Raw genomic sequence first — 72,089 nt, 5'->3', positions numbered from 1 at the left:
ATTTGATGAACAATAAACTTTAATCAAAATGACAAGTGCAACTTTTGTAAGAATGTGTCTAATTACCACAAACACACTCATTCACTTCATTAAAGAACAAAGCAGTTTAAATAATTGCCCATTCACTTTGTGAATTACAACGGCAAATAAATCAGTGAGTAGTGGTAGCTCAGTTTAAGTACTTGACTTATAACGGGATGGTTGCTGGTTCAAGCCCCACCACTGCCAAAATGCCACTCTTGGGGCCCCTGAGCAAGGCCCTTAATTGCTTGAGCTGTACTCAGTCATAATTGTAAGTCACTTTGGACAAAAGTGTCAGGTAAATGTAAATCAGGGCTCATTCACTTTGTGAAGTATAATATAGTATTAAACAGTGCTCATTTATTTTTGAAAGTACAAATGATTATGGAACAGTGCTCATTCACAACACACAGAACAAATCATGAAAATAGGAATAAATATAAAACTATATACAACTATTTACAATGGGGTGAGTGGGGTGGTCAACAGATCACTGACCCTGTCCAACATCTCCTCTCTTCATCTCCTCCATCCACTGCTCCACTGTCTTCCCTGCTGTTGCTGCTGCGCAGAAGTGCACCCCACGAAACCTGCTGTGTCCAAACTCTTTAGTCTTGGGTTGGCCACACAATTTGCAGGCATAGCGTTCATGCTTGCACCGCTTCGTGGGGACGGCCTGTCCATGGGCAGCGGCAGAGGCCTCAGCCTCTGCCTTTTTCTTTCACTGCCATGCTGTGGTCTGGGGCCCAGCCAGCACAGGAGTGGCATTGGTGGCACAAGCCACGTCGCCTTCTAGACCAGAGCATGTCAGGGTCTCACCAGGAAGAATAGGAGGCTGGCCTTGGACACGCTGAAAAGCCTGCCCAGACACATCCTGCTGGATGTTAAAGTCAAAAGCAGGGTGCCCGTCAGTCGGACGCTCCAGGAGCTTACTCAGTGCAGGAGGGAGGGGTTCTGGGGCCACCATCGGAGTGTTGGACTGGCCAACGCTCAGGCACAGAACATCCTGTTCCTGCTTTTTCTTCCTGGCATTGGTTCTGTAACACAAAATGCAGCACAGCCTCTTAGGACTCAGCCTGTATAGTCCACAGTGCAAATAAGATCAATCTAAGACCTGGAAAATTCACCACTGGGTCAGTGTCCGCTGATTCAACTAAAAAAATTGAATACAGGTCCAGGCCATGAGGCTGGGGCTGCCGAGGACTACGTCCCTGATGACACCATAGTCCCTCATGATGGCAGCCCACCTGTTTACCCTGATGCCAGTGATGGTCCGACCGGCCAGGTGAAGCCAACAAGGCGGCTGACGCTGGGACACAAGGAAGGCCCACTGCCTTGTCCAGGGAAGCAGCTGTGAAGATACAAAAGGAGAGACAAACAGACGGACAGAATCAATTAGTCACACAGTTAGAAGTCAAACTTAAGGAAACTTATTACATTACTGTGAGTGTGCTTACCGCTTCAGACTCTCTGTTCAAGCTACAACAGAGGTCTTAGATTGGCTGCTTTTTAAACCATTCCTTGACAAGTCTCTGTGAAGCGGTGGGTAGGCAACACTGCCCTCGTCACTCTCTGGCAGTTTTTCCCAGAGAGCAACGATGCTGTCTACCCTCTGCTGTGTCACAAAGGCCTGGTGATGCAGGTCCACCAGACTGTTGGCCAGGTTTACTACATGATGGTAACCTAGAACAGCAGCAGGTCCCAGGCTCTCCTGAAAATAAAAGAAAGAAAAATACACTTTTTGACTGAAGCACACAAACATTTAATTGAACACCATTTATTTTGGATTGGTTAGGACTTGTGTTGTACTGTACATGTAAACACAAAGTGAACAGAAAGAACTACAATGTACTTATATCCTCCTCATCCCCAGACAAAGCTTGAGTCTGGGTAGCAACTGGGCCATCAGGCACGGTCTGCTAGGTTGGCCCAGTCGCAGAGGATTTGGCTCGCTACAACCGGGTCCGCAAAGAAGCAGCCAGAGATCGAGGTCCCACTGCTGCGTGATGGAGATGCGGCAGTGGTTCAAGACTCATTGAACCCCACGTCCACATCCTTGAATCCATCGTCCTCCAGCTCTGGAAAGTCCTCATCGCTAAGCCCATCTGGAGCATCTGTATCCCTGCCGACGTCCTAATGCACAGGTACTCCACCCCGATGAGTTCACCTATACAAGTGTGTTGAATACATCCCAGAGGGGAAAAAAGGGCTATGTGTGTGTGTGCGCGCGTGTGTGAATATGAGAGAGCGAGAGAGAGCGAAAGAGAGCGAGAGAGAGCGAGAAAGAGAGAGATTGAGAGGATGTTACATGTATACTTTCCAGGCCTAGTGTAGTCCAGCTGGAGCCTAAGGAGTTGCTCGCTCAGCTGGTTGGCATAGTCCTGCAGCTGGCCGCTGTAGCAGACCTAAGTAGGATCACTTCCCTCCACTGCTGCTGCTACTCAGTCCTCGTTCCACCTCACCAACCGTTCAAGCAGGTATGCCTGAAAGTGCAGGGCACTTGCACTTGTACCTGCAGCAGTCAAGGAAAGGAGGCTTTTAGTAAACAGTGCTGACATGCATACCGAGAGCGAGAGAGAGGGACTTACCAGGTATGAATGGGTTCAGGTGCAGGTGGAACGACTCCAGGGAAGTGGAACCGCGTGCACAGCGATACACGGGCAGGACGACCCCTCCCCTGGTCACCTGCCCCACCCTCCTGTACAGCTGTACACCAAGAGGGTCCTGAATGCAGTGGAGGTGGCGCCTCTGGGTCTGCCACATGTCCTCCATCTTCTTGCGGTCCAGAAGCCTGACACACATTGTATCCGTCACATCCATATAGTCTTCCATCAGCTCCTGGATGAGCAGCTCAGTCTCCTGGGCCCTGCGTGTGCGGCAGAGATGACAGTGCCAAGCCAGCTCCTTGATGGTGGGTCTGCTGAAAGACCCAGCGTCATTCAGGCGGCCTCTGGACTGAGGGGGCCTCCCCGCGCTCCGACTGCTTGGCCTCCTGTAGATGGGCCACATCATCCACGTCCCACTCGAAGACGCAGAAGGAGAGGTAGCCTATGAAGAGGCCGTAAAGCTGGTGACTGTCCATGGTGACACCCACCGCGAACCGTCGCATGAAGTGCCACACGTCCAGCCTGACAACCAGCTGGTCCCACTCGTGGAACATAGGCACACAACACGTCACACATGTGACAATCATGCATATTGTAGAGGTTACTGTTCAGCGGCGTGCGTGCGTGTTGCACCCTAGCTTACCTTCTTTGTGGAGTCCATCTTCAAAATGGCTCCGTAGATGGAGGTAACCCTGGCCTTCGACTGCTCAAGCTGTGACAGCACATCTTGCGCGTATACTGTCAGCAGTCATTTTGGAGTGGGCACCGACACCATCGGGGGCAGCTGGTGGGTGATGGTGCTGGGGTCGGTGCCCAGGGATAGAAACTTCTTGAGCACGAAAAGGTACTCAGAGGACTTGGCCAGCCACTGCTGTCTGTGCCTGACGCACAGATGCCTGTGCAGCGAGGTCACACTGTTCCCCAGAGAGCGACCCCGCATCAGGCAAACGACCCCCTTGTCGCAGGACAGGCTAAAGAATGCCAACACAAAATCACACAGAGGAACCAACAGGTCACACATTAATCCATCACAAAATATCTCTCTCACACACACACACACACACACACACACACACGTATGTCAGAACCACTGGGAACTTCGCCCAATGGACGGGGTTCAGCTGATCCAATATGTCCTGCGACTAGCCCGCCACCTTCTTCTTACAGCAGCGGCACTACAGATTCACAGTGGCCATGAAGTACCAGCCACTGAAATCCAAAACCCTCCGGAAAGTCTTGTACAGCCCACAGGCCGTCAGCTTATGGACCAGCCGACGGCACTCGGGTTGTGCGTAAAGCAGCTTGAATGCCGACATGCGGTACGGCATCCACAGGAACAGTCTGCTGTGAAAGAAGGCGTTGAACAAAGACGGAGGTTGCATGTAAACCAGCCAGGGTCCGGGAGGCGACCACCACAGACGTAGATTCTTGGTCAGCACTGGCCTCCCAGACTGCTCTCTGTTGAAGAGCACCCAGCTCACCCACTGATGCTGCTCTCTGGGCAGCATCTGCTTCCAGCCCTCAGGCAGAAGCACCTTAAACGAACAAACAGATGCATCGTATATATGTGCTTGGTGTTTTCCTCAACCTACCACAAAAACACCAGAGGCGGGGTGGTGCTGCTCACCTCAGCAGTGGGCATTGGCTGCATTTGCGAAGTCTGCTTTTCCGGTTCAGCCATCTGCAGGGAGCGCTGGGGTGGTGCAGGGACCTCTGGAGTCGAGGACAAGAGAGCTGGAACAACACACATTAATGAGCTTAGAAAAGGGCAAAAGATGTCACTTGACATCACAGCATGGGTGCACATGAACCTGCAGGGACGACTAACACAGCCAAGAAGCTGAAAGTATCTAATGCTACTGAAGACTGAGCTGCTCCCAACCCACCACTCTATGACAACAGCAGTGTAAAGCAAATCTATATCATTATGTTTAGCTATGGTAATGAAATAAGCAGATGGAATGAAGATGATACACTTTATATTTAGCTGACACTTTTATCCAAAGCAACTTACAATTATTAATGAGCACAACTGAGGGCTAAGATCCTTGCTCAAAGGCTCAACAGTGGGCCTTGAACCAGCAACTTTCCAATTACAAGTCAAATACCTTAACCACTGAGGTACCAGTGCCCTGCTTTAGCCAGCAAATATGAAGAGCACCACAGAATGAATTAATAACCGTGCAGGTCATTCTAACACCACCATCTCACATCACCTACCTGACCACTTCCAAGTCCTTCCCATTATAGCTGCATTACAATGTATCACAACAAAACATGTTACAGTCAGGACAAACAACAAGACAGACCTTCAATTTTATACTTGTGTAGTTCACTCAGTCCATTCAGCAGCACAGCTCACCTTCAGCATCCAGTTCCATGGACACAGCCAGCAGCTTGGCGTAGGAAGGCTCCTGTGCGCGCCTGGCTTTGGAACTCCGATGGCTGAAGACGCCTGCGTACAGACACAAGGAGCAACTTCAGACACAAGAAAGGGATCACATTCAAAGGCATTCAATGAATCAGTCGTCCACACGCACACACGCACCTGCTTTTTTGCAGTGCCTCCATCTTGCTCTCAGGCCTAACCTTCTGCCGCCAGATCCACAGGACGTAACTGGATTAACAAAACGCCGCGTGTAACTGCAAAACCTTCCATGTTCCAATGCTGTTCTGTTCGTCATGCATGAATTCAACATCTACCTCCTCTTCTAACTGTCCTTATCCTCATACAGGTCCCTATACGAGACGCTCTGATGTTCCCCGAAGCCGACGAGACGTTGGTCCTCCCACCCAGGAGAGGAGGACCTGTCCCTGTTTGATGGACCGCCAACACCATGACGGCATATCCCACTTCGTGGCTCAGCAGCCATTTAAATGTTTCACCCCGGTACTGGACCGTGCTCTCGCTCAGCACTGGCCGGGCGTTCTCGGGATCGCCCACGCTCGCCACCACGCGGTCCTTGGCCTCCTCCGTCATCCTCTGGGCGCTCCAAACCCAAGACGGGGTCGGCCGACGCTTGTAGGCGTTGGACAGCTCCACGGTCTCGGGCGAAGGCTGGAGGGTGGGCTCGCTAAAGGTCTCTCGCCTGAATGCGGGCTTGTCATCCATTCTGTCCAAAATGAAACAAGAGAGGAAAAGACACAAGCGTCGTGCACACGCACGCGCGTCTGCGGAGACAAAAGACGACGCGCACACGTAAAACTTTGACAGGCTACTTACTTGAATCACTAGTGAATACCCAAACTGTAGAAAGAAGAACACACACATCAGTGTCACATATAGAATATCACCAAAACGGTCGCGTTTTGCTTAGTGAACACTTCTAAGGAACGCAGTACACCGCTGCGCGTCTGCAATACATTAAATACATAGAATACAGCATTATAGTCAATCTCGAGTTGTAAAGCACCACTCCAGACGCGCATGCAAGCTATCTGGGTCCATTTAATCAGTCATTTTAATGTCATCTAGTCAGACACTGTATTTCGGACATAAACGACCTAGCTCGGTCGGTCGGTTCTAGCTGCTAATTAAATCTCACTTTTACAGTACATTCTTGACGTACGTAGACGTAGAGAATAAAAGCCATGTAAAGAACAAGAGCGTAAAAGTTACAGAGAAAACGAATCGAAGGGCTAAACTTCAAACAATAGGCGAACCCGGCGTTACTTACCGCACGCCGTGAGAACTGACAGCAGTGTTGTGACAGCTACGAGACGGCAACCGTATAGCAACGAGAGAGCCAATGAAAAATCGAGAGTCACATTGGAACAGGCCAATGGCGCTCTGCTGACTTTGGAAAATAATTTGTAACAGACCAATGAGAGGACGCAAGCCTTTTAGAACCACTTGGAACAATTTGGAACAACATTGGAACAAAAGATTGTATGTCATGCACGCAATAGGCATTTAATCTCCCTACCAATTTGTAAAAGGTGTGGAAAGCAACGTTCACATGGAACATTTGTTGGTGGCATGCATTTTGCGTAGCGCATGCCAGTAAACCAGAGGAACATTCTCTATATACACTTTCTATATAGTAATGTCACTGTAGCTATCCTAATTATAACTCTGCTGTCTCTCACTAGCCGATCAATAAATATGTTCTGTCTCTAACCTCAAATATAGCGAATAATCATCACTAAACGCATTGTCAGTCGTGATGTCACTATATCTCTCAAAATCTCTCTCTTCTCACAAAAAACTTCCACAACAAGACTCTCAATTTTTCGTGACGTTTACGGTTCAGACTGATGTATGATCAGGTTTATTTCAGACACCGTCAATTAAACGTAGAAGCTGCCGGTCTTCATGCCACCTGTCGAAACAGGTGAAACGCAACAGAACACCCTTCACCTTTCGGAGCAATGTTTCGAAACATTGCGCTTAAGAAATTCAACACAAGAGTCGAAACATCCGTACCAAAGGTATCATTACTACTGTGAAGTAGTGTTGATTAAAACAGGAATAAATATTAATCGGAATTCTACTGTTGTGTATTTGTGGAAACTGAAAATTGTAGTGGGCTTGGAAAAAGCCATCATTTTTACAAATTATTTTATATTTGTATGTGTAACAGGCATGGTACAGACTAAACTAAAAAATAAACAATGAGCTCTTTTAGAAGAATGGAACTGTAGTGTTATAAACGGTGTTTCTCTCTTTACTACGCTCAGTTTTAGTATTTTAACCATTTTATAGTATATGTAAAAACAGCTTACGAAACCTTCCTCTTTTGCACTTTTTAGACGTCTCCTTAATGATTCGCTTCTGAAAAGCGTCAGTTTTCAGCGTTTCCGAACTTTTTCTCTTGAACGCAATTTCGCGGGCGAACGATGGGAAAAAAATTTTATTTTACTGAGAATTCATCGAAAGAACATCATGCTACACAGAATCAAGCGAATAACAAATTCGCAATAGTACAGCGATAGTAATGGCCGCTTTCCACGTGTAGGGTGGGCTGAGTGCTTTCAATGTTCATTTGACACTGTGGGACAAGCCTACAAGTGAAAGACAATACGCTTACATTATTCACTTTATCGCTGACTCACAGGTTAAGGGAAAAAAGTCTATAAAGTAAATTCCGCTTTCAATAATTTGATGGCTACCTACGAAATTCTGAGTGGCGTTTGCCATGAGACTTTTTTTTCTAAAAGTTTAACTATTTTAAAATCCCAATCCCTACAGCATGATTACACCATTTTCTATCATTCTGGATTCTTTTGGTTGGGGCTAATACCTTAATATGTGAATATGATGGAAGTTTCACATGTTTCCTTTGCTCCCTGATTCAGGTTTTAAAAAATAATAATTATATGTTTTAACTCATTTCTACGCATGTGTAGAGGAGTGGCGTTTGGCACCGGTTATTTATCAGTGCTTAGATCAGCTCTGTGCAGGTGGCATTAAAGCTGAATCTACACTGAGCGCTTCCTCTCGCTGAAATCAGTCTCCTGTATGCTGGTGACTTTCTCACCACACTCTCCTCAGTCACACGCCTCTAGAGACGGGAGGTGGAGTTCTATTCATCCGCCCTGACGTTCTTTTGATATATATGGAGAAATTTTTAAAAATACTTTTTTGATTTGTCACTGAAGATGTTTGATGATTATACTTCTCTGTCTAATAAGGTAATAGTGATTGTGATTGGTGGCTGTTAGAAACTCTCTCTCTCTCTCTCTCTCTCTCTCTCTCTCTCTCTCTCTCTCTCTCTCTCTCTCTCTCTTTATAGGGGGCTAGGGGGACCCAGTTTCTTCAGTCTCTCTGTGGTAGTGGAGTTAAAGGTTGCCTGCTGAGTTTAACAAAGAGTGTGTGCAGGGCAGAGGAAGATGGACAGCTGTCTGACTTTAATTCTTCTGATGTCCACAGTCACACTCACTACTGCTGGTAAGTCCTCATGTCAAAAACACATTTGAGCACATAATCATCATCATATTATTATTATTATTATTATTCGTATTATTATTATTATTAATAATAATAATGTGTTTGCTTATATCTTAACACTATTGTAATTTAGTTATTCCTTGACTTTTTTACATCTGTAGCTACACATAAAAGAAGGGACAGAATAAACAGGCAGGCATACATAGCCATACATAACTCATGTGCAGTTAATATGGTCTTTTTATCTCTCTTTTCCTCTATCTCTGTCTCTGTCTCTCTTTTTCTATCTCCATCTGGTATCTTCTATTTGGTATGCAGACAGTGTGAGACTGGTGGATGGTGGTCGCTCCTGTGCTGGGAGAGTGGAGATTTTTTATAGACGACAGTGGGGAACAGTGTGTGATACTCGCTGGGATATGAAAAAAGCTGCAGTGGTATGTAGAGAGCTGGGCTGTGGGGAGGCTGTAGATGTACTGGGTAATGCTCACTTTGGACCAGGATCAGGACCAATCTGGATGGATCCAAGGATGTGTACTGGATCAGAGCCTACATTGGAAACATGTGGAGCTTCTAAAATTTTGAGACAACTTGAATGTAATCATGATAAAGATGCTGGAATGATCTGCTCAGGTAAACCGTACTAATTCTCATTCTGAAATGTAATTAATTTTTTCAGTGGTCCACTTTAAAACTTTGTTTAATTGTAACATTTTAAACATCACACTTCCTAAAATCTTTTTGCCAACTATCTTATTTATTTATTTATCTATCAAAAAAACAAATGCTAAATGATGAAAAAAGTCTTTAGAAGAAACAATATTAGATGAAATGGAGATACAAAATTACTGATGCAAATGGAGTCAAACTTTGTTTGGGAATTATATTAGGCCAGGGAACTATCTAATCTTTTCTTGTGTTAATCTCTTTCAAAGTTTACTATTATCTGATAGTGAACAATAACATTCAATAAAATACAGAAGAATGTATCATGCAACATTATATTTATATAATATGTATATTGTGTTATTACTATAGTATTATTTTTTGGTCACAATAGGGAACAAAATAACTATTAAAAGACTATGTTGATGTTATAATATTTGCAATCTGATGTATTTGTCCATTTCTGTAGTATGTGTATAATACACTATACAGTAATTATGCTAGGTTAGAGTATATACATTTAGAGTCTATTTAAAAAAACACAAAGGTGTATAATTAATAATATAAAGTAGTTTATTATATGTGCAAAGTACATAACAATCCACAATTTGGAATGACCTGAAGATTCCATATAACTGGTAAAGGAGTTTGTTTCCATATATAGTGTTGTAGTATATGAAACCATAAATTAATTGTCTTGGTCTTAGGGTAGGAGGACTCAGATTTGTAAGCTTCACATTTTCACTCGACCATCAGCAAATATGACCATAACAAGTAAATGATGTTCATAACTGTCACTGTGGTATAGTATTTTGAAAGATGTAGCATTTCCACAGACAATTGCTTCCAAATTTACAGTTTTAACAGACTAAGACAATCTGCCTTCTCAAAGTATAACAGGTGGTTTCATTTCATGTAACTTAAGTGATAGTGTTCGTATTTGCTTGCTGGTGCGTGGTTATGTGTCCTCAACAAACATAGATGGCAGCTTTGTAAAATTATTATTATTATTATTATTATTATTATTATTATTATTATTATTATTAGTAGTAGTAGTAGTAATAGTAGTAGTAGTAGTAGTAGTAGTAGTAGTGGTGTTGGTGGTGTTGGTAGTAGTAATATAGCTGCATAATTTTATTATGTATTTCATATATTTGTAGGTTTTATGTATTATCATTATTATTATATCTATGATGATATTGCTCAATCTTCCATTTTATCAAAACACGTGGAATTTTACGTAACAGAACACATGTAATTGATCCTTTCCATAACAGCTTGATTTTTTTCTGTTCATTCATTCATATTACTCCTGTTTTCATTTAATAATACACATGAGTATATGAACCTCTTTGTTTGGTTTAAACTTAGCTGACCTAAATTGAGTTGACTTTAGGTTCTGACTTCTGAATAACTTTTATAAAAGTACAGTAGGGACAGAAATGTCTTAATTATATCGTTTGCCTACATAAGTTTCAATACAGTTGGGCTGAAAATATCATATTTGACTATTTATAGATTATATATTATTTAATGTCACACACAACATACAATATATTATATACACAAATTTAATATTTAGTATATTTGAAGTATATCTAATGCATTTTTACAACATGCAAAAATATCGAAGTGGTCAATTTCAACAGTTCCAATGGAGGATGAAATTTAAAAAAATTAATCTAAATCAATCAATAAACACAACCATACATAAATAAGTTAATAAATGGGCACCATAAAAGCAATGTATTTATCGATTTATGGATTTCTTTCTTCAATATGGTAAACCAACATAGTAGAGAAAGCAATGTGTTCGATTACTCTTGTCTTGTTTTGAATCACATTGGCAGATTAAATATTTCACACCAGAAGTTTTGCGGCAAGGCGAGAAAGACGTCACAGCTTGTCACAACGTTTGCTATTTAATGCCAGCTTTTATCCCCGATGTATGTATGCAGATTTCTATGCCGTGGCGATTCTAACGTCTATTGGGGCCCTATGCAAAAATTCATAGAGGCCCCTCCAACCAGTGTTCATCGCCATTATCTTATAAATAATCTGACACCAACAAGAAATAGCAAAATGTTAACTTTTTATTTCAAAAGTTAACAGTACTATTATTTTCAGAATATAAATATAAATAACAACATTTTAATGAAAGTATATAGTCTTCATTATATTAAAACCATGACAGATATGGGAAATACAATAAAATACACAAACCTCACTGCACATATAGCACAATAATGTATAACAAACAATACACCTCAGTAATTCAGAGAACACTATTACAAGCTTCTTTCCGTCTAAAGTTCATAAATTAGCATTCATAGCTTGACATTTAGCTCAGTTAGACACAGATTTCATCAGTTAACTAGTGAAAAAATTATGTTCAAATGATCTAATTCCCCCCTCCAAATCACTCCATTACCTATGCTCTGTAAAACTACAGGTAAAACATTACCTACTCTAGAAATTGCAGAGACCGTGTTTATTTCAGTAACAATGCCCAAGAACAAGTTGACTGGTTATGAAGTGTTAATACTATAACTACTAGCTTCTACGTTCTGACAGCCTGATAGGCTAGCTACACTACTGAGTCAACTAGCTGTCAACTACTGACTCTGACTCATGTCATGGAAAACTGAGCTGGACACACTAAGATGCTTTGCAAGCTAGGTTAGCTAATATTAAATGTCAAGGTAAACAAATGAAATAATGTAATTCTAGTGGATGTTATTCAAGTGTGACTCTCCCTCATTTAAGGCTAGACTTGCAGGAATTAGTTATTAATAATTATATTTAATTAGTATTATCTGCCCCACTCACTAGTAATGCTTTTTCTCCTCATCCTCTTTTTTCTTCTTTCTCTTTTCACTGCCAGAAGGATAACTCCTCTTAATTTTTGTTGACTGACTTGTGTTGGTGACAACCTGTTGTCATTATTAAACAAATCTTGAACAATACTTGCAACAGGAGGGAGTGGAGTCAGACAGGGCTCGCTTAGGGAACTGAGGTCACAAACTGTCATTGCAAACTTTGCACATTGCCATTGATGTAATATAAAGTTTGTCAGTTTACAGAATTTAATGATTTTTGCTACAATTTCTCAGCTGTTTTAAGCTGTTACAATATTATGGAACAATTCACAAATGTATTTGGTTTGTGGAGGTTTAGAAACCCATTGGTATACCAGTCTGTTGTCTGTGGAATAGGATTACTATCATGCATGCTCTGCAGTGAGACTCCTCTCAAAGGGTTGGAACCAGCTGAGGGAGAGAGAGAAACAAAACAAAACAACCAAAAAAGAATAAATGAAAAAGAAAGTCATGAAGAAAAGGAATAAAAACATAGTTAAAATGAATCAAAAGTTAACATGGTTTTGTGAAATCTGTTTTAGCATTTCTTAGTCATTACATTAAGTTACATTTGTCTCTATTCCTTGTACTAATATTTTAGGAGTGAGGCTGGTCGGTGGTCCTCGCTGCTCTGGGAGGGTAGAGGTGCTTCGTGGGAAAACCTGGGCCACAGTGTGTGATGCTGACTTTGACCAGCAGGATGCAGAGGTTGTGTGTAGAGAGATGGGCTGTGGGCCTCCTGTGGAGATGCTGGGAGCAGCTGCTTTTGGCAGAGGGGAGGGCCAGGTGTGGGCAAAGGAGCTTCAGTGTAGAGGCAACGAATCTGATATTTACTCTTGTCCGACATCTTCATTCAAAGACAGTTGCTCTCATGATAACGATGTGGGTCTGTTGTGTGCTGGTAAGAAATACATTTATTTTAAGTAATTACATATTTCCACATCTCCCTTTGCTTATGTACTACACTTTCACATTTAGAATAGACTGTCTTCACTCTATTCATTCTGTCTCCCACAGACAGTGTGAGACTGGTGGATGGTAGTACTCACTGTGCTGGGAGAGTAGAAGTTCTTCACAGAGGACAGTGGGGATCCGTGTGCGATGATGACTGGGATATGAGAGATGCTGCAGTGGTGTGTAGAGAGCTGGGCTGTGGGGAGGCTGTAGATGTACTGGGTAATTCTCACTTTGGACCAGGATCAGGACCAATCTGGATGGATGATATAGACTGTAGTGGATCAGAGTCTACACTGAAGAACTGTAGATCCGCAGGTTGGGGTAAACATGACTGTAATCAAACTAAAAATGCTGGAGTTATCTGCTCAGGTAAACTACAATACATCTGCATATGATATCTGTACTGATTGTAATTCACAACCTAATATAGACTTAGTCACTATGGCTCTACATTCAAATGTCTTTGGCAAATTTGTGTGTTTTTCTAGGTATTATATTTCTTAAACCTTTCTCACTATTTGTGTTTGTCATGTCTTGTATGTTGGCAGTATTTTGTACATAAAGGTTTTTACTGATATTTTATGACATTAAAGAAAACCATATGAGCCATGCATTAATTAGAGCATTACCTTAATATTAATCTATTTAAGCATTACTTGGTCATCACAATAAGTTATATGTGTCTCTATTCCCCATAATAATATTTTAGGAGTTAGGCTGGCTGGTGGTCCTCGCTGCACTGGGAGAGTGGAGGTACTTCATGGGAAGACCTGGGCCACTGTGTGTCATTCTGACTTTGACCAGAAGGATGCAGAGGTTGTGTGTAGAGAGCTGGGCTGTGGGCCTCCTATGGAGGTGCTGGGAACAGCTTCTTTTGGCAGAGGGGAGGGCCAGGTGTGGGCAGAGGAGCTTCAGTGTACAGGCAACGAATCTCAGTTTCACCTCTGTCCCTCATCATCTACACTTAAACACAACTGCTTTCATGAGCATGGCGTGACACTAGTGTGTGGGGGTAAGATTTGGAGTAATTCATATATAAACATGTAATTCTCAAACTGTAATTATAAGTTATGTAAGATTTTAACATTTTTTTGTTTCGCTTGCACAACTGTCTCTTTTTCTGATTTGTTTCCATACCTCTCTGCCTCTTTCTTTCTTCCTAATTTTCATTTTGAACAGACAGTGTAAGGCTGATGGATGGTGGTGGTCACTGTTCTGGGAGAGTGGAGGTTCTTCATAGAGGACAGTGGGGAACAGTGTGTGATGATGACTGGGATATGAGAGATGCTGCAGTGGTGTGTAGAGAGCTGGGCTGTGGGGAGGCTGTAGATGTACTGGGTAGCTCTCACTTTGGACCAGGATCAGGACCAATCTGGATGGATGATGTGGACTGTACTGGATCAGAGTCTACACTGAAGAACTGTACATCAGCAGGTTGGGGTAAACATGACTGTAATCAAACCAAAAATGCTGGAGTCATCTGCTCAGGTAAGATGCTCTAAATTTCAATATAAAACTCAAATGCTAGAGTTTACTACTCAACATTTATTAATTTCCTTGCCTTTGTCATTTATGAATCTAAAAATATAATGCATATTATTGTGTTGTTCCCACCTCCATCTCAAGATTTTCCATGACTTTTAAGGGTTGAGACTTTAATTGTCCAGCAAATACATTCACATTTCAACATGTGAATAATAATAATTTGGAAGCACTGAATTTTCTTTGTTCTTTTAAGATAACACTTTAGGGGTCAGATTAGTTGGTGGTCCTCGCTGTTCTGGGAGAGTAGAGGTGCTTCATGGGAAGATCTGGGCAACAGTGTGTATTGAAGACTTTGACCAGCAGGATGCAGAGGTTGTGTGTAGAGAGATGGGCTGTGGGCTTCCTGTGGAGGTGCTGGGAGCAGCTGCTTTTGGCAGAGGGGAGGGCCAGGTGTGGACAGAGGAGCTTCAGTGTAGAGGCAACGAATCCCAGATTCTCCTCTGTACAAAATCATCTACTCTCAAACATGACTGCTCACATGACAATGATGTGGGACTGGTGTGTGCTGGTAAGAAATGCATGCATTCACAGTTAATCTTGTATTTTTCTGACACTAATCATGTATGTTATTTACAATTTAAACCCATTGTTATATGTATATTTTTTTCTATATATGAATTATATATCATTTTAGCATTTTCTCTTTGTAATGGTGATGCTGAAGCTGGGGAAGTGTTATGATTAATTTGCAGATTTTTTGCTGCGGAAATAGTTAAAGAACACAGAGCAACAATAAGTGGAGTCTTAACAAGCATAGAGGCAGAAAACCAGGGAATTATTCTATATCAGGCAGCAATGCCAAAACACAAATGGCTAAGATCACAAACCAATAAAAAAGGAGGGTCAGAAACAAAAAGAGCCAAATGCATCAGATAAACAGTACAGAAATGCAGACAGAGAAAAGTGGCAAGACTTCACAATAAAACAAGCGAGTTTAAATAATACATTTAAAGAGTTCCAAACAGTTCTTAGTGTGCAGAGTTACGAACTATGGAAACCAGTCAGTATTCTGGAGCAGATGTGCTCTGGTGGTGGAAGTGGGAAGTGTCTAAGGCCTCCATCTGGTGGCCTGTGTGTAACAACAGTGACTTACATGACAATTACGCATACCCCCCTCCCTCCCAACTTAATCACTCTCTCTCTCTCTCTCTCTCTCTCTCTCTCTCTCTCTCTCTCTCTCTCTCTCTCTCTCTCTCTCACTCTTGCTCTTGCTCTCTCTCTCCCTGACAAACAGACATGGTGAGGCTAGCGAATGGCAGCAGGCCTTGTACTGGGAGAGTGGAGATTCTTCATCAAGGACAGTGGCGAACAGTTTGTGATAAAGGCTGGGATATGAGAGATGCTGCAGTGGTGTGTAGAGAGCTGGGCTGTGGGGAGGCTGTAGATGCAGTGGGTAAAGCTCACTTTGGACCAGGATCAGGACCAATCTGGATGAATGAAGTGGCCTGTAGTGGATCAGAGTCTATGCTGAAGAACTGTGGTTCAATTGGAAGGGTTAGTGACTGTCATCATGCAGGAGTTATCTGCTCAGGTAAATAATACTAATCTTTAGAATGGATATATTTACCTCGACTGGCATTTCTGCATATTTGCTAGCTTTCAGACTTTGTTATACCAGTTATGACATTACAAATTTTGTGCATTTCAGTTGTATATTTGTTTAATAAAAGGAAAGCATGGCATCATTATCATTAGAAGCTTCTATGGACATGATCCTATGAATGTGACATGCTATGATAGATCAGTTGTTAACAATTCTGGTGGAGTTCCTTTTTCAGATAAAACAGCTGTGCTTTCTTTCTTCAGCATTTGTAAAGGAAATTAAAATATCCCTTGTCACTTATTAGACCACCCACAAAACCTATTTTCTAATAATATATTTATTATTTGCTGCCATTAAAGAAGAACCATGCATGAACTAGATAGATAGATAGATAGATAGATAGATAGATAGATAGATAGATAGATAGATAGATAGATAGATAGATAGATAGATAGATAGATCACTTTATTAATGCCAGGGGGAAATTGACATATTGCAGTAGGTCAAGGTACAAAAAAGGCAACAGTGCAAAAAAGCAGATAAAACCAAAACAAATTACAATATATAAAAATAAGAAATGTAATAAGAACTAAGATACAAAGATATAGTATGTATGTCTTTTGCAAAGTGTAAAAATAGTGAGGTGTCCGCTCATTCCGCTCATTCACTGTTTACCGTCTAACAGGCAAAGTGACAGTGCAATACAAACATTCACTGAGGTGTGTATATATGATTGTGCAGTGAATGCAGAAGAGAATGACAACAGAGTGGATATTAATAATAAGCACGATTATCTAATGCTCAATACCACTCAGTAGTGTCCCGACACAAAGAAGGATTGTACAGTGTGCTCGCAATTGGAACGAATGATCTCCTGTACCGCTACTTACTACAGCAGAGCAGAATGAGTCTGTGACTAAAAGATAATAAGATAGCACTCATGGCAACAGACTGGTAGAACATTATCAGCATATTGATGCACACATTAAAGGAACTGAGCGTACTCAAAAAGTAAAGTCTACTCATTGCCTTCCTGTACACAGCTTCTGATGACACCAAGGTATTTGTACGTTACCACCTGCTCAACATCCTGATCCTTGATGGTAAAAGGACTGGTCATTGTCCTCCTCCTCTTGAAATCTGCCACCATTTCCTTGGTCTTGTCCACATTGAGGAGCAGATGGTTCCTCTCACACCACTCTACAAAACTGTTAACCGCATTTCTGTATTCTCCCTCCTTGATACATCCAACCACCGCAGAATCATCAGAAAACTTCTGAAGATGGCATAGGTCAGACCGGTACTGGAAGTCAGTCGTGTACAGGGTGAATAAGAAAGGTGAGAGCTCAGTTCCCTGTGGTGCTCCAATGTAACTGACCAAGACTTCAGATCGGCTTGCTCCCAGCTGCACGTAATGGGGTCTGTCAGACAGGTAGTCCTTGACCCAGGTGATCATGGACATGTCCACCTGCATTCTCTCCATCTTCTCCCCCAATCTGAGAGGTTGGTTGGTGTTGCATGCGTTTGAGAAATCAAAAAAGGTGATTCTTACAGTGGAATTGTTCTGATCCAGATGTGCATGTCCCTTCTGCAGTAGGTAGATAACAGCATCAACCACACCTACCTGCTGCTGGTAAGCAAACTGCAGAGGGTCCAGGAAAGGGCTGACTATAGGTCTAAGATATGACAGCACTAGTCTTTCGAGGACCTTCATGACATGAGATGTGAGCACCACCAGTCTGTAGTCATTCAAGGAAGAGGTAGTGGACTTCGTTGAAACAGAAACTAGGTAGGAGGTTTTCCACCGCATTGGTGGTCCACTGTTTAAGGCTCAGGTTATAGATCTGCTGAAGGATCCCACACAACTGGGTTGCACAAACCTTCAGTACCCTTGGGTTGATTCCATCCAGCCCTGCAGCTTTGTGGACTCTAAGCTTTTCCAGCTGTCTTTTCACCTGGCTGGTTGTTACTACTGGGTGGGGGAGTTGTGAAAGTTGCGACTCAACAGATAATGACTGTAGGGTGAGAGGGGGTGGGTACTGATGTTTAAGAGGTGTTGATGTTGAGGAAGTGGGGGAGATGCCTCTGCAGGTGTGGACGGAGGGTGTTGTGCTGAACCAGTTAAAAAACACATTCAACTCATTGGCCTTGTCTTGACTGCCCCCAGCAGTCTGTTGCCTTATTTTGAAGCCAGTGATCTGATTCATGCCTGTCCACACCTCCTTTGCATTCTGCTGAAGCTTCATCTCCAGCTTCCTTCTATAGCCTTCCTTGTTCTCCCGGATTCTCGCCTTAAGCTCTTTCTGCACTCCCTTCAATAGTTCCTTGTCCTTAAGTCTGAAAGGCTGTTTTTTCCTATTAAGAAGTTCCTTCAGGTTTTTGGTGACCCATGGCTTGTTGTTAGGAAAACAACGTACCCACCTGACAGGAACAATGAAGTCAGTGCAAAAGTTGATATAGTCGCTGATACAGTCTGTGATACTGTGATAATGTCCTTGCCAGTTTGTAGTCTCAAAGCAAACCTGCAGAGCCTTCTCTGCCTCTGGTGACCACCTCTTTATTGACTTATTTGCCACAGGTTGTTTTAAGACAACAGGCCAGTATGTGGGTGACAACAGAACCAGGTTATGGTCTGATATAGTCTAGTGAAATATTCTAAAAAATCAATAATGTAAGTAGTTTCTCTGTTACTAGAATGTGTTCCATGGTCTCTATTCCCCATACTAATATTTTAGGAGTGAGGCTGGTTGGTGGTCCTCGCTGCTCTGGGAGAGTGGAGGTACTGCATGGGAAGACCTGGACCACAGTGTGTGATGCTGACTTTGACCAGAAGGATGCAGAAGTTGTGTGTAGAGAGCTGGGCTGTGGGCCTCCTGTGGAGGTGCTAGGAGCAGCTGCTTTTCGCAGAGGGGAGGGCCAGGTGTGGACAGAGAAGCTTCAGTGTCGAGGCAATGAATCGGATATTTTATCCTGTCCAACATCATCTGCAGTCAAACATGACTGTTCTCATGACAGTGATGTGGGACTGGTGTGTGCTGGTAAGAATTCTGTTTTTAAAAACTGATTTCACATTTTACATAAAACACATTTTCTGTGTTAAAAACCCATTGTACATGATGATCTGTCTATCTCTCTTTGTTACTCTATCATGTTCTTGTTCTTGGCCATACAGGAAGTGTGAGGCTGGTGGATGGTGGAAGTCGATGTGCTGGGAGAGTGGAGGTTCTTCATAGAGGACAGTGGGGAACAGTGTGTGCTTTTGGTATAAGTAGAATAGCTGCAGTAGTGGTGTGTAGAGAGCTGGGCTGTGGAGAGTTATTGAGTATTAACGCAGGTTACATACCAGGGTCAGGACCAATTTGGATGAGTCATGTGGACTGCAGTGGAACTGAGTCTACAGTGAAACACTGTGGATCATTGGGCTGGGGTGAACATAGCTGTCTTCATTATTATGATGCTGAATTATTTTGCTCAGGTATGTTTAAATCAGTGTGTTTATTCAATCAGTCTATTTTCTATTAATCTATTTTAGAATGATTTGTATAAACATCTGAGAAATATCATATTTGTGATTAATTCTAGACCCATCACCCACAGAACATAGATGAGATGATTCCGATTTTAAATTTCATAGTATGTTTTAAGTAACTGAATGATTATAGACCATTTATTCTTATATGTGTTGTCCATGGTATTAATGATTTTACTTTACACACAGGTCACAAAATGCCCAGACTTACACATGGTCCTCACCTGTGTTCTGGGAGAGTAGAGGTGCTTCATGGGAATACCTTGGCCACAGTGTGTGATGCTAACTTTGACCAACAGGATGCAGAGGTTGTTTGTAGAGAGCTAGGATGTGGGCGTCCTATGAAGGTGCTGGGAGCAGCTGCTTTTGGCAGAGGGGAGGGTCAGGTGTGGACAGAGGAACTTCAGTGTAGAGGCAACGAATCTGAGGTTTCTCTCTGTCCAACATCTTCAGTCAAACAGAACTGCTCCCATTACAATGATGTGGGACTAATATGTTCAGGTTAAGTATTTGCCATTTTTCTGCCAGAAATATATTGTAACTATGAGATAGTAAGTTAAGCTTTGTTCTTGTCATTTTAGAGATCTGTAATCAGTTCTATGTTTTACAGGTCACACAGCAGTACGTCTGTTGAATGGCTGGGACTCCTGTTCAGGTCGAGTGGAGCTCCTGTACCTCAGTGACTGGGGCTCAGTTTGTGGGGCTAGCTGGGATATGAAAGCTGCCAGTGTCCTCTGTGGACAGCTGAAGTGTGGGAGTGCTGTGGCTTTGTTGGCGGCGGACTGGTTTGGGGAGGGGAGCGGCCGCACCTGGGCTGATATTTTTGATTGTCATGGGAATGAGACACACCTGTCAGAATGTCCCATCTCATCATGGAGTCGAGCAGCATGCTCTCATAAACAGGCTGCTGGAGTCATCTGCAGTGGTGAGCTCTTCCACTCATGTTCACCACATTAGTGAAATTAGTGATGTTTTGCATGCTAAAATAAGCTTATTAATTTACATGTTTAATTATATTCCCATTCAGGTTCATCTCAGGCCTTTCATGAGGGGCAAGTGCGGTTGTCTGGAGGGAGGGAGTGTGAGGGGCAGGTTGAGGTTTACTTTATCCAGGACTGGAGGAGAGTTCTCCTGGACTCCTGGAGTGTATCTGAAGCCTCTGTGGTGTGCAGACAGCTGGGCTGTGGCTCTGTACTGAACTTCTCCAGCTCCTCTCCATCCAGTCCTGATCAACACAGCCACGTGTGTGAGGGGTTTCAATTGTTCTGGGAGTGAAGCTCATCTGGGGAACTGCAGCACTGCAAACCTCCTCAACCTCTCCTGCAGCTCCATGGAACAGCTATCAATCACCTGCTCTGGTAAGTGTTACATTAACCTAAAAACTGGTAATTGTTAACAAAATTAATAACATGCTTGCCTATTCTACTCTAAAATCTACACCAGTTGTGTGAGGATTCATGACCTTTGTCACATTAACAAAAATAATAACCTCATGTGCTTATTTTGGTGGAACAATTCTATGTAAATCAAAACCAGAGTTTAAACTGTCTGAACTGTTCTGGACAATTAAGGTGTGACTGTGTGTGTATACACACTTTGTGTGTGTGTGTTTCAGCCCACTCCTCCATCAGGCTGGTTGGATCTGGGGGAGACTGTGCAGGAAGGCTGGAGGTTTTCCTCAGTGGATCGTGGGGGACAGTGTGTGATGACTCATGGGATATTGAGGATGCCCAGGTGGTGTGCAGGCAGCTGCAGTGTGGAGTGGCCCTCAGTGCCCATGTACCAGCCTGGTTTGGTCCTGGAACCGGGCCCATATGGCTGAATGAGGTGCAGTGTGAGGGGAACGAGACGTCCCTGTGGAACTGCAGGTATCAGTCTGGAGGAAAGCATGACTGCAGACACAAGGAGGATGTAGGCGTCGTGTGCTCAGGTGGAGTATGCTGACTGCAGCTGTTCTTGAATTTGATTTGCTTGTCTTTTCTTCTTTAAAGTGTATAGTGATAACATAAAATGTAACACAGTTGCACAGTTCAAAGGCAAGTGTCAAATGTAAAAGTCTATGACATTAAGCATACAAGAATGATATCTAATAATTCTGACAGAAGATAACCCAAAACTGCACCAAAGCAGTGTCATATTTAATAATGCTCATTTTAATTTGCTTTTAGCTATTTAAGTTTTATGTTAAGAAAGCTAAGTTTCATATGGGTTTAAAGAAACATAAAAAAAACAGTAATTAAGACACTGATGGCAACTGTGCATTTATACTTTGGGTAGAGTGAGCTCTTGTAGAACGGTCTAAGAATCATAAAGATTAACAAAACAGTGGTCTGCATATTTTCTCTCACCAGAGTTTAAAGAGATCAGACTCACTGAGGGGTGTAAAGGGAATCTGGAAGTGTTCTACAATGGGACCTGGGGGAATGTGTGTGTGAATGAGATGAATGAAGAAACAGCAAGTTTGATCTGTCAAGAGCTGAACTGTGGGAAAACAGGCAGGGAGTCTGGGGCCAGAGCAAGAGTGGAATCATCTCCTAACTGGCTGGATCAGGTGAAATGTAGGAAACATGATTCCACTCTATGGCACTGCCCATCTGACCCCTGGGGGCACAATAAGTGTGATAATGACAAGGAGGTGGCTCACATTACCTGTTCAGGTAGGCAGATTCTCCCTGCATGTAAAGATTCTTGCAGATATCAAGTAGCTGAGAAGTTAATCATTAAATGCTCATGAGCGTTAAATCTGCAATCATAATTTCTTACCATACTCACAGAAGAGCAGAAACATTTACAAAAACATGTGAAATGCTCTTCATTTCCCCATCAAAGCCAGTGCTCAGGTAAGGATGCATTAATTAATGAGAGCATTAAATCAAAATTCTTCCAATATCTTACCCATCATTGCAAATTTTAATGGATTATTCAACATCAATACTTCACACAGTCAAAGTTGTCACGAAATGTGGTATCTGCTGAACCCAGACAGTTATGTTACTGCCCTAACTGTCCTGTGCAGTATTTTCTCCTCATGTCATATGTCTGTGGTATAGTTCCGCTGCCTCTCAGGCTGAGTGGACCAGAGGGAAGCTGCTCTGGGAGGCTGGAGGTTTATCATAATGCTGCGTGGGGCTCCATCTGTGATGATCAGTGGGACATCAGGGATGCTGAGGTGGTCTGCCGACAGCTGGGCTGTGGGAAGGCACTGAGTGCTAATGGGAGTGCTGCCTTTGGTGCTGGTGAAGGGGCGATCTGGTTGAACAGAGTGGAGTGTAGAGGGGATGAAATTCACCTGTGGGACTGCAGTTATTCACTGAAGAACCACACTGACTGCTCCCACAAAGAGGATGCTGGCATCATTTGTGCAGGTTAGAGGAGACCTCAGACAGGGTTTTGGATTCAATAAATAACTCCTTTGACAAATTCAGTATCTGAAAAATAGAAATTGTGCTTGCAATGTTTTGATGTTTTTGTTTTTTTTTAGTTTGTAGGCTAATTACACCTTGTTATGTATCTCTGGGTGTTGTACCTGGTGATGAGGGATACACCTGTGCAGCACATCATCAATTATTAATGTTGCTGTAAGCAAGGACTCTCATTGGGTGGACGTTGTCACTGAGCCCTCTGTCCTCACATCTCATCCTTGCATCTCTTTGTCACATCCCCAGAGGGAGGAGTTAAGTCATGAGGAAGAGGTGCAAAGAAGTGAGAACAGTTAAAGAAATGAGAAGAACCTAGTAATGAAGTTCTTCCCTCCTAACTAATGTATAGCCCTGAAAATACATGTCCTTATACATTGAAGTAGCATTAGTATACAGTCAAATCTGAATAAAAAGTGAGCAAATATAAATGTCATCTGCAGCTTCATTATTCATGAATTGCTTTTTGGCTTACCAGAACTGCCAAACTCACAATTAAATATTGACATTTGGTCCGTGACAATGAACACCAGTGACAATGATAAATGTTTTTAATAACCTGAGAAATGCTGGATTTTGCAGGTAAATCGTTGTCAACATCAATAACAACAATAATATCAAAAATGTCTAGAAAGAAATGTAAATTAAATGATATAACAGACATATACTTGCTAGGGTCAGTTAGAGAATAAAGCTAATTATGGCTTTGATTTTGTATGTTTGTGTGAGTTCTGTGTCCACCTAACTGATTTGGTTCTCTATTTCTAGACATCTCCCTGACCCCTGTGATTACAAGCAAAGTAACCACCAACTCCATCTCAGGTCCTCTTTTCATTCCTCTGCCTCTTTTTTTTAAATGTTCAAATGAAAAATACTGTTTATACACGTTCTCCTTTGCAATTTCCTGTCCAGTTGGTAAATCTGAGATGACAACCAGTCGACCTCTACCTCAACCAGTTACCTCTTCAGTGGTCCTGCTGGTACTGGGAGTGCTGCTCTTCCTGGCCTTGGTGCTTCTCTCTGGGCTGGTTTACCAGAACAGAGTGCTCAGGAGAGGTAGGGAACATTCACATATAATCTATGGTTTCCGACATTTTACACCATTAATTTGCTGAAGCCATGTTTCCTCATGTCTTCACACCCAGTGCTCTATAAGAGGAGGCATAAGACTTTGCCTGAAGTAATCTATGAGGAGATTGACCACAGAATCACCAGTGGAAAAACTCCCATCTCTGTTCAAAAGGGTGAGTAATATGGAGGGTAATATTGCAGGCAATCCTAGTGTGTATGACACAGAGATAAAAGAAAAAGACAGAGTGAGAGAAAAATGAGAGCTTGTGTGTTATATTTGTTATTTTGAAGCTGTGTGACTGTATCGCACTCTTTTCATACCTTATGACATTTCACATCTTGCTGCTCACTGCATTAAGAGGTCTGAGCAGTATCATAATAAATGTCTGCTTGTAAGGCAAGGCATATTTTAATATGTAGTACCTTTCATGCACAATAGGAATTCAAAGTACTTTGCTCAAATGTATAGAAACATTGAGTGGAAAAAAGTTTTAAATAAAGGCTGAGATGTCACCTCAGAAAGGGCTTTAAAAAATAGGAGTAGATTTAAAGTAAAGTAAAATTACACATTAAAAGATAAAGATACAAGAACATTGTCAATCTAAACAATGATTGCTGTTAATGGCCAAATGTAATCTCCTGTCTTTTCTTTGTTCAATTTGGTGCCTTTCCAGTTGTTTATCTCTAGGCACTTTTTTACATGCTGAATATGTAAAAGTGATGTAAAGTAATATATTTAAAGAATTATCTTCTAAACTTGGAGACACACAGAATTAAGGACATAGCTCAGCCCCTTTGTTTTCCAGTCAGTAGGAGGGGCAGAACTGCACATATGCATTTCTGTTGCTCCATTCCCTGCTCTCTGTAAGGTGGTCTCAATCCCAGGTTAGCTGGGTGATATCAACAGCCTACTGGGTGAGCAACCACACTCTAACAATGGTGGGCCCGTTTGCCGAACAGTTAGAGCCTGGGTCAGGTAAAACAAAAGAAAAAACTAAACACCACGCTGAGCGTGGAAAAAAGGGAGAATAAAGGACGCCAGGGGAAGGAATGGCAACCCCGATGCACTGGGGAAAACTCAAACTAAAACTTCCCAAACAAAACCACAAAACAGGGAGGAACTTGAATGGCTAAGGGAAGCATCCGGAGAAAGACAGACTTGAGAGGGAAAACTGGAGAGAGGAGGGGACGTGTGAAAACACGGACACCCTCACAGCACAGAAGTGAGGTGTAGTACGAGAGCTCAGACCTCAATACCTTAAGTTACCGGCTAGGAGCTTAGCTCAGAACTTTGGCAAAGACCCAGCACTGAATGACTGGTTCACTGGGCTTATATAAGGTCTAGCCCAACTGTTGGGTGTTAAGCCTGATTAGTGGTGTGGTTGACTCAAGGCCTCCCTCTGGTGGCTGGAAGGGGCCTCAGCCTGGTGCCAACCCTTACACTCTCTGTCTCTTACTACTTCTACCTGTTCTGCATATGCTTTCTCTCTCCTTCTCTTCTCACTCTTGTTCCCTGCTCTCTCATTTGTCATGTATTAAATGTAAATTACTTTTTCACATGTTACATTTAAGAATTTACATTTCATTTTAATACTATTTTCACATGTTCTCATCAAATAATCTTATGAAATGTTTCCTTTGAGAGAGAAAACTACATGTGAATTGTGATTTTGTTTTTGCATCACCAGTTCATGCTAATTAAATAACACAAATTTGCAAAATGAATAGTTTACTGCTTATATTTCTCATTTTAAGCTTGTTATCTAGTTAGCAGTGCCCCCTTGTTAACTTAACAAGTGCCTTCATTTTAATGGTTCAATATGTGTTTTTTGGTAAGTGAAATGGTTATATGTGAGTACATTTTAAATGATCATTACCTTGTCTTCTGACTTGCTTTTAAATACTGGCATCACTATTATTATTAGCTGCTCAAGTGTTTGGAAAGATGCTGGGTCATTATGGGACCTGTAGTCCCTGTAGTGAATTTATATGGTATAGTTCTACTCAACAAGGTTAAAATATAAAGCATTATGGATTTTACCAGTGATTATAGTGGGGCATGGAAACATTTCAGTGGGGCACATGCTCCATTAAATTGGGTCTAGTGACACCCCTGGATTATTGTATTTGTATTGTATGGAAACATTGCAGTCAACTGGACAAATATTCTGTTGTTCTCACAGCTCATTATTATCCCTGAAGGAAGATGCTCGTGATTTCCTGTTTCAAGCATGTTTCATGATTGCTCTGTTCTCTTCTGATAGAATATATCGATTCAGAGGCTCAGCATTCTGGTTATGAAGATGTTGGTAAAGAGCTTCTCTCAGGTAAGGGTGGGATTACATCTCACAAAGAAATATTAGAATTGATAGAAATCATAGTGTTCTTTAATAATGTTACACTTCCAATCAATGCTGTTTTGTTGTAAACATACAACTTTTTAAAAACTCTTTAGTCAGTGTGCTGTGGGTGCCAGTTGTGGTACCTTGTAGAGTTTTGGTGACTGTTCTCATAGACAATTCTCTTTGGATGCAACATGTATCTTAATATAATTTACAAGAAATGCACTTTTCTTTCGGTTTCAGCAAAATCTGTCAGTGAAGAAAAGACTGAGTATTATGATGATGCTGTCACCAGTAGTGGTCTGTCATTTAAATTTGTTTAATTCCTCACTTCATTAAAATGAAAGAGATGATGATGACTGAAATTACTCCATCAGCTCATTTTATTTGATTTAGGTGATCTAGGGACAGAAAATCCACAGGATAATTACAATGACATCACACATGGACAGACACCTGATACTGTAGCAAGTATGCTTGACTAAAACCCCCTTGCTTCTGGAAAATGTAGTTCTACTAATAATTTCATTACTCACACTACTGCCCAAATAGGTAACTAATTTGCTGTCAATTTGCGACACTGATACAAGGCAAAGCTGCACAAGGTTGAAGTTGTAACATTGACAGTGATGCATATACTATCAATTATTTTTCTTAAGCTATTTTTGTTAATTTTACATCAATTTGCACTGTAAATTTTAAACACATAAAATAACACTCAATGACACTGATGTCTGATGGCATTTATCTTGTGTTTTGATAGAGGATGTCATGGAGATCTATGATGATGCTGTTACTGTTGGACCAAACTTGCATGTTACAACAGGTTGGTTTCTCTTAAAATGATAAAGGAATTCTCACCACAAGAATCAACACATTATTAATGTCAGACTTGTTGCTCATTGGCATTAAAACTTGTTTACATGTGCTGGTGTAGCTCTCACTCCAGAGTACTATGATGATGTCATCTCCCCTGGACAAGATTCTTTAGGTGGTACAGGTGAGAATACAGTGGCGGTTTAGGTGGAGCCCATTATAATAGGTTTCTATTTCTCTTTACTTGCACATTCCAGCTGCACTGCTTATTAATAATGAGAGACTGGCCTTTCCGTATCATTTGACACATGATGTATTGTAGTGTAATGATAATGTGTGCTGTGAGAATACGGACCAATCTAAAACATTATAGACATGTGATCTGTGTGCTTTGAAGAATCACCAAATCTAAAAAGCATCAATAATGTATGTTTAAAAAAAGATTTGACTATTATATTATGTTTTTATTATATCAACACTGTTTTGTTATGTTGCAAGGCACCCTGTATTTGGAACATACAGAAATATTAATTTGCAAAACTAAATTGGTATATTTACTCTTGTTCTTTTACTTGCAGACTATGATAACCTGTAAGACACAGAGGAAAGGCTTCAGTCAGAGAAAACCTCATGAATGAGAGTGCTTTTGCTCAGGAAATGACATTTGACCTCTTGAAACTCAAAGTGTTTAGATCACAAATGGTTCAATGTCTTGCTTTACCCTTTTGCCAGAACACATTTTTGAAAATGCTTTTAAACATAAAAGCATCATAGAAATACAATATTAAGCCTTTTTATACACATATTGCATGCATGATGTTGAATTTGGTAGCTTGAAATGGCTGATGTATGTTATTTGTTGCAAGGGCTCGTTTATCAGTATTCAGTGCATGTGCTCCCTGGGAATCAAACCCATGACCATGGTGATATTAGCACCATGTTCATAAGATTATTATGGGTTTACACGGTTTTATACACAGTTAGCCAGAATTTAGATTCTGTTTTGTCCTGTATAAAGATGCAAACCTTACTCTGTATAGGCCTACAACAAAGTCATCAGTGTTAAAAGATGGGTTCACTACTGAATCCTATAAATATGCACAATAGATACCTTGACCTGCCTTGACAACAGCCTTGTGAGTAAAAGCTTTGGAATTAATAAAAGGTTATTACACAATTACGAATGGCTTTCATTTCTGTGCGTTTTGTCTTGTGCTCATAAAGAACTCACATATTGTACAAGCTAAAAGTAGAATGTCTATGATTAAAACAACTAATGTTCCATTTAATGTCTTTTTTTATTACTGGCCTCCCCATAAAGACAGTGTGACGATTGGTCTCCCTCCTAGTGTCTACATTCATATTGTCTACATTCATTGTATCAAATATAACTACTACAATGCATTGGACAGTGGACCTTGGTAGGAAACAGCTCCCCGTTGACAGTAATATGTTCTTCTGGATTGTAACACATATTACAGTTACATACAAAACATTGTCAAATGTAATGTTGCAGCAAATCTGTCAAGCTTCACACATTCCACACAGGTATAATCAAAGGACAACTGCTGCAGTTTTCTGAGATTCTATGCTGTATGAAGAGAAGTAAAAAAAATAAATGTAAATTGCACATAAATCAATAAAGCAGTCAAAATTTAAAACTTTTTTTTTCTAAACACCAGCAAAAGCTCACAAAAAAAGGTACTTCACAAACAAGAGATATGATATGCAAGGTGCCATATCTCTTGAAAATCTATCTATCTATTTCTCTCTCTCTCTCTCTCTCTCTCTCTCTAATATATACTTTTCTGTGAGGTTCACACATCACATGAACTGTAAAATCGGTTCGCGCTCCTAATATGTGCATGATTAATTAGAAAGCAAATAAGAAAGTAATAAGAAAGTAAAATGTGGTTAGATATCAATTATATTCTAAGAAAAAAAATGGCTAGCTAGCTACGTAGCTATAAACTACAAGCACTAGAAACATAAATGCAGCAGCTGAACTGAACTCAGGGTGTGCAGGAAGGCATGCCTTATGTTGTGGCATATTTTCAAGATTCTAAAGGTTCTGAGGTTATAGAAATTAAGGTTTATTATTGATTTTACATATTGATATTTATTTTTGACTACATACAGGTGCATTTGTTAGCTGGGCAATGAAGCATATCTAGCTACATAGCCAGCCAGTCTGACTAATTGGTCACCTAATTGCAATGTAAATATAATGAAAAGTAAAATGTCTAGTAAGTGACCTTTGGCAAGAGCTTGGAATATTCCCAGAAACTGTACTAATCACAAAGAGATTACCAAATCCAGTGTGATGCTTGTGTGTTATGTCATATACACAATGTTTAGCCGATATGAAAAACCTTATGTAGCTTAAACATAACACATGAAGTAAGTAGGACAAAGACCCAGAGCAAAGAAAAAGCTGTTTGTAAGAATTTCTGCATGCTGAATCCAAATATGTTTTTAGAATTTCTCTATTAACCTTTTTTGTTGTTGTTGTTGTTGTTGTTGTTCTCATTCCATTATATTTGCATCTACATGTATGGCATTTAGCAGAAATCTACCAAAGTGCTTTTAGTTGTCTACTTAACTGTACCAAGAAAAGTGCAGGCAAACTATTACTGGAGAAATGTTCAAGATTGTACATATTAAATTTAAGTGTAATAACAGCCTTATTTATTAATAAGTAACATATACTTCATGTAAAATTCACTTAAAAACCTTGAAACCTTGAAAGAAACATCTTTAGAAGTGATTTGAATTCAGTGTAAAAATTATGAGGGCCTCATATTTTATTTTGAGGGACACACAAGTAAAATTGTTGCCTTGTGTTAGTAAATGATTTCCAGTGAAGAAACTCACAACTTGAGTAGTCTTTTTAACGTATACTTTATTACTTTCACTAAAGTAATAATTTAAATGAGTACTTTTATTTCTACTTGAGCAATTTTTATTTTAAAGTAACAGTACTTTTACTTGAGTAGAGTTTTTGGTTACTTCACGCACTTCTGTTGGTGTGTAGTGGGTAGAACAGCGATCTACTGCAGAAATTCATAAGAAGAAAAATTATAAGGTCAACATTAAATATATGTGAAATTACAGTTGCATGCACTAATGAGAAAAAATGCAGAAGAGCTATCAGGCTATCAGTGTAAATTTTATGAGTCGGTAAGTAACTGAGGGAGCCATACTGAACAGTCAGAGAGACAGAGAGAGAGAGAGAGAGAGAGAGAGAGAGAGAGAGAGAGAGAGAGAGAGAGAGAGAGAGTGAGTGAGTGAGTGTTTGTATGTGTAGTGTGTTGGGGTGCATACAGTACAGCCGAGAACTAAGAACATGACGAACACGGCAATGAATATTATCTCCCTAAGAGAGACACTGTCTGTATGGCAATGGAAGAAAAAATATTAAATGCTTTCATCTTCAGTAAACCTATCTGTTATATCCCTGCATATCTGTAAAAACAGCATATAAAATACATCAAACACAAAAAAATTACCCCAAACAATTGAACCGCAGTTCCACGGTATTTTTAATGAAAATTTACGCTTACAGTAGACTCTCACAAAGCCCTGTGAGCAATTGCTTTGAAAGTGCTTTGAACTAAACAGCTAACTGCATCACTTTGTAAACACTGCTGCAGCCTTCTGTGTGTCTTGAGCCCATTTCCAATAGGATTCCATATAAAGTAGGTAGTGGGGGTGGAATGCTGCAAAGACTCTACGTCGCCCTCTGGTGGTGTAAACACCTTAGCTGTTATATATAGATAGATATTGTTTTAATCCTTTTGCCACTGCTTAGTCTGTGACCACAGGACCACTGCGGACAATGAGACTGCAATAATCATGCTATGGTAGTGAGTGCTGTGCTGCTATGAGCTTATAAGGTAACAGCAATGATGGTCAGGTTTTTACACCTTGGTTGTATGATGGGCCACTAAGAAACGGAAACTGAAATATTACATAAAGGTACAACAGCATGGATACAATAATACGCTGGGGGAGGGGAACGCTCAAACTAAAATATAACTCCATAGGGATTCTCCCTCGGTGATGGACACCGCGTCGGTGGATTCTGAGAGTGAAGGACCTCCGACGCCCAAGGTACCACCCAAGTCATCCGATGAGGACACTCCCTCCATGAAGGCTTGCAACCCCAGAGCTCAAATGCCTAAGCCTCGTAAAGGCAAGAAGGCAGTGTCACCAGTGCCCGCCCCTGAGATGGACAAATCAGCTGGTACGTCTCCGGATACGCGTGCGCCAAAGCCGGAGCAGCCACCACCACACAAGCCAGCAAAGGAGGATACGTCCAGCCGGGGCGGTCTCCGACGCAGCCAACGATAGGAGGACTGGCTGGGGCTCCTGCTACATTTCCCCGGACTGTTTAATAGTTCTTTATGTAGTCCGGTTCATATACCTGTCCCGATCAAAGTACCTATTACTGTGCCAGTTGCTTTGCCCCCCTTTGTGTCTGTACCTGTGCCCATCAGTGTGTACTTCCCTGTGTCTGTTGTCATCCTGGTCCCTGTCTTCCTCCCCTCTGTCCTGCTCGCGCTGGCATGTGTCGGGTCGCTCGGTCCTCCGGTCTCGCCATTTGGCATTGGTTTCAGGGCCGTAGCCCGATAGGCTGGAGCGCCAGAAGTCGCACCGTTGGGGAGGGGCTCTGTCGTGGTACGGCCCCTCCTCCCAAACGTCTCCCTGTGTCTGTGTGTGTGAGGGTGTGAGTTCGTCCATATGGCCGCGCACACCATGTTTCACACGTGCTCTTCGTTGTGTATCGTTAGCGTGCATGTATATAAGTGTTGTGTTTAAGTGTGAATGTTATCGATGTTTGAACCCTGTTAGCCTGCGAGTCACGTAGTCGTTATTGTGTGTGTTAATAAACGTGTTTTGTGTTCCACAACTCGTACCTGCATCCTGCTCTGCCTCCTCAGCGTAACATAAACATAAAAGAAAAGACAGAATAAACAGCTGTCTGCAGCCAAACAGCTATTTCTAATTCCTGAGCAGTTAATGTGGTCTTCTATTTTTTTCTCATTGTTTCTCTCTCCCTCCCTCTTTATCGTGGGCAGATAGTGCAAGGCTGGTGGATGGTGGTAGTCGCTGTGCTGGGAGAGTGGAGGCTCTTCATAGAGGACAGTGGGGATCAGTGTACAATGATGACTGGGATATGAGAGATGCTGCAGTGTTGTGTAGACAGCTGGGCTGTGGGGAGGCTGTAGATGTACTGGGTAATGCTCACTTTGGACCAGGATCAGGACCAATCTGGATGAATGAAGTGGCCTGTAGTGGATCAGAGTCTATGCTGAAGAACTGTGGTTCAGTTGGCTAGGTTAGTGACTATCATCATGCAGGAGTTATCTGCTCAGGTAAATTATACTAATCTTTAGAATGGATATATTCACCCCAACTGGCATTTCTGCATATTTGCTAACTTTCAGACTTTGTTATGACATTACAAATTTTGTGCATCTCAATTTTATATTTGTTTAATAAAAGGAAAGCATGGCGTCATTATCATTAGAAGCTTCTATGGCCATGAACATATGAATGTGACATGCTATGATAGATCAGTTTTTAACAATTCTTGTGCAGTTCCTTTTTTTAGATAGAACAGCTTTGCTTTCTTTCTTCAGCATTTGTAAAGGAAATTAAATTATCCTTTGTCACTTATTAGACCACCGACAAAATCTATTTTATAATAATATATTTCTTATTTGCTGCCATTAATGAAGAACCATGCATTAACTAGTGCAATATTAGAAAATCAATAAAGTAAGTATTTTCTCTGTCACTAGAATATGTTCCATGGTCTCTAGTCCCCATATTAATATTTTAGGAGTGAGGCAGGTTGGTGGTCCTCAATGCACTGGGAGAGTCGAGGTGATTCATGGGAAGACCTGGACCACAGTGTGTGATGCTGACTTTGACCAGCAGGATGCAGAAGTTGTGTGTAGAGAGCTGGGCTGTGGGATTCCTGTTAAGGTGCTGGGAGCAGCTGCTTTTAGCAGAGGGGAGGGCCAGGTGTGGACAGAGGAGCTTCAGTGTAGAGGCAACGAATCTGAGATTTCTCTCTGTCCAACATCTTTAGTCAAACAGAACTGCTCCCATTACTGTGATGTGGGACTAATATGTTCAGGTTATATATTAATCTTTATCTTTGTTGCCAGTGAACTATTGTAACTATGAGATACTATGACAACAATAGTGCTTGTTCTGTTTACATATCTGTAATCATTTCTGTGTTTTACAGGTTACACAGCTGCATGTCTGTTGAATGGCTGGGACTCCTGTTCTGGTCGAGTGTAGTTCCAGTACCTCAGTGACTGAGGCTCAGTTTGTGGTGGTAACTGGGATATGAGAGCTGCCAGTGTCCTCTGTGGACAGCTGAAGTGTGGGAGTGCTGTGGCTGTGTTGGGGGTGGACTGGTTTGGGGAGGGGAGTGGCCACATCTGGGCCGATGTGTTTGATTTTCATGGGAACGAGACACACCTGTCAGAATGTCCCATCTCATCATGGAGTCGAGCAGCATGCTCTCATAAACAGGATGCTGGAGTCATCTGCAGCGGTGAGCATTTTTACACCACATTACTTAAAAATACATTTTATGGGAAAATGCCTCCTCTGCTATTCTGTAAAAGTAAACATTAGATGATATCTACTGCATTCTCAAAAATATATATACACATAAGTATATAGCTATATACCCATGTTTTTATGCATGTTTCTGTTTCAGTTTCCTCACAGGCCTTTCATGAGGGCCGAGTGCGGGTGTCTGGAGGGAGTGAGTGTGAGGGGCAGATGGAGGTTTATTTCAGCCTGGGCTGGAGGAGAGTTCTCCTGGACTCCCGAAGTGTATCTGAAGTCTATGTGGTGTGCAGACAGCTGGGCTGTGGCTCTGTGCTGAACTCCTCCAGCTCCTCTTCTTCCAGTCCTGATCAACACAGCCACATGTGTGTGAGGGGTTTCAATTGTTCTGGGAGTGAAGCTCATCTGGGGAACTGCAGCACTGCAAACCTCCTCAACCTCTCCTGCAGCTCCATGGAACAGCTGTCAATCACCTGCTCTGGTATGTGTTACATTAACCTAAAAACTGGTCATTCTTAATAAAATTAATAACATGCTTGCCTAATCTACTCTAAAATGTACACCAGTTGTGTGAGGATTAATGACTTTTATGTCACATTAACAAAAATAATAACATCATGTGCTTATTTTGGTGGAACAATTCTATGTAAATCAAAACCAGAGTTTAAACTGTCTGAAATGTTTTGGACAATTAAGGTGTGTGTGTGTGTGTGTGTGTGTGTGTGTGTGTGTGTGTGTGTGTGTTTCAGCCCATTCCTCCATCAGGCTGGTTGGCTCTGGGGTAGACTGTGCAGGAAGGCTGGAGGTTTTCCTCAGTGGATCATGGGGGACAGTGTGTGATGACTCATGGGATATTGAGGATGCTCAGGTGGTGTGCAGTCAGCTGCAGTGTGGAGTGGCCCTCAGTGCCTACGTACCAGCCTGGTTTGGTCCAGGAACCGGGCCCATATGGCTGAATGAGGTGCAGTGTGAGGGAAACGAGACGTCCCTGTGGAACTGCAGGTATCAATCTGGGGGAAAGCATGACTGCAGACACAAGGAGGATATAGGGGTCGTGTGCTCAGGTGAAGTCTGCTGACTGCAGCTGTTCTTGAATTTGATTTACTTGTATTTTGTTCTTTAAAGTGTATAGTGATAACATAAAATGTAACAAATTTGCACAGTTCAAAGGTAAGTGTCAAATGCAAAAGTCTGACATTAAGCATACAATAATTATATCTAATAATTCTGATAGAAGAGAATCCCAAACTGCACCAAAGCAGTATCATATTTAATAATGCTCATTTTAATTTGCTTTTAGCTATTTAAGTTTTGTTTTGTTAAGAAAGCTAAGTTTCATATGGGTTTAAAGAAACATAAATAACGGTAATTAACAGACACTGATGGCAACTGTGCATTTATACTGTGGGTAGAGTGAGCTCTCATGTAGAAACATTTAAGAATCATAGAAAGATTGACAAAATAGTTGCCTGCATATTTTCTCTCACCAGAGTTTAAAGAGATTAGACTCACTGAGGGGTGTAAAGGGAATCTGGAAGTGTTCTACAATGGAACCTGGGGGAATGTGTGTGTGAATGGGATGAATGAGGAAACAGCAAGTTTGATCTGTCAAGAGCTGAACTGTGGGAAAACAGGCAGGGAGTCTGGGGCCAGAGCAAGAGTGGAATCATCTCCTAACTGGCTGGATCAGGTGAAATGTAGGAAACATGACTCCACTCTATGGCACTGCCCATCTGACCCCTGGGGGCACAATAAGTGTGATAATGACAAGGAGGTGGCTCACATTACCTGTTCAGGTAGGCAGATTCTCCCTGCATGTAAATATTCTTGCAGATATCAAGTAGCTGAGAAGTTAAGAATTAAATGCTCATGAATGTTAAATCTGCAATCATAATTTATATTACCATACTCACAGGAGTGCAGATACAATTACAAAAACATGTGAAATGCTCTTCATTTCCCCATCAAAGACAGTGCTCAGGTAAGGATGCATTAATTAATGAGAGCATGAATCAAAATTCTTCCAATATCTTACTCTAGTCATTATAAATTTTAATGGATTACTCAACATCAATACTTCACACAATCAAAGCTGACAAGAAATGTGTTATCTGCTGAACCCAGACAGTTATGTTACTGCCCTAACTGTCCTGTGCAGTATTTTCTCCTCATGTCATATGTCTGTGGTATAGTTCCGCTGCCTCTCAGGCTGAGTGGACCAGAGGGAAGCTGCTCTGGGAGGCTGGAGGTTTACCATAACGCTGCGTGGGGCTCCATCTGTGATGATCAGTGGGACATCAGGGATGCTGAGGTGGTCTGCAGGCAGCTGGGCTGTGGGAAGGCACTGAGTGCTAATGGGAGTGCTGCCTTTGGTGCTGGTGAAGGGGTGATCTGGTTGAACAGAGTGGAGTGTAGAGGGGATGAGATTCACCTGTGGGACTGCAGTTATTCACTGAAGAACCACACTGATTGCTCCCACAAAGAGGATGCTGGCATCACTTGTGCAGGTCAGAGGATACCTCAGACAGGGTTTTGGATTCAATAAATAACTACTTTGACAAATTCAGTAGCTGAAAAATAGAAATTGTGCTTGCAATATTTTGATGTTTTTTTAGTTTGTAGTCTAATTACACCTTGTTATGCATCTCTGGGTGTTGAACCTGGTGATGAGGGATAAACCTGTGCAGCACATCATCAGTTAGTCATGTTGCTTTAAACTTGTGCTTCAGTAAGCAAGGACTCTGGGTGGAAGTTTTGTCACTGAGCCCTCTGTCCTCACATCTTATCCTTGCATCATTTTGTCATGTCCCCAGAGGGAGGAGCTAAGTCATGAGGAAGAGGTGAAAAGAAGTGAGATAACAGTTAAAGAAATGAGAAGAAACTAGTAATGAAGTTCTTCCCTCCTAACAAATGTATAGCCCTGAAAATACACGTCCTTATACACTGAGGTAGCATTAGTATACAGTCAAATCTGATCAAAAAATGAACAAATATAAATGTCATCCGCAGCTTCATTATTCATGAATTGCTTTTTGGCTTACCAGAACTGGCAACCTCAAAATTAAATATTGACATTCATGTACATCAGTGACAATGATACATTTTTTTAATAACCTGAGAAATGCTGGATTTTTCAGGTAAATCGTTATCATCATTATGAGTGTCAACATCAATAACAACAACAATAATAATAATATCAAAAATGTCTAGGAAGAAATGTAAATTAAATGATATAACAGACATATACTTGCTAGGGTCAGTTAGAGAATAAAGCTAATTATAGCTTTGCTTTTGTATGTTTGTGTGAGTTCTGTGTCCACCTAACTGATTTGGTTCTCTATTTCTAGACATCTCCCTGACCCCTGTTATTACAAGCAAAGTAACCACCAACTCCATCTCAGGTCCTCTTTTCATTCCTCTGCCTCATTTTTTTTAAAATGTTCAAATAAAAAATACTGTTTATACATGTTCTATTTTGCAATTTCCTTTCCAGTTGGTAAATCTGAGATGATAACAACCAGTCGACCTCTACCTCAACCAGCTACCTCTTCAGTGGTCCTGCTGGTACTGGGAGTGCTGCTCTTCCTGGCCTTAGTGCTTCTCTCTGGGCTGGTTTACCAGAACAGAGTGCTCAGGAAAGGTGGGGCACATTCACATATAATCTACAGTTTTACACATCTTATATCATAGACATCTTATAATCCTTCAGTCTGTCATTAATTTGCTGAAGCCATGTTTGCTCCTGTCTTCACACCCAGTGCTCTCTAAGAGGAGGTGTAAGACTTTGCCTGAAGTAATCTATGAGGAGATTGACCACAGAATCACCAATGAAAGAACTCCCATCTCAGCTCAAAAGGGTGAGTAATAGGGAAGGGTAATATTGCAGGCAATCCTAGTGTGTATGACACAAAGATTAAAAAAAAAATAACCATTACAAAGTGAGAGAAAAATGAGAGAGCTTGTGTGTTATATTTGTTATTTTGAAGCTGTGTGACTGTATCGCACTCTTTTCATACCTTATGACATTTCACCTCTTGCTGCTCACTACATTAAGAGATCTGAACAGTATCAGATAAATGTCTGCCTTATCACTATAAGGCAAGGCAAGTTTCAATATGTAGTACCTTTCATGCACAATAGGAATTCAAAGTACTTTGCTCAAATTTATAGAAACATTGAGTGGGAAAAAAAAGTTTTAAATAATAAAGGCTGAGATCTGTCACCTCAGAAAGGGCTTTTCAAAAAAATAGAAGTAGAGTTAAAGTAAAGTCAAATTAGAAGATAAAAGATAAAGGCACAAGAAAACAAGAACATTGTCAATTTAGACTTAAAAACAGTGACATTTGGGGTATATCTAACATTAAGAAGGTTGTGATTGCTTTTAGCATCATACTGTCTAAAAGTTGCCTCACCATATTTGGTTCTGATTCTAGGCAGCATTAGCTGACTAGCCTGACTGGTCTATTGGGTTTGTATTCTTCCAGTAGATCAGAGATGTATTTTGGTTCTAGGCCATTCAGTGATTTATATACAATTGTTTGTATATAATTATATATAGAAGTACCAAAAATGAAGAACTTTGAAATGAATTGGTAGTGGATGTAAGAATGTGAAAACTGGAATCAATGTGCTCAACTCTATTTGTTTTGGTAAGATTTCTGGCAGCTGCCTTTTGAATAATCTGTAATGGTTTCATTATAAACTTGGCCCGTATTAAGACTAGTGCAGTAATCTTGTCTGTAGGACAAGACATACTTCATTGGTATGTTAGACTCTATCCTACTGTACTGTACTAGGATATTCTATGACAAAGCACTTTTGTAAGTCGCTCTGGATAAGAACATCTGCTAAATGCCATACATGTAAATGCATGAGAAAAAGGCATGTATTAGTTTCTCTATGCCCTGCTTAGACATGAAATCTTTACCCTTTGATATATTCTTTAGATAGTTAACAGTTGTTCTTTGTTAATGATTTGATGTAACTGCTGAAGTTCTGATCAGAATCAACATTCTGATTTCTGACTTTGTCTTTAGTCTTCAAGGCTCTGGTGTAAAGATGAGAACTGACCTCAAGTCAGTCATTGCTGTTAATGGGCAAATGTAATCCCCTCTGTCTTTTCTTTGTTTACTTGGGTGCCTTTCTAGTTGTTTATCTCTAGGCCCTTTTTTGTACATCCTGAATATGTAAATGTGATGTAAAGTAATATATTTAAAGAATTATATAGTTGAGAGGGCAAGTGGTAATTGTGGGAATACTGCTGAGAAGTATCTGGTTAGGCAAAGTTAGAGTGTGTAATTCTTTTAAGTTTTGGAGAAATGTATGCTTACACCTTTTGCTTTTTGTCTCAAGTGTATGCTTGAGTGTGTTACTATGTGTGAGGGAGAGAGACAGAGAGTGAAATAAATAACAAGAAGAGGAAAGACAGATAAGGTGAGTGTGTGCGTGATTGTTTGAGTTGGCTTGAGTGTGTAAGAGAAGCAGAGATACATAGAAAGAGCAATAGGAAGAGGTAAGGGGTTAAATCTTTGTGTGACTCTGTGTAGCTCCGACAGACAGAAAGACTAAGAGGATAAAGGTTACACAGAGTGTGTGCACATATTTGTGTGTTTTTATTTGCATGTGTGGTGCAGGGGTATTTCAAGACTCTTGTCTAAACTGAGACACACACAGAATGAAGGAGGGTATAGCTCAGCCCCTTTGTTTGGCAGTCAGGAGGGGCAGGACTGTGCATATGCTTTTCTGTTGCTCCTTTCCCTGCTCTGTTTTACTCTCTCTCTTACTACTTCTACCTGTTCTGCATCTGCTTTCATGCTTTCTCTCTCTTCTTCTTCTATTCTCACTCTTGTTCCCTGCTCTCTCACTTCTGTGATGTGAAAAAGTAATTTACATTTACTACATGTTATATTTAAGAACTTAAATTTCATGTTAATACTATTTTCACATGTTCTCAGCAGTTAATCTTATGAAATGTTTCCTTTGAGAGATAAAACTACATGTGAATTGTGATTTTGTTTTTGCATCACCAGTTCATGCTAACTAAATAGCACAAATGTGCAAAATGAATAGTTTACTCGTTATATTTCTCATTTTATAAGTTTGTGTTATCTAGTTAGCAGTGCCCCCTTGTTAACTTAACCAGTGCCTTCATTTTAATGGTTCAATATGTGTTTTTTGGTAAGTGAAATGGTTATATGTGAGTAGATTTTAAATGATCATTACCTTGTCTTCTGGTCTTGCATCACTATTATTATTAGCTGCTCAAGCGTTTGGAAAGATACTGGGTCATTATGGGACATGTAGTCCCTGTAGTGAATTTATATGGTATAGTTCTACTCAACAAGGTTAAAATGTAAAGCATTATGGATTTTGTACTGACTTTTAGCTCAGTGGCTTTTACCAGTGATTATAGTGGGGCATGGAAACATTTCAGTGGGGCACATGCTCCATTAATTTTGGTCTAATGACACCCCTGGATTATTGTATTTGTATTGTATGGAAGCATGGCAGTCAACTGGACAAATATTCTGTTTTTCTCACAACTCATTATTATCCCTGAAGGAAGATACTCATAAGTTCCTGTTTCAAGCATGTTTCATGATTGCTCTGTTCTCTTCTGACAGAATATATCAACTCAGAAGCTCAGCATTCTGGTTATGAAGATGTTGGTAAAGAGCTTCTCTCAGGTAAGGGTGGGATTACATCTCACAGAGAAATATTAGAAATGAAAGAAATCATAGTGTTCTTTAATAATCTTATACTTCCAATCAATGCTGTTTTGTCGTAAACATACAACTTTTTAAAAACTCCTTAGTTAGTGTGATGTGGGTGCCAGATGTGGTACCTTGTGGATATGTTACCTTGTAGAGTTTTGGTGATTGTTCTCATAGACAATTCTCTTTGGATGCAACATATATCTTAATATACTTTACAACAAATTCACTTTTCTTTCGGTTACAGCAAAATATGTCAATGAAGAAAAGACTGAGTATTATGATGATGCTGTTACCAGTAGTGGTCTGACAAGTAAGTTGGTTTAATCATTCATCTTTTCACTAAAATTATAGAGATGATGACTGAAATTAAAATCTCAGCTCATTTTATTTGATTTAGGTGACACAGAGACAAAAAAGACACGGGAGAATTATGATGACATCAGACCTGAGCAGGCTCCTGATAGTGCAGCAAGTATGTTTGAATATAACCACCTCTCTTCTGGAAAATATAGCTCTGCTCATAACTTCAGTGACACTCCTGTCCAAATAGGTAACTGCAATATGCAGTCAACTTTTGTTTGACTTCACCTGTGACCCTGTGAAAATTTTGCATCAACTATTTTTGTTAAACTTTACTTGATTTTAATATTATTTTGCACTCAGTTTTAAACACATTAATGACACTCAATGTCACTGATGTGTGATGGCATTTATTGCTACATTTTGATAGAGGGTATGGTAGAGATTTATGATGATGCTCTAAGTCTTCAACCAAACTCTCATGTTACAACAGGTTGGTTTCTCTTAAAGTGATAAAGACATTCTCAGAATCAACACATGAATAATGTCAGACTTGTTGCTCTTTAGCATTAAAAGTTGTTTACGTGTGCTGATGTAGCTCTTATTCCAGAGGACTATGATGATGTCATCTCCCCTGGACAGGACTCAGGAGGTGGTACAGGTGAGAATACATTGGCAGTTTAGGTAGAGCCCATTATAACAGGTTTATATTTTCTCTTTACTTGCACATTCCAGCTGCACTGCTTATTATTAATTATGTATTGTAGTGTAATGATAATGTTGATGTAAATGAATACCAAACATTCATTGCAAAGCACTAAACTCCAATGTCTGTGGAGATTAAATAGGAAGAGGAATAAGCAAGGAATAGGTACAGGATGTGATATAATATACAGGTGATTGAGAGTAGGGGTTGAAGTCGAGTATGATTGACATTTGAGTGATCGGTGCTATGTGATTGGTGGCTGGATATTGGCCAGGGCATGACAGTACCGCCCAACCCCTGAAGGGCCCATCGAAACCCAGGTGCAGGCACAGCAAGGGCAACAAGTGGGATGTGCATGATGGAAAACGTTGACTAGTACGGTGTCGAAAATCTAGCTAGTATCCAACTGCTTTCTTTAGGCACATGCCCTACCAGTCCACCATGTACTGAATCTGTCTGCAGTGACATTGTCGCTGATCAGCATTTCTCTTGAATGCCACTATGATGAAGGCAGTAATATGTCTCCTCCCTTACCCTCTGGCTCTCCTGTAGCCTGTGCAGCACTACCGAAAACTGTAATGTCAACAAGTTCCAGTGGTACAGAAGTGTCTGAAACCCCAGGATGCACTCAAATGGAGTGAGCCCTGTGGAGTAGTGATGTATCGATTTCTGGGAATGTTCAGCCTAGGGCAGGAAAGCACTCCATGTCTCAGGATGTTCTTGGTAGTATAGTCACAAGAACTTCCCTAAATCCTGGTTTAACTGCCCCACCAGTAGCCTGCAGGTGGTATTCAGAGGTCAGTCTCACTGTGACACTGAGTTTGTCCAAAAGCTCCTGCCAGACTCGCAATATAAATTGTACCCCTCAGTCTGACACTATGTCCTCCTGCAGTCTGAACTGATGAAAGACATGTTGGAAGAGGAGGTTGGCCATCTGTAGAGCTGTACAGAGAACTGGAAGAGGGATGAAATGGACCATTTTAGAAAAGAGATTGGCACTGGAAATAATGGTGGTGTTACCATCTGAAACTTAGAGATTGGTGACAAAGTCAAATAATATGTAAGACCATGGCCTATCAGGTACAGGCAGAGGCAGCAGCTTGCTTGCAGGGGGTGTGCAAGGGGTCTTGCTTCTAGCACCAATTGTACAGGAGGCTGCATGGTTGATGATATCTTGCTGCATTGAAAGCCATGATTATCTGGCGGCAAGCAACTTTTCTGTTCGTGTTGAGCCTGGATGGCCCGTTCCTAGTGAGTTAAGGGCCGATATGATGAGAATATAGTGGCACTTAGGTGGTACATACAACTGGTGATCCGGACAGCTTGGTGAGGGTTTGCCAGCAGAATAACTCTGTCCAGGTCCCATCTGATGCCCCCCCTCCAGGAAACAGGAAGGAAATAGGATGTGTTTCTGGCTAGTGGGTGTGGCTGCCTTGACAAGGCATCTGCTTTGGTATCCTTCAATGCAGCTTGATAAGTGATGGTAATATTGAACCTGAAGGAAAAACAGACCACCTGGCTTGGTTGGAGTTAAGTTGTCTGGCTGTTTGAAGGTATTGGAGGTTTTTGTGGTCAGTTATTACCACAAAGGGATGCTGAGCACCCTCCAACTAATGCCTCCACTCCAACTTTTACTGGAAAAAGCTCTCGATCTTTTTTAGAAAAGAATGCTACTACTTTAAGTTTGGGGCTTCCACATTGGAAGCATTCACTTTCATGACAAATGGCCTTGAGGGATCTGGATGTTGTAGGACTAGGGCTGTGGTGAATGCCTTTTTTAGAGCTGCAAAAGTCTGCTGTACCACAGAGCACCACTCTAAATTGGTATTTCCCCCACAAAGTTGGTGAGCAGATAGGGCTTAGCCCTAAACTCCCTAATAAAATGTGATAGAAATTGGCAAAACACACAAAGGGCTTTAAATCATGGTGCATCTGGGGACAAGGCCAGTTGGTTACTGCCTTCACCTTGGTCACCTGATTACATACACCAGTTGCATTTATGAGCCTAGGTAGCTGACCTCACACAGGTGAAACTCCACACATCTCCAATTTGCAGTACAGGTGGTTCAGCAGGAGAGTATAGAGTACTTGGGTTATGTCGCAAATGTGTTGGGGCAGTGAAGGGGAATAGATCAGGATGTCATCAAGATAAACATTCTGTCTTACACATTACTTTGTATAGGCCTCCAACAAAATCACTAGTGTTAAAGGTTTGACTCACTACTGAATCCTATAAGTGTGAGCAATAGATGCCTTGACTTGCATTGTTGACAGCTTTGTGAGTAAAAACTTTGGAATTAATAAAGGGTTATTAGTTGAATGTGTTTCATTTCTGTGCATTTTGTCCTGTGCTCATAAAGAACTCACATACTGTACAATATAAAAGTAGAATGTTTATGATTAAAACAACTAATGTTTCATTTAATGTCTGTTTTATTACTGGCCTCCCCATAAAGACAGCCAACTAATGACTGTTTCACATCCTTATATGTAAGGTAAGGGGTTCGCGTTTCTGTGCTCCTAAAATATAGTAAATTGTTGTGGCTATATTAATAATTCAGTCTCTCTTTCAATAATACATATTTAGCTACACATTACAACTTAATAAAGACAATTTTATTTACCTTGCTTCATGATGGGCAGTCCCCATTCAATCATTAGGTGCACAAATCCATTTTATTGCCAAATACCCAGTCACCATTTTCAAACCTGTATAATCACGGGACAAACAATTTAGACCTCAGAAACTTATGTTGCTAGGCTACTTATCTCTTGAACAGCATGGGCAAATGTCACTTCTAGCTGATGTTCAGATAGAATCCCCCTTTTACCTAAAACAAAATGTTCTTATGGTTGATTCAGATGCACCATGTTGTCCTCCATCTGAAGTAACAGCTTTGTAAATGTCTAAATATGTAGCTCTATAATCCATAATTTTTAACATTTTTCTTTCATTCATTTCAATCTTTTTAGAGGGAATTTGCGCTAAAAACAAATATAAATGCACACTGACATATTTGGAATTAATAAAAGCATATTTCACACAGTCTGTGTGGATTTCATTGTCCAATGTATCAGATCAGTGAATAGTTGAATGAGACAGGGCCCATACAGCTCTACTGTAAACAGTTACTGTGCATATGCATGTACATGTAAAGACTTTTTATGTTGCTGTTGTTATTTTAGTCGCTAACTTACTGATCGTCAAACATCTAAATATTTAACTTGGACTGATTGTATTAAAGTGGCCTTTTTAGTATCAGCACATTGTAATTACATATAGCAATAACAATGTAATAACATTTTATTAACACCATGTAATAACAACGATAAAGTTAATGAGAGGACACTATATATATATATATATATATATATATATATATATATATATATATATATATATATATATATATATATATATATATATATATATATAGTCTACATTCATTGTAGCAAATATAATTACAGTTAACTTTTTAATAGTTACTACACACAAGAATGATGCATTTTAATAACAATGTGATAATGTAATAATTTAATAACACCACGTAATAGCAATGCATTTTCATGTAATAACACATTATAATAACAGTAATAGTGTTTGCTTGATACTGACCTATCTATTCCCAAATATGGATATGTATTTAACAATAGAATGAATAAAACTATGAACATTTCCATAAGGCAAACCAGTGCCTATATCCACAGAATGCTTGTACAGTACTGAAAATAACTAAGATGATGACAAAGCACATTTCATACACAGCTTCAAGCTGTTACAACTCATAAGGATTTACAATTCACGTAAACATAGTACCGAGCCTATAGTACACTGGTAATTTACACTTACACTTCTCTATATTCGTTAGTACTGCATGTTCCTCATAACTAAAATATTACTACACAAACTGTTCTTCAGAAGAACTTCGAGTTAGAATTCATGTGCAATTTATTCTAATATTAACACTGATAGTAAAAACTCTGCTGTAATATTTTTTACCAACACACACACACACACACACACACACACAAACACACACACACATACACACACCATGATTAAGTAGTATAACTAGGCCTATTTATAACAATAATAAAAAAATAATTGTAGGCATAGTACACACAATAAAGTTAATGAGAGGACAAGGAAATGATGCTGCAGTTCTTCTGCAAGGCCATGTACGAAGTGTCTTCTTCTCTCTGTGGACCCTTTATATGCCTCGTGCAAAAAGTGTGCATTCATTGCTGCCAGGCCAAGCATATTATAGAACAACTGCAACTGTTCACTTGCATGTTCCTTTGTATATGTACATGCCTTCTGGTCCATGCTGTAAAGAATTCAGAGAAGTACATGTTATATTTTTAAGAAATTGTTTTATGAAATGTAAGTCAGTAATGCAACATTATTTATATACGCATTACCTTTTGCTATCATGTTTTGTTTTTGTTTGTGCCCATTGGTAATCTGCATGTGCATTACTAATGCATGTGCATTAGTGCATTGGACAGTGGACCTAGGTAGGAAACAGCTCCCCATTGATAGTAATATGTTCTCCTGGCTTGTATCACATATTACAGTTACATACAAAACATTGCCAAATGTAATGTTGCAGCAAATCTGTCAAGCTTCACACATTCCACACAGGTGTCATCAAAGGACAACTGCCACAGTCTGCTGAGATTCCATGCTGTATGAAGAGAAAAAATAGCAGATACATTTATTACAAAATTACATTTTGTACATTTTGCCACAAGCTGTCAAGTGTGGGATGGTTAGTGAATTCCAAAAAGATGATCACTGAGTACCTCTGCTTTGCTTCAGTTGACCTACATAATGAACAGCGAACATTTTCTGGTGTGGGACTCAAATTACTACATTTATGAAAAGTAGCTTGCAATATATACTTTTCTGTGAGATTCATAGATCACACGAACTGTGAAATCAGTTTGCTCTCCTAATATGTGCATTATTAATTATTGATAAAAAAGTAAAATGTGTATATAAGTCTCGTGCTTAAGTGTGAATGTTGTTGATATTTGAACCATGATGCCACGTATTCGTTATTGTGTGTGTTAATAAACATGTGTTCTGTGTTCCACAACTCGTTCCTGCATCCTGCTCTGCCTCCTCTGCGTAACAGAAACAAAAAATTAAACATATGTCTGCAGGCAAACATAGCTATTTCTAACTCCTGAGCAGTTAATGTGCTCTTTCTATATTTCTTTCTCATTTTTTTCTCATTGTTTCTCTCATTGTGCATCTGAATCGACCATAAGAACATCCTCCTGTCAAAATGTAGATATAAATGCCATCAGACATCAGTGTCATTGAATGTCATTCATGTGTTAAAGACTGACAGTGCAATATAATGTAAAAATCAAAAGAAAGAGCAGTTTAACAAAATTGTTGCTGCAAGATTCTGACAGGATCAGCTTTGCATATGTAACACTGTCAGGAAAAAGCTGCACAAAGTTAATCATACAAAAGTTGGTTGCAGATAGAAGTATATTTGGGCAGTAGTGTGGGTAAATAAAGTTATTAGCAGTACTGTATTTTCCAGAAACAAGGTGGTTATATTCAAACATACTTTCTACACTATCAGGAGCCTGTGAAGGTGTGATATAATCATCTCATGTGTTTTCTGTCCCTAGGCCACCTAAATCAAATACAGTGATCTGATAAAGTAATTTCTGTAAACATCTCTTTAATTTTAATGAAGTGATGAATTAAACAAACTTACTTGTCAGGCCACTGCTGGTAACAGCATCATCATAATACTCAGTCTTTTCTTCATTGACATATTTTGCTGAAAAATAATATTAAAAGTTGTATGTTTACGACAATACAGCACTGACTGTGAAAGTAGAACATTATTAATTAATAATTCTGTTACAAAGTGACATCTAGTTTAAGGATCTGAAACAGTCATTAGTTGGCTGTCTTTATGGGGAGGCCAGTAATAAAACAGACATTAAATGGAACATTAGTTGTTTTAATCATGAACATTCTACTTTTATATTGTACAGTATGTGAGTTCTTTATGAGCACAGGACAAAATGCACAGAAATGAAACACATTCAATTAATAACCCTTTATTAATTCCAAAGTTTTTACTCACAAAGCTGTCAACAATGCACGTCAAGGCATCTATTGCTCACACTTATAGGATTCCGTAGTGAGTCAAACCTTTAACACTAGTGATTTTGTTGGAGGCCTATACAAAGTAATGTGTAAGACAGAGTGTTTATCTTGACGACATCCTGATGTGAAACAGTCATTTGTTGGCTGTCTGTAATGATCCCACCAGAAACAGGCAAGAGGCAGAATGCATATGCATGAGGTGGTTTAGTAAACGAGGAAAACACAAACAAGAAGAGCAAAATAAACAGAGGCAAGAGGAAAACACTGAGGCAGGTAATACACGAACTCAGCAAACAGTAAAGCATAATCAACACACAATACAACCAACCTAACTTACCAAAATAACCAACAAACTAGAAGACACTACACAGGGCTTAAATAACCAAGACAATCAGGCACTAAACAGACTCAGGTAAACATGGGACAGGGAGAACCAAAACACGGACTGGAATAAAGGAACAGACGAGGGGCAGAGAAAATGAAACCAAGGAGCAGAACAAGGAAGTAAAGGAAAACAAAGACATGAGAGGGAAATCATAAAACAGAGACGCTAGGAGGGTGACAAATCATCACACTGTCTTTATGGGGAGGCCAGTAATAAAAAAAGACATTAAATGGAACATTAAAACAACTAATCATAAACATTCTACTTTTAGCTTGTACAATATGAGTTCTTTATGAGCACAGGACAAAATGCACAGAAATGAAAGCCATTCGTAATTGTGTAATAATATTTTATTCATTACAATGTTTTTACTCACAAGGCTGTTGTCCAGACAAATAAAGCATCTATTGCTCACATTTATAGGATTCATTAGTGAATCAAACCTTTAACACCAGTGACTTTGTTGTAGGCCTATACAGAGTAAGGTGTGCATCTTTATACAGGACAAAACAAAACAAGAACAAAACAGAATCTAAATGCTAGCTAACTGTTTATAAAACCATAATAATCTTATGAACATGCTGCTAATATCACCATGGTCATGGGTTTGATTCCCAGGGAGCACATGCACTGAATACTGATAAATGAGCCCTTGCAACAAATAACATATCAGCCATTTCAAGCTACCAAATTCAACATTATGCATGTAATATATGTATATAAAAGGGTTAATATTGTATTTCTATGATGCTTCTATGTTTAAAATGATTTTCAAAAATGTGTTCTGGCAAAAGGGTAAAGCAAGACATTGAACCATTTGTGATCTAAACACTGTTTGAGTTTCAAGAGGTCAAATGTCATTTCCTGAGCAAAAGCACTCTCATTCATGAGGTTTTCTCTGACTGAAGCCTTTCCTCTGTGTCTTACAGGTTATCATAGTCTGCAAGTAAAAGAACAAGAGTAAATATACCAATTTAGTTTTGCAAATTCATATTTCTGTTTCTGTTTCAAATACAGGATGCTTTGCAATGTAACAAAACAAAGTGTTGATATAATAAAAACATAATATAATACAGTCAAATCTTTTTTTAAACATACATTATTGATGCTTTTTAGATTTGGTGATTCTTCAAAGCACACAGATCACATGTCTATAATGTTTTAGATTGGTCCGTATTCTCACAGCACAAATTATCATTACACTACAATACACTCAGAACATTCTTCAAAACATCAGCATTATCATTACATATTATCATCAAATGTCAGATTCTACATAGAGGCCAGTCCATCTTTAATTAACAATACGCAGTGAAGCTGGAATGTGCAAGTAAAGAGAAAAACCTGTTATAATGGGCTCCACCTAAACTGCATCTGTATTCTCACCTGTATCACCTCCTGAGTCCTGTCCAGGGGAGATGACATCATCATAGTCCTCTGGAGTGAGAGCCACACCAGCACATGTAAACAAGTTTTAATGCCACTGAGCAACAAGTCTGACATTATTAATGTGTTGATTCTTGTGCTTAGAATTACATTATCATTTTAAGAGAAACCAACCTGTTGTAAGATGCGAGTTTGGTGCAAGAGTAACGGCATCATCATAGATCTCTATGACATCCTCTATTAAAATGTAAGATAAATACCATAAGACATCAGTGTCATTGAGTGTTATTAATGTGTTTAAAACTGACAGCGCAAACTGATGTAAAAATGAACAAAAATATCTTAAGAAAAATAATTGATAGTATATGTATCACTGTCAATGTTACAAGACAAAGCTGCACAAGGTTGAAGTTGTATTAATGTTGCAAATTGACAGCAAATTACAGTTACCTATTTGGGCAGTAGTGTGAGTAATGAAATGATTAGTAAAGCCTACATTTTCTAAAAGCAAGGGGGTTTTATTCAAGCATACTTGCTACAGTATCAGGTGTCTGTCCATGTGTGATGTCTTTGTATTTATCCTGTGGATTTTCTGTCCCTAGATCACCTAAATCAAATAAAATGAGCTGATGGAGTAATTTCAGTCATCATCTCTTTCATTTCAATGAAGTGAGGAATTAAACAAATTTAATTGACAGACCACTACTGGTGACAGCATCATCATAATACTCAGTCTTTTCTTCACTGACAGATTTTGCTGTAACCGAAAGAAAAGTGAATTTGTTGTAAATTATATTAAGATATATGTTGCATCCAAAGAGAATTGTCTATGACAACAGTCACCAAAACTCTACAAGGTAACACATCCACAAGGTACCACATCTGGCACCCACAGCACACTGACTAAGGAGTTTTTAAAAAGTTGTATGTTTACGACAAAACAGCATTGATTGGAAGTATAAGATTATTAAAGAACACTATGATTTCTATCAATTCTAATATTTCTCTGTGAGATGTAATCCCACCCTTACCTGAGAGAAGCTCTTTACCAACATCTTCATAACCAGAATGCTGAGCCTCTGAGTTGATATATTCTGTCAGAAGAGAACAGAGCAATCATGAAACATGCTTGAAACAGGAACTTATGAGCATCTTCCTTCAGGGATAATAATGAGCTGTGAGAAAAACAGAATATTTGTCCAGTTGACTGCCATGTCTCCATACAATACAAATACAATAATCCAGGGGTGTCACTAGACCCAATTTAATGGAGCATATGCCCCACTGAAATGTTTCCATGCCCCAATATAATCACTGATAAAAGTCACTGAGCTAAAATTCAGTACAAAATCCATAATGCTTTACATTTTAACCTTGTTGAGTAGAACTATACCATGTAATCCCTGTAGTGAATTTATATGTCCCATAATGACCCAGTATCTTTCCAAATGCTTGAGCAGCTAATAATAATAGTGATGCCAGTGTTTAAAAGCAAGTCAGAAGACAAGGTAATGATCATTTAAAATCTACTCACATATAACCATTTCACTTACCAAAAAACACATATTGAACCATTAAAATGAAGGCACTGGTTAAGTTAACAAGGGGGCACTTCTAACTAGATAACCCAAACTTAGAAAATGAGAAATATAACCAGTAAACTATTCATTTTGCACATTTGTGTTATTTAGTTAGCATGAACTGGTGATGGAAAAACAATCACAATTCACATGTAGTTTTATCTCTCAAAGGAAACATTTCATAAGATTATTTGATGAGAACATGTGAAAATAGTATTAAAATTAAATGCAAGATCTTTAATGTAACGTATTAAATAGAAATTATTTTTCACATGACAGAAGTGAGAGAGCAGGGAATAAGAGTGAGAAGAGAAGAAGAAGAGAGAGAAAGCATGAAAGCAGATGCAGAACAGGTAGAAGTAGTAAGAGAGAGTGTAAGGGCTGGCGCCAGGCCGAGGCCCCTTCCGGCTAGCAGAGTAAGGCCTCGAGTCAACCACACCACTAATCAGGCTTAACATCCAACAGTTGGGCTAGACCTTATATAAGCCCAGTGAACCAGTCATTCAGTGCTGGGTCTTTGCCAAAGTTCTGAGCTAAGCTCCTAGCCAGTAACTTAAGGTATTGAGTTCTTTGAGCTCTCGTGCTACACCTCACTTCTGTGCTGCGAGGGTGTCCGTGTTCACACGTCCCCTCCTATCTCCAGTTTTCCCTCTCGAGTCTGTCTTTCTCCGGAGGCTTCCCTTAGCCATTCAAGTTCCTCCCTGTTTTGTGGTTTTCTTTGGGAAGTTTTAGTTTGAGTTTTCCCCAGTGCATTGGGGTTGCCATTTCTTCCTCTGGCGTCCTTTGTTCTCCCTTTTTTTTCCACGCTCAGCGTGGTGTTTAGTTTTTTCTTTTGTTTTACCTGACCCGAGCTCTAACTGTTCGGCACACGGGCCCACCATTGTTAGAGCATGGTTGCTCACCCAATAGGCTGTTGGTGTCATCACCCATTGACCTGGGTTTGAGACCACCTTACAGAGAGCAGGGAAAGGAGCAACAGAAAAGTATAGGCACAGTTCTGCCCCTCCTACTGACTGGCAAACAAAGGGGCTGAGCTATACCCTCCTTCATTCTGTGTGTGTCTCAGTTTAGAAGATAGTCTTGAAATACCCCTGCACCACACATGCAAATAAAAACACACAAATATGTGCACACACTCTGTGTAACCTTTATCCTCTTAGTCTTTCTGTCTGTCGGAGCTACACAGAGTCACACAAAGATTTAACCTCTTCCTATTGCTCTTTCTATGTATCTCTGCTTCTCTCACACACTCAAGCCAACTCAAACAATCATGCACACACTCACCTTATCTCTCTTTCCCCTTCTTGTTATTTATTTCACTCTCTGTTTCTCTCCCTCACACATAGTAACACACTCAAGCATACACTTGAGACAAAAAGCAAAAGGTGTAAGCATACATTTCTTCAAAACCTAAAAGAATTACACACTCCAACTTTGCCTAACCAGATACTTCTCAGCAGTATTCCCACAATTACAACTTGCCCTCTCAACTATATAATTATTTAAATATATTACTTTACATCACATTTACATATTCAGGATGTAAAAAAAAGTGCCTAGAGATAAACAACTGGAAAGGCACCAAATTGAACAAAGAAAAAACAACATTTGGCCATTAACAGCAATGACTGACTTGAGGTCTAAAGAATATATCAAAGGGTAAAAATCTCATGTCTAAACAGGACATAGAAATTTCCATTTATGACATTTAGCAGACGCTCTTATCCAGAGAGACTGACAAAAGTGCTTTGTCATTTATTCATAGAATATCCTAGTACAGTACAGTAGGATAGAGTCCAACAATGAAGTATGCCTTGTCCTACAGACAAGATTACTGCACTAGTCTTTATACTGGCCTAAACAAGTTCACAATTAAACTGTTACATCTTATTCAAAAGGCAGCTGCCAGAAATCTTACCAAAACAAATAGAGTTGAGCACATTGATTCCAGTTTTCACATTCTTACATCCACTACCAATTCATTTCAAAGTTCTTCATTTTTGGTACTTCTATATATAATTATATACAAACAATTGTATATAAATCACTGAATGGCCTAGAACCAAAATCTCTGATCTACTGGAAGAGTACAAATCCAATAGACCAGTCAGGCTAGTCAGCTAATGCTGCCTAGAATCAGAACCAAATATGGTGAGGCAACTTTTAGACAGTATGATGCTAAAAGCAATCACAACCTTCTTAATGTTAGATATACCCCAAATGTTATTGTTTAGATTGACAATGTTCTTGTTTTCTTGTGCCTTTATCTTTTAACTTGTAATTTTACTTTACTTTAAATCTACTCCTATTTTTTAAAGCCCTTTCTGAGGTGACAGATCTCAGCCTTTATTATTTAAAACCTTTTTCCACTCAACGTTTCTATAAATTTGAGTAAAGTACCTTGAATTCCTATTGTGCATGAAAGGTACTATATATTAAAACTTGCCTTGCCTTACAGTGATAAGGCAGATAGTTATCATGATACTGCTCAGATCTCTTAATGTAGTGAGCAGCAAGATGTGAAATGTCATAAGGTATGAAAAGAGTGCGATACAGTCACACAGCTTCAAAATAACAAATATAACACACAAGCTCTCTCATTTTTCTCTCACTCTGTCTGTCTTTCTTTTATCTCTGTCATACACACTAGGAATGCCTGCATATTACTCACCCTTTTGAGCTGAGATGGGAGTTCTTTCATTGGTGATTCTGTGGTCAATCTCCTCATAGATTACTTCAGGCAAAGTCTTATGCCTGCTCTTAGAGAGCACTGGATGTGAAGACAGGAGGAAACATGGCTCCAGCAAATGAATGACAGACTGAAGGATTAATGATGTAAGATGTCTGAAACCAAATATTATCAGTCAATTTACTCTACCTCTCCTGAGCACTCGGTTCTGGTAAACCAGCCCAGAGAGAAGCACTAAGGCCAGGAAGAGCAGCACTCCCAGTACCAGCAGGACCACTGGAGAGGTAGCTGGTTGAGGTAGAGGTCGACTGGTTGTTATCTCAGATTTACTAACTGGACAGGAAATTGCAAAAGAGAACGTGTATAAACAGTATTTTCCATTTGAATGTTTTAGAAAAATGAGGGAGAGGAATGAAAAAAGGACCTGAGATGGAGTCGGTGGTTACTTTGCTTGTAATAACAGGGGTCAGGGAGATGTCTAGAATTAGAGAACCAAATCAGTTAGGTGGACACAGAACTCACACACACACAAATCAAAGCCATAACTAGCTCTATTCTCTAATTGACCCTAGCAAGTATATGTTTGTTATCATTTAAATCACATTTCTTTCTAGACATTTTTGATATTATTATTGTTGCTGTTGTTGTTATTGATGTTGACACTCATAATGATGATAAAGATTTACGTGTAAAATCCAGCATTTCTAAGGATATTCAAAAAAAAAAAAATAATTGTCACTAATTTACATTGTCACGGACCAAATGTCAATATTTAATTGTGAGGTTGGCAGTTCTGGTAAGCCAAAAAGCAATTCATGAATAATGAAGCTGTGGATGACATTTTTATTTGCTCATTTTTTATTCAGATTTGACTGTATACTAATACTACTTCAATGTATAAGGACATGTATTTTCAGGGCTATACATTAGTTAGGAGGGAAGAACTTAATTACTAGTTTCTTCTCATTTCTTTAACTGTTATCTCACTTCTTTGCACCTCTTCCTCGTGACTTAGCTCCTCCCTCTGGGGACATGACAAAATGATGCAAGGATGAGATGTGAGGACAGAGGGCTCAGTGACAAAACTTCCACCCAGAGTCCTTGCTTACTGAGGCACAAGTTTAAAGCAACATGACTAATTGATGATGTGCTGCACAGGTGTATCCCTCATCACCAGGTTCAACACCCAGAGATGCATAACAAGGTGTAATTAGACTACAAACTAAAAAAACATCAAAACATTGCAAGCACAATTTCTATTTTTCAGCTACTGAATTTGTCAAGGTAGTTATTTATTGAATTTATTGAATTTATTGAATTATTGAATCCAAAACCCTGTCTGAGGTATCCTCTGACCTGCACAAGTGACGCCAGCATCCTCTTTGTGGGAGCAATCAGTGTGGTTCTTCAGTGAATAACTGCAGTCCCACAGGTGAATCTCATCCCCTCTACACTCCACTCTGTTCAACCAGATCGCCCCTTCACCAGCACCAAAGGCAGCACTCCCATTAGCACTCAGTGCCTTCCCACAGCCCAGCTGTCTGCAGACCACCTCAGCATCCCTGATGTCCCACTGATCATCACAGATGGAGCCCCACACAGCATTATGATAAACCTCCAGCCTCCCAGAGCAGCTTCCCTTTGGTCCACTCAGCCTGAGAGGCAGCAGAACTATACCACAGACATATGACATGAGGAGAAAATACTGCACAGGACAGTTAGGGTAGTAACATAACTGTCTGGGTTCAGCAGATACCACATTTCTTGTCAGCTTTGACTGTGTGAAGTATTGATGTTGAGTAATCCATTAAAATTTACAATGACTAGAGTAAGATATTGGAAGAATTTTTATTCATGCTCTCATTAATCAATGCATCCTTACCTGAGCACTGTCCTTGATGGGGAAATGAAGAGCATTTCACATGTTTTTGTAATTGTTTCTGCACTCCTGTGAGTATGGTAATATAAATTATGATTGCAGATTTAACATTTATGAGCATTTAATTATTAACTTCTCAGCTACTTGATATCTGCAAGAATCTTTACATGCAGGGAGAATCTGCCTACCTGAACAGGTAATGTGAGCCACCTCCTTGTCATTATCACACTTGTTGTGCCCCCAGGGGTCAGATGGGCAGTGCCATAGAGTGGAGTCATGTTTCCTACATTTCACCTGATCCAGCCAGTTAGGAGATGATTCCACTCTTGCTGTGGCCCCAGACTCCCTGCCTGTTTTTCCACAGTTCAGCTCTTGACAGATCAAACTTGCTGTTTCCTCATTCATCCCATTCACACACACATTCCCCCAGGTTCCATTGTAGAACACTTCCAGATTCCCTTCACACCCCTCAGTGAGTCTGATCTCTTTAAACTCTGGTGAGAGAAAATATGCAGACAACTGTTTTGTCAATCTTTATATGATTCTTAAATGTTTCTACATGAGAGCTCACTCTACCCACATTATAAACAGGCAATTGCCATCAGTGTCTGCTAATTACTGTTATTTATGTTTCTTTAAACCCATATGAAACTTAGCTTTCTTAACAAAACTGAAATAGCTAAAAGCAAATTAAAATGAGTATTATTAAATATGACACTGCTTTGGTGCAGTTTGGGATTCTCTTCTATCAGAATTATTAGATATAATTATTGTACGCTCAATGTCATAGAGTTTTACATTTGACACTTGCCTTTGAACTGTGCAAATGTGTTAGATTTTATGTTATCACTATACACTTTAAACAACAAAATACAAGTAAATCAAATTCAAGAACAGCTGCAGTCAGCATACTTCACCTGAGCACACGACCCCTATATCCTCCTTGTGTCTGCAGTCATGCTTTCCCCCAGATTGATACCTGCAGTTCCACAGGGACGTCTCGTTTCCCTCACACTGCACCTCATTCAGCCATATGGGCCCGGTTCCTGGACCAAACCAGGCTGGTACGTAGGCACTGAGGGCCACTCCACACTGCAGCTGCCTGCACACCACCTGGGCATCCTCAATATCCCATGAGTCATCACACACTGTCCCCCACGATCCACTGAGGAAAACCTCCAGCCTTCCTGCACAGTCTACCCCAGAGCCAACCAGCCTGATGGAGGAATGGGCTGAAACACACACACACACACACACACACACACACACACACACACACACACACACACAAACAAAATGTGTATACTCACACAGTCACACCTTAATTGTCCAGAACAGTTCAGACAGTTTAAACTCTGGTTTTGATTTACATAGAATTGTTCCACCAAAATAAGAACACCAGGTTATTATTTTTGTTAATGTGACAAACATCATAAACGTCATCCTGACACAACTGGTGTACATTTTAGAGTAGATTAGGCAAGCATGTTATTAATTTTGTTAACAATTACCAGGTTTTAGGTTAATGTAACAATTACCAGAGCAGGTGATTGACAGCTGTTCCATGGAGCTGCAGGAGAGGTTGAGGAGGTGTGCACTGCTGCAGTTCCCCAGATGAGCTTCACTCCCAGAACAATTGAAACCCGTCACACACATTTGCCTGTGTTGATCAGGACTGGATGGAGAGGAGCTGGAGAAGTTTAGCACAGAGCCACAGCCCAGCTGTCTGCAGATCACTGAGGCCTCAGGCACACTCCAGGAGTCCAGGAGAACTCTCCTCCAGTCCTGGCTGAAGTAAACCTCAACCTGCCCCTCACACTCCCTCCCTCCAGACAACCGCACTTGCCCCTCATGAAAGGCCTGAGAGGAACCTGAATGGGAATATAATTAAACATGTAAATTAATAAGCTTATTTTAGCATGCAAAATATCACTAATTTCACTAATGTGGTGAACATGAGTGGAAGAGCTCACCATTGCAGATGACTCCAGCATCCTGTTTATGAGAGCATACTGCTCGACTCCATGATGAGATGGGACATTCTGACAGGTGTGTCTCATTCCCATGACAATTAAAAACATCAGCCCAGGTGCGGCCGCTCCCCTCCCCAAACCAATCCGCCGCCAACAAAGCTACAGCACTCCCACATTTCAGCTGTCCACAGAGGACACTGGCAGCTCTCATATCCCAGCTAGCCCCACAAACTGAGCCCCATTCACTGAGATACTGGAGCTCCACTCGACCAGAACAGGAGTCCCAGCCGTTCACCAGATGTGCTGCTGTGTGACCTGTAAAACAACACAGAACAGATCTGTAAAAAAGACAAGAACAACACTTATCTTAGTATCTCATAGTTGCATAATATTTCTGACAAAAAATGGTAAAGACTAATTCTTAACCTGAACATATTAGTCCCACATCCCTGTAATGGGAGCAGTTCTGTTTGACTGAAGATGGACAAAGAGTAATCTCAGATTCATTGCCCCTACACTGAAGCTCCTCTGTCCACACCAGGCCCTCCCCTCTGCCAAAAGCAGCTGCTCCCAGCACTTCGATAGGATGCCCACATCCCAGCTCTCTACAAACAACCTCTGCATCCTGTTGGTCAAAATTTGCATCACACACTGTGACCCAGGTCTTCCCATGAAGCATCTCTACTCTCCCAGAACACAGGTGAGGACCATCTTTAAGTCTGGGCATTTTGTGACCTGTGTGTAAAGTAACATCATTAACACAATGGACAACACATATAAGAATGAATTGTCTACAATCATTCAGTTACTTAAAACATACTATGAAATTTAAAGTCAGATTCATCTCATCTATGTTCTGTGTGTGATGGGTCTAGAATTACTCACAAATATGATATTTCTGATGTTTATACAAATCATGCTAAAAGAGATTAATAGAAAATAGACTGATTGAATAAACATACTGATTTAAACATACCTGAGCAGATTAATTCAGCATCATAATAATGAAGACAGCTATGTTTACCCCAGCCCAAGGATCCACAGTGTTTCACTGTAGACTCAGTTCCACTGCAGTCCACATGACTCATCCAAATTTGTCCTGATCCTGGTTTGTAACCTGCAGTACCACTCAGTATCTCTCCACAGCCCAGCTCTCTACACACCACTACTGCAGCTATTGTGCTCATACCAAAAGCACACACTGTTCCCCACTGTCCTCTATGAAGAACCTCCACTCTCCCAGCACAGCGACTTCCACCATCCACCAGCCTCACACTGCCTGTGTATGACCAAGAAGAAGAACATGATAGAGTAACAAAGAGAGACAGACAGATCATCATGTACAATGGGTTTTTAACACAGAAAATGTGTTTTATGTAAAATGTGAAATCAGTTTTAAAAAAAACTATTCTTACCAGCACACACCAGTCCCACATCACTGTCATGAGAACAGTCATGTTTGACTGCAGCTGATCTTGGACAGGAGTAAATATCCGATTCGTTGCCTCTACACTGAAGCTCTTCTGTCCACATCTGGCCCTCCCCTCTGCCAAAAGCAGCTGCTCCTAGCACCTCCACAAGAGGCCCACAGCCCAGCTCTCTACACACAACCTCTGCATCCTGCTGGTCAAAGTCAGCATCACACACTGTGGTCCAGGTCTTCCCATGAAGTACCTCCACTCTCCCAGAGCAGCGAGGACCACCAACCAGCCTTACTCCTAAAATATTAGTATGGGGAATAGAGACCATGTAACTTACTTACATTATTGATTTTTTATAATATTGCACTAGTTCAGACTATATCAGACCATAACCTGGTTCTGTTGTCACCCTCATACTGGTCTGTTGTCTTAAAACAACCTGTGACAAAGAAGTCAATAAGGAGGTTTCACCAGGCAGCGGAGGCTCTGCTGGTTTGCTTTGAGACTACAGACTGGGAGGTGCTCTATGAATCAGCTGGCAAGGACATTAATAGTATCACAGACTGCATCACCGACTATATCAACTTTTGACATCATTGTTCCTGTCAGGTGGGTATGTTGTTTCCTTAACAACAAGCCATGGGTCACCAAAAGCTGAAGGAACTTCTTAATAGGACAAAAACAGCCTTTCAGACTTAAGGACAAAGAACTATTGAAGGGGGTGCAGAAAGAGTTCTCCAGGAGAACAAGGAAGCCCATAGAAGGAAGCTGGAGATGAAGCTTCAGCAGAATACAAAGGAGGTGTGGACAGGCATGAAGCAGATCACTGGCTTCAAAATAAGGCAACAGACTGTTGAGGGCAGTCAAGACAAGGCCAATGAGTTGAATGTGTTTTTTAACCGGTTCAGCACAACACCCTGCGCCCACACCTGCAGGGGCATCTCCCCCACTTCCTCAACATCAACACCTCTTAAACATAAGCACCCACCCCCTCTTGCCCTACAGTCATTATCTGTTGATTCGCAACTTTCACAACTCCCCCACCCAGAAGCAACAACCAGCCAGGTGAAAAGACAGCTTTAAAAGCTTAGAGTCGGCAAAGCTACAGGGCCGGATGGAATCAGCCCAAGGGTACTGAAGGTTTGTGCAACCCAGTTGTGTGGGATCCTTCAGCAGCTCTATAACCTGAGCCTTAAGCAGGAGACTGCCAATGTGGTGGAAAACTTCCTGCCTAGTTCCTGTTCAAAAGAAGTCTACATCTTCCTTAAATGACTACAGACCAGTAGCGCTCACATATCACATCATGAAGGTCCTAGAAAGACTAGTGCTGTCATATCTTAGACCTATAGTCAGCCCTTTCCTGGAGCCTCTGCAGTTTGCTTACCAGCAGCAGGTTGGCGTGGATGATGCTGTTATCTACCTACTGCAGAAGGCACACACACATCTGGATCAGATCAACACCACTATAAAAATCACCTTTTTTGATTTCTCAAACATATTCAACACCATCCAACCTGTCAGACTGGGGGAGAAGATGGAGAGACTGCAGGTGGATGTGTCCATGATTGCCTGGTTCAAGGACTACCTGTCTGACAGACCCCAGTATGTGCAGCTGGGAGCAAGCCGATCTGAAGTCTTGGTCAGTAACATTGGCGCACCACAGGGAACTGTACTCTCACCTTTCCTATTCACCCTGTACACTACTGACTTCCAGTACGGGTCTGACCTATGCTATCTTCAGAAGTTTTTGAATGATTCTGCGGTGGTTGGATGTATCAAGGATGGTCAGGAGGGAGAACACAGAAATGTGGTTAACAGTTTTGTAGAGTGGTGTGAGAGGAACCATCTGCTCCTCAATGTGGACAAGACCAAGGAAATGGTGGTGGATTTCAGGAGGAGGAGGACAACAATCAGACCTATTACCATCAAGGATCAGGATGTTGAGCAGGTGGTAACATATGAATACCTTGGTGTCATCCTTGACAATAAACTGGACTAGAAGGGCAACTCAGATACTGTGTCCAGGAAGGGGATGAGTAGACTTTATTTTTTGAGGAAGCTCAGTTCCTTTAATGTGACCACCAAGATGCTGACAATGTTCTACCGGTCTGTTGTCGTGAGTGCTATCTTCTTTGCAGCTGTGAGTTGGGGAGGTAGCATCAGAGGAGGAGACACAAACAAGCTCAACAAACTGATCAAGAAGGCTGGCTCAGTCCTGGGCTGCTCTCTGGACAGTTTTTAGGTGGTGGTTAAAAGGAGGACAGTTAACAAACTCACAGCTATCCTGGGCAATACTTCACACCCCCTCCATAATCTACTGGCCAGACACTGGATCACTTTTAGTCACAGACTCATTCTGCTCCACTGTAGTAAGTAGCTGTACAGGAGATCATTCGTTCCAACTGCGATCACACTGTACAATCCTTCTTCTTTTTGTCTGGACACTACTGAGTGGTATTAAGCACTAGATAATCGTACTTACTATTAATATCCACTGTATTGTCATTCTCTTCTGCATTCACTGCACAATCATATATACACACCTAACTGAATGTTTGTATTGCACTGTCACTTTACCTGTTAGACTGTAAACAGTGAATGACCAGAATGATTGGTTACCGCACCACTTTTACACGTTGCACAACACAAACATACTATACCTTTGTATCTTAGTTCTTATTACATTTCTTATTTTTATATATTGGGTTTTTTTTTTTATTTGACTGCTTTTTTGCACTGTTGCCTTTTTTGTACCTTGAGCTACTGCAATATGTCAATTTTCCCCTAGGATTAATAAAGTGATCTATCTATCTATCTATCTATCTATCTATCTATCTATCTATCTATCTATCTATCTATCTATCTATCTATCTATCTATCTATCTATCTATCTATCTATCTATCTAGTTCATGCATGGTTCTTCATTAATGGCAGCAAATAAGAAATATATTATTAGAAAATAGATTTTGTGGGTGGTCTATTAAGTGACAAAGGATAATTTAATTTCCTTTACAAAAACTGAAGAAAGAAAGCATAGCTATTCTTTCTGAAAAAGGAACTCCACAATAATTGTTAAAAACTGATCTATCATAGCATGTCACATTCATAGGTTCATGTCCATAGAAGCTTCTAATGATAATGATGCCATGCTTTGCTTTTATTAAACAAATATAAAATTGAGATGCACAAAATTTGTAATGTCATAAGTGGCATAACAAAGTCTGAAAGCTAGCAAATATGCAGAAATGCCAGTCGAGGTGAATATATCCAGTCTAAAGATTAATATAATTTACCTGAGCAGATAACTCCTGCATGATGACAGTCACTAACCCTTCCACTTGAACCACAGTTCTTCAGCATAGACTCTGATCCACTACAGGCCACTTTATTCATCCAGATTGGTCCTGATCCTGGTCCAAAGTGAGCTTTACCCACTGCATCTAGAGCCTCCCCACAGCCCAGCTCTCTACACACCACTGCAGCATCTCTCATATCCCAGTCATCATCACAAACTGTTCGCCACTCTCCTCTATGAAGAACCTCCACTCTCCCAGTACAAGGCCTGCTGCCATTCGCCAGCCTCACCATGTCTGTATGTCAGGGAGAGAGAGAGCGAGAGCAAGAGTGAGAGAGAGAGAGAGAGAGAGAGAGAGAGAGAGAGAGTGTGTGAGAGAGAGTGATTAAGTTGGGAGGGAGGGGGGTATGCATAATTGTCATGTAAGTCACTGTTGTTACACACAGGCCACCAGATGGAGGACTCAGACGCTTCCCACATCCACCACCAGAGCTCACCTGCTCCAGAATACTGAATGGTTGCCATGGTTCTTAACTCTGCACACTAAGAAATGTTTGGAACTCTTTAACTGTATTATTTAAACTCGCTTGTTTTATTCTGAAGTCTTGCCACTTTTCTCTGTCTGCATTTCTGAACTATTTATCTGATGCATTTGGCTCTTTTTGTTTCTGACCCTCCTTTTTTAATGGTTTGTGATCTTCGCCATTTGTGTTTTGGCACTGATGCCTGATATAGAATAATTCCCTGGTTTTCTGCCTCTATACTTGTTAAGACTACACTTATTGTTGCTCTGTCCTCTTTAACTATTTCCACAGCAAGAAATCTGTAAATTAATCCTAATACTTCTCGAGCTTCAGCATCACCATTACAAAGAGAAAATGCTAAAATTATATATAATTCATATATAGTTAAAATTCTATAACAGAATGGGTTTAAATTGTAAATAACTTACATGATTAGTGTCAGAAAATACAAGATTAACTGTGAATGATGCATTTCTTACCAGCACACAACAGTCCCACATCATTGTCATGGGAGCAGTCATGTTTGAGAGTAGATGATTTTGGACAGAGGTGAATCTGGGATTCATTGCCTCTACACTGAAGCTCCTCTGTCCACACCTGGCCCTCCCCTCTGCCAAAAGCAGCTGCTCCCAGCACCTCCACAGGAGGCCCACAACCCAGCTCTCTACACACAACCTCTGCATCTTGCTGGTCAAAGTCTTCAACACATACTGTGGCCCAGGTCTTCCCATGAAGCACCTCTACTCTCCCAGAGCAGTGAGGACCACCAACCAATCTGACCCCTAAAGTATTAGCATAAAAGAACAAAGAAAATTCAGTGCTTCCTAATGATTATTATTCACATGTTGAAATATGAATGTATTTGTTGGGCCATTAAAGTCTCAACCCTTAAAAGTCATGGAAAATCTTGAGTTGGAGGTGGGAAAAATACAATAATATGCATTATATTTTTAGATTCATAAATGACAAAGGCAAGGAAATTAATAAATGTTCAGTAGTAAACTGTATTATTTGAGTTTTATATTGAGATTTAGAGCATCTTACCTGAACAGATGACTCCAGCATTTTTGGTTTGATTACAGTCATGTTTACCCCAAACTGCTGATGTACAGTTCTTCAGTGTAGACTCTGATCCACTACATTCCACATCATCCATCCAGATTGGTCCTGATCCTGGTCCAAAGTGAGAATTACCCAGTACATCTACAGCCTCCCCACAGCCCAGCTCTCTACACACCACTGCAGCATCTCTCATATCCCAGTCATCATCACACACTGTTCCCCACTGTCCTCTATGAAGAACCTCCACTCTCCCAGCACAGTGACCACCACCGTCCATCAGCCTTACACTGTCTGTGCAAAATGAAAATTAGGAAGAAAGAAAGAGGTAGAGAGGTATGGAGACAAATCGGTAGAAAAAGACAGTTGTGGAAGAGATACAAAAAGGATGTTAAAATCTTACATAACTTATGATTATAGTTTGATAAATACATGTTTATATATGAATTAACCCAAATCTTACCCCCACAAACTAGTGCCACACCATGCTCATGAAAGCAGTTGTGTTTAAGTGTAGATGATGAGGGACAGAGGTGAATCTGAGATTCGTTGCCTGTACAATGAAGCTCTTCTGACCACACCTGGCCCTCCCCTCTGCCAAAAGCAGCTGCTTCCAGCACCTTCACAGGAGCCCCACATCCCAGCTCTCTACACACAACCTCTGCATCCTGCTGGTCAAAGTCAGCATCACACACTGTGTCCCAGGTCTTCCCATGAAGTACCTCCACTCTCCCAGTGCAGCGAGGATCACCAACCAGCCTAACTCCTAAAATATTAGTATGGGGAATAGAGACACATGTAACTTATTGTGAAGACCAAGAAATGCTTAAATAGCTTAATATTAAGGTAATGCTCTAATTAATGCATGGCTCATATGGTTTTCTTTAATGTCATAAAATATCAGTAAAAACCTTTATGTACAAAATACTGCCAACATACAAGACATGACAAACACAAATAGTCAGAAAAGTTTAAGAAATTTAATATATATAAAAAGTAGAGCCATAGTGACTAATACTATATTAGGTTCTGAATTACAATCAGTATAGATGTCATATGCATATGTATTGTAGTTTACCTGAGCAGATGACTCCAGCATTTTTAGTTTGATTACAGTTATGTTTACCCCAACCTGCTGATCTACAGTTCTTCAGTGTAGACTCTGATCCACTACATTCCACATCATCCATCCAGATTGGTCCTGATCCTGGTCCAAAGTGAGAATTACCCAGTACATCTACAGCCTCCCCACAGCCCAGCTCTCTACACACCACTGCAGCATCTCTCATATCCCAGTCATCATCGCACACTGATCCCCACTGTCCTCTGTGAAGAACCTCTACTCTCCCAGCACAGTGACTACTACCATCCACCAGTCTCACACTGTCTGTGGAAGACAGAATGTATACAGTGAAGACAATCTATTCTAAATGTGAAAGTGTTTTACATAAACAAATGAAGATGTGGAAATATGTCATTACTTAAAATAAATTTATTTCTTACCAGCACACAACAGACCCACATCGTTGTCATGAGAGCAACCTTGTTTGAATGAAGATGTCGGACAAGAGTAAATATCAGATTCGTTGCCTCTACACTGAAGCTCCTCTGTCCACACCTGGCCCTCCCCTCTGCCAAAAGCAGCTGCTCCCAGCATCTCCACAGGAGGCCCACAGCCCAGCTCTCTACACACAACCTCTGCATCCTGCTGGTCAAAGTCAGCATCACACACTGTGGTCCAGGTCTTCCCATGAAGCACCTCTACCCTCCCAGAGCAGCGAGGACCACCGACCAGCCTCACTCCTAAAATATTAGTATAAGGAATAGAGACAAATGTAACTTAATGTAATGACTAAGAAATGCTAAAACAGATTTCACAAAACCATGTTAACTTTTGATTCATTTTAACTATGTTTTTATTCCTTTTCTTCATGACTTTCTTTTTCATTTATTCTCTTTTTTTTGGTTGTTTTGTTTTGTTTTGGCTGGTTCCAACCCTTTGAGAGGAGTCTCACTGTAGAGCATGCATGATAGTAATCCTATTCCACAGACAACAGACTGGTATACCAATGGGTTTATAAACCTCCACAAACCGAATGCATTTGTGATTTGTGCCATAATATTGTAACAGCTTAAAACAGATGAGAAATTGAAGCAAAAATCATTAAATGCTGAGAACTGACAAACTTTATACTACGTCAATGGCAATGTGCAAAGTTTGCAATGACAGTTTGTGACCTCAGTTCCCTAAGCGAGCCCTGTCTGACTCCACTCCCTCCTGTTGCAAGTATTGTTCAAGATTTGTTTAATAATGACAACAAGTTGTCACCAACACAAGTCAGTCAACAAAAATGAAGAGGAGTTATCCTTCTGGCAGTGAAAAGAGAAAGAAGAAAAAAGAGGATAAGGAGAAAAAACATTATTAGTGAGTGGGGCAGATAATACCAAATAAATCTGCAAACATAGATCGGGGATAAAAGCCGGCGTTAAACAGCAAACGTTGTGACAAGCTGTGACATGTCTTTCTCGCCTCGCCGCACAACTTCTGGTGTGAAATGTTTAATGTTTCAACATGATTCAAAAACAAGACAAGAATAATCGAACACATTGCTTTCTCTACTATGTTGGTTTACCGTAGTGAAGAAAGAAATCCATAAATTGATAAATACATTGCTTTTATGTTGCCCATTTATTCACTTATTTATGTAGGGTTTTATTTATTGATTGATTTAGATTTTTTTAAATTTAATCCTCCATAAGAACTGTTGAAAATAACATTTAATGAAACCTAGCTAAATAGTTTATAGCTAAACAGAGCATGCTTGCCTGTAAAAAGGGAACACATCTGCCAACATTGCCTGTTGTGATTTCTAAAAGGATGGATACGTTCTCCTGCTAAAAATACACATAGGCCACAGTAATAAACAGCGTGTTAACTCAGTTACAAGACTAGATTTCTCCTTTGACAAAATAAAACTGAGCATGCGCTGATCTCTCCTCAGCCGTCTTCTACGAGTGCAGCGGGGCATGTGAGATTTTCTTTCTCCGACATAGTATATATATTTGAACAGTACCGTAGTCAATGGCATTAGACCGACTTCGATTCAAGACCGAGACGACACCACGACCAGTTCGATATTTTTGCATAATATAAAAATAAAAACGTTTTAAAACGTAGTTCCATTTACATTAGTTATCCTTCAAATGTACTAAATATCAAATTTATGTATATTATATATTGTATGTTGTGTAACATTAAATAATATATAAATAGTAAAATATAGTCAAATATTATATTTTCTGTCCAACTGTATTGAAATTTATGGAGGCACATGATGCAATTAAAACATTTCTGTCTCTATTGTACTTTTATAAATGTTATTCACGTATACTCAATTTAGGTCAGCTAAGTTTAAACCAAACAAAGAGGTTCATATACTCAAGTGTATTATTAAATGAAAACAGGAGTAATATGAATGATTGAACATAAAAAAAAAAACAGAAAAAAAAATCAAGCTGTTATGGAAAGGATCAATTACATGCATTCTGTTACGTACAATTCCGCGTCTTGATAAAGTGGAAGATTGAGCAATATCATCATAGATATAATAATAATGATAATACATAAAACTTACAAATATGTAAAATATATAATAAAATTATGCAGTTATATTACACCACCAACACCACTACTACTACTACTACTACTACTACTACTACTACTACTACTGTTGCTACTACTACTACTACTACTATTAATAATAATAATAATAATAATAATAATAATAATAATAATAATAATAATAATAATAATAATAATTTTACAAAGCTGACATCTATGTTTGTTGAGGACACATAACCACGAACCAGCAAGCAAATACGAACACTATCACTTAAGTTTCATGAAATGAAACTTTTTAACTTTTAACCTGTATCCTTTGAGAAGGTATATTGTCTCAGTCTCTTAAAACTATAAATTTGGAAGCAATTGTCTGTGGAAATGCTACATCTTTCAAAATACTATACCACAGTTACAGTTATGAACATCATTTACTTGCTCTGGTCATATTTGCTGATGATCATGTGAAAATGTGAAGCTTACAAATTTCAGTCCTCCTACCCTAAAACCAAGACAATTAATTTATGGTTTCATATACTACAACACTACATATGGAAACAAACCCCTTTACCAGTTATATCGAATCTTCAAGTCATTCCAAATTTTTGGACTGTTATGTACTTTGCACAAATAAACTACTTTATATTATTAATTATAAACTTTTGTGTTTTTTTTAATAGACTCTAAATTTATATACTCTAACCTAGCATAATTACTATATAGTGTATTATACACATACTATAGAAATGGACAAATACATCAGATTGCAAATATTATAACATCAACATAGTCTTTTAATAAGTTGTGTTGTTCCCTAGTGTGACCAAAATATGATACTATAGGAATAACACAATATACATTTTATATAAATATAATGTTGTATGATACATTCTTGTGTATTTAATTGAATTATATTGTTCACTATCAGATAATAGTAAACACAAGATTAGATATTTCCCTGGTCTAATATGTTTCCCAAACAAAGTTTGACTCCATTTGCCTCAGTAATTTTGTATCTCCATTTCATCTAATATTGTTTCTTCTAAAGACTTTTTTCATCATTTAGCATTTGTTTTTTTTTTTATAAATAAGATAGTTGTCAAAAATATTTTAGGAAGTGTGATGTTTAAAATGTGAAATGTATGTTACAATTAAACAAAGTTTTACAGTGGACCACTGAAAAAAATAATTATATTTGAGAATGAGAATTAGCACAGTTTACCTGAGCAGATCATTCCAGCATCTTTATCATGATTACATTCAAGTTGTCTCAAAATTTTAGGAGGTCCACATGTTTCCCACGTAGGCTCTGATCCAGTACACTTCCTTTGATTAATCCAGATTGGTCCTGATCCTGGTCCAAAGTGAGCATTACCCAGTACATCTACAGCCTCCCCACAGCCCAGCTCTCTACATACCACTGCAGCTTTTTTAATATCCCAGTGAGTATCACACACTGTTCCCCACTGTCGTCTATAAAAAATCTCCACTCTCCCAGCACAGGAGCGACCACCATCCACCAGTCTCACGATGCCTGCATACCAAATAGAAGATACCAGATGGAGATAGAAAGAGAGAGACAGAGAGACAGATAATATTAACTGCACATGAGTTATGTATGGCTATGTATGCCTGCCTGTCTATTCTGTCCCTTCTTTTATGTGTAGCTACAGATGCAAAAATGTCAAGGAATAATTAACTTACAATAGTGTTAAGATATAAGCAAACACATTAATAATAATAACAATAATAATAATAATAATAATAACAATAATAATAATAATAATAATAATATGACTATGTGCTCAAATGTGTTTTTGACATGATGACTTACCAGCAGTAGTGAGTGTGACTGTGGACATCAGAAGAATTAAAGTCCGATAGCTGTCCATCTCCCTCTGCTCTGCACACACTCTTTGTTAAACACAGCAGGCAATAAACTCAGCAGGCAAGACAATCTTTAACTCCACTATCTCAGAGAGATTGAAAAAACTAGCCCCCTAGACAGAGAGAGAGAGAGAGAGAGAGAGAGAGAGAGAGAGAGAGAGAGAGTTTCTAACAGCCACCAATCACAATCACTATTACCTTATTAGACAGAGAAGTATAATCATCAAACATCTTCAGTGACAAATCAAAAAGGTATTTTTTTTATTTCTCCATATATATCAAAAGATCGTCAGGGCTGACGAACAGAACTCCACCTCCCGTCTCTAGAGGCGTCTGACTGAGGAGAGTGTGGTGAGAAAGTCACCAGCATACAGGAGAGAGGAAGCACTCAGTGTAGATACAGCTTTAATGCCACCTGCACAGAGCTGATCTAAGCACTGATAAATAACCGGTGCCAAACGCGACTCCTCTATACATGCGTAGAAATGAGTTAAAACATATATATATATATATATATATATATATATATATATATATATATATATATATATATATATATATATATATATATATATATATATATTTTTTTTTTTTTTTTTTTTTTTTTTTTTTTTAATTTACCTGAATCAGGGAGCAAAGGAAACATACATGTGAAACATCCGTCATATTCACATATTAAGGTATTATCCCCAACCAAAAGAGTCAGTTTTTTTTTTTTTTCTGGTACAGAAAGTTAGACATTGGTGTAATCATGCTGTAGAGAGACTGGGATTTAAAAATAGTTCAACTTTTAGGAAAAAAAAAAGCGTCATGGCAAACGCCACTCAGAATTTTGCAGGCAGCCATCAAATTATTTAAAGCGGAATTTACTTTATAGACTTTTTTTCTCTGAACCTCTGAGTTAGCGATAAAGTGAATAATGTAAGCGTATCGTCTTTCACTTGTAGGATTGCCCCACAGTGTCAAATGAATATTGAAAGCACTCAGCCCACGCTACACGTGGAAAGCGGTCATTACTATTGCTGCACTATTGCGAATTTGTTATTCGCTTGATTCAGTGTAGCATTATGTTCTTTCGTCGAATTCTCAGTAAAATAAACGTAATTATCAGCCCTGTAAAATACAAAGTATAAGCTACTTCCCATCGTTCTCCCGCGAAACTGCGTTCAAGAGAAAAAGTTCGGAAACGCTGATAACTGACGCTTTCCAGAAGCGAATCATTAAGGAGCAGTCTAAAAAGTACAAAAGCGGAATGTTTCGTAAGCTGTTTTTACATATACTATAAAATGGTTAAAACACAAAAACTGAGCGTAGTAAAGAGAGAAACACCGTTTATACCACTACAGTTCCATTTTTCTAAAAGACCTCATTGTTGAATTTTTAGTGTAGTCTGTACCATGCCTGTTACACACACAAGTATAAAATCATTTGGAAAAATAATGTTTTTTTCCAAGCCCACTTCAATTTTTCCACAAATACACAACAGTAGAATTCCGATTAATATGTATTCCTGTTTTAATCACCACTACTTCACAGCAGGAATGCTACCTTTGGTACGTATGTATCGACTCTTGTGTCGAGTTTCTGAAGCGCAGTGTTTCGAAACATTGCTCCGAAGGGTGTTTTAAAAAGCCAAACTTCTGTTGCGATTCACCTGATTTGACTGGTGGCATGTAGTACCGGCAGCTTCTACGCATTATTAACTATTATTAACTGTTGTGGAGAAAGAAAGTATATTGTTAAATGAAGACTTGAATTGGAAGAAAATAATTTCTTATTGCCTGCAAAGATTCCTAATCAGATACATGGACTACTGATGGAGCAGTAATAGGAATGTGGGACAGTGCAGGACAGTACAAGAAATAAAAAGTTAATGGTGAGATTCATAGTCTTAAACTGGCCAAGTCACATATTTTTTAAAAGAGAAAAAATTAAATCATCAAAGTTATATAGAGATCTTGATTCTTTATATATATTCTCTCTTGTTAAGCGGTAGGTCCGGGAGCGCGGCCACGGTATTCAGCGGCGGGTCCGGGAGGTCCGGGGGAGTGGCTGCGGCGTTCAGAAGAAGGTCCGGGAGGTCCGGATGCGTAGACACAGGAAACGACTGGGTGGCGTCCTGGGTGGCATCCTTCACGCCAATCCCAGCCTCTGTGTGTTATTCCAGCCTCGTGTTTTCTTGTTTGTTATCGCTAGTGTTAGTTAATTGTTATTATCGTTGTTTATGCCTTTGCTATAGCCTGCTTCCTCTTTTTTCATCATGTGTTTTGTTTCTTTTTGGGTTATCATGTATTCCCGGTCTCTCCGCATAGCCCAGGACTGTTCCAACGATTATGATTCTGGATGGATTTGCAACAATCTTTTGTTGCAATGTTGTTCCAAGTGGTTGTAAAAGGCTAGCGTCCTCTCATTGGTCTGTTACAAATTATTTTCCAAAGTCAGCAGAACGCCATTGGCCTGTTTTAATGTGATTCTCGATTTTTCATCGGCTCTCCCGTTGCTATCCCGTTGCCGTCTCGTAGCTGTCACAACACTGCTGTCACTTCTCACAGCGTGCGGTAAGTAACGCCGGGTTCTTCTATTGTTTGAAGTTTAGCTATTCGAATCGTTTTCTCTGTCAATTCTACGCTCTTTTTCTTTACATGGCTTTTATTCTCTACGTCTACGTCAAGA

At 40.0% G+C, this 72,089-nt stretch overlaps 3 protein-coding genes and 2 pseudogenes across 16 annotated transcripts in view; 3 read left to right on the top strand and 2 right to left on the bottom strand.

The window, feature by feature from the left end:
* The window catches only part of LOC118241650 (uncharacterized), a 6,712-nt gene extending 395 nt beyond the window's left edge, over positions 1-6,317 (bottom strand). Inside the window, exons 1-11 of one of the 12 annotated variants that reach the window (XR_014126002.1) lie at positions 5,331-6,212; positions 5,176-5,244; positions 4,990-5,082; positions 4,848-4,877; positions 4,220-4,361; positions 3,271-3,598; positions 2,610-3,169; positions 1,874-2,533; positions 1,479-1,732; positions 1,149-1,372; positions 1-1,058 (exon numbers count right to left, since the gene is read on the bottom strand). The exon at positions 1-1,058 is cut by the window's left edge and continues 395 nt beyond it. Coding sequence is in view for 5 of the 12 variants with exons in the window: in XM_035527970.2 (XP_035383863.2) it covers positions 3,803-4,162; positions 4,255-4,361; positions 4,848-4,877; positions 4,990-5,082; positions 5,176-5,244; positions 5,331-5,898 (1,227 nt within the window). In the remaining 7 variants the exon portion in view is untranslated. Of the gene's footprint in view, positions 1,059-1,148; positions 1,373-1,478; positions 2,534-2,609; positions 3,170-3,270; positions 4,163-4,219; positions 4,362-4,847; positions 4,878-4,989; positions 5,083-5,175; positions 5,245-5,330; positions 6,213-6,304 lie in introns of those variants that run through there. The other 11 variants (XR_014126004.1, XR_014126006.1, XR_014126005.1 and 8 more) reach the window with 11 other exon arrangements.
* Positions 6,318-8,407: 2,090 nt separating this feature from the next.
* LOC113569448 (scavenger receptor cysteine-rich type 1 protein M130-like) lies at positions 8,408-28,431 on the top strand (annotated as a pseudogene). The gene is made up of 26 exons (XR_014126032.1): positions 8,408-8,517; positions 8,836-9,147; positions 12,640-12,939; positions 13,056-13,364; positions 13,705-14,007; positions 14,175-14,483; positions 14,746-15,048; positions 17,516-17,518; positions 18,819-19,121; positions 19,256-19,558; positions 19,802-20,167; positions 20,223-20,537; positions 20,640-20,997; positions 21,228-21,542; positions 21,964-22,269; positions 22,387-22,452; positions 22,663-22,977; positions 23,797-23,850; positions 23,941-24,084; positions 24,174-24,272; positions 26,364-26,426; positions 26,685-26,741; positions 26,838-26,912; positions 27,205-27,267; positions 27,379-27,441; positions 27,836-28,431. The product of XR_014126032.1 is annotated as a scavenger receptor cysteine-rich type 1 protein M130-like (transcript).
* A 2,472-nt stretch (positions 28,432-30,903) lies between these two features.
* LOC145659844 (antigen WC1.1-like) lies at positions 30,904-43,697 on the top strand (annotated as a pseudogene).
* A 4,788-nt stretch (positions 43,698-48,485) lies between these two features.
* LOC113569442 (scavenger receptor cysteine-rich type 1 protein M130-like) lies at positions 48,486-65,644 on the bottom strand. Its single transcript, XM_081723315.1, has 25 exons — positions 65,414-65,644; positions 64,989-65,297; positions 64,374-64,676; positions 63,896-64,204; positions 63,588-63,633; positions 63,310-63,461; positions 62,326-62,622; positions 59,017-59,328; positions 58,587-58,889; positions 58,037-58,345; positions 57,611-57,925; positions 57,176-57,508; positions 56,555-56,869; positions 55,826-56,131; positions 55,641-55,706; positions 55,115-55,429; positions 54,183-54,236; positions 53,948-54,091; positions 53,741-53,839; positions 50,521-50,583; positions 50,190-50,246; positions 50,022-50,096; positions 49,664-49,726; positions 49,490-49,540; positions 48,486-49,043 (listed from the first exon to the last, which is right to left on the bottom strand). The coding sequence occupies exons 1-25, from the start codon at positions 65,565-65,567 to the stop codon at positions 49,027-49,029; spliced, it is 4,767 nt and encodes a 1,588-aa protein (XP_081579441.1). The 5' UTR covers positions 65,568-65,644; the 3' UTR covers positions 48,486-49,026.
* A 5,562-nt stretch (positions 65,645-71,206) lies between these two features.
* The window catches only part of LOC145659878 (uncharacterized), a 12,476-nt gene continuing 11,593 nt past the window's right edge, over positions 71,207-72,089 (top strand). The window contains exon 1 of one of the 2 annotated variants that reach the window (XM_081723306.1): positions 71,207-71,974. The gene's annotated coding sequence lies outside the window, so the exon portion shown is untranslated. The remainder of the gene's footprint in view (positions 71,975-72,089) is intronic. The other variant, XR_014126029.1, reaches the window with a different exon arrangement.

This window comes from Electrophorus electricus, chromosome 11, assembly GCF_041902795.1.
Source record: "Electrophorus electricus isolate QZ-2024a chromosome 11, ASM4190279v1, whole genome shotgun sequence".
NCBI lineage: Eukaryota > Metazoa > Chordata > Actinopteri > Gymnotiformes > Gymnotidae > Electrophorus > Electrophorus electricus.
Note: the sequence above shows the minus strand (reverse complement) of the source record. Positions and strands in the feature narration are given on the sequence as shown.

Excerpts from the sequence above, each read along its gene's own strand:
- LOC113569442 (XM_081723315.1), bottom strand. The coding sequence starts at position 65,567 with ATGCTGGGAGCAGCTGCTTTTGGCAGAGGGGAGGGCCAGGTGTGGACA. Across the intron at positions 55,430-55,640 it reads CCATCAAGGACAGTGCTCAG|TTCTGCTGCCTCTCAGGCTG; the intron begins GTAAGGATGCAT and ends TCTGTGGTATAG. Across the intron at positions 50,247-50,520 it reads TGGTAAAGAGCTTCTCTCAG|CAAAATCTGTCAGTGAAGAA; the intron begins GTAAGGGTGGGA and ends TTTCGGTTACAG.